This window comes from Prinia subflava, chromosome 26 (genome assembly GCF_021018805.1).
Source record: "Prinia subflava isolate CZ2003 ecotype Zambia chromosome 26, Cam_Psub_1.2, whole genome shotgun sequence".
Taxonomy (NCBI): Eukaryota; Metazoa; Chordata; class Aves; order Passeriformes; family Cisticolidae; genus Prinia; species Prinia subflava.
The window spans coordinates 1-71,408 of record NC_086272.1 but is presented as its reverse complement, the minus strand read 5'-3'; the positions used below and the strand labels follow the sequence as shown (position 1 = coordinate 71,408).

Here is a 71,408-nt window from a genome sequence, read left to right as displayed (position 1 = left end):
AAAGACCTCTGAGCACATCCAGTTCCACCGTTCACCAGCAGTATCAAGCCCAGCACTAAACCATGTCCCTGAAAGTGCCAAGGCCTGGACAACAGGCCCGAGTGAGGCCTGAACAACAGGCCCTGAGCCAAAGGTGACCTTGTTGCCCGATCCGAAGAAAACACAAACAACCGAAGTCGTTTATGCGGTGCTTTATTGAGGGCCCTGGGAGCCTGGGACTAGCGTCCAAGTCAGAGCCCCCTCTCACAGAAATTTTACAGGGTTTTTATATGTTTCTTTACACGATTTCTTCATCGTTACAAAATCTTGCTTAATTCTAACACCTGGTACTACTATCTTCTTGACATTTAGGTTCCTGCCAACGGGTACATTCGTTAGATAAGTGATTATCTCTTAGCTACACTGCTTACATTACAAATTTCACTACAATAGTTCATCTGTAGGTTATACGCGGCCTACCAAGCCTTAGCATGACTACAACTAATGTCAACTATAAGGTTCTCTATTAGCTAAATACAGTTTATTTTAATCAAATGGCAACAACCTCTGGATGAACCTTCCAACCAAAGGTTATCTTTGTTACTGCTCCATAATGAAATATGCATGGTCATTAGTGCTATGATAAATTGATCCACTCCTCACTTAAACATGGATTGACCTTTCTGTAGTTAGAAGCTGGACAGGGCCATGAAATCCGACATCTGGCCTTGTTTGGGGCTGTATGGTCAGAGTCAGCTCCCTTGGTTCCTCCTTGAGCCCCGGCCAGGCTTTGGGAGGAACCCAAGGGGAGAATGAAACCAGATGTTCCTGCACTAGAAGTGCTGTCAGTTTGTTTATTCAGCACTGTCAGAGCTGGGCCCTCTCCCAGCCAGGTTGGAGCCTCACCTGTGGCTGGAGGCCCCTGCAGGAATTCCCAGTGTCCGGGAGTGGCTCTGCAGTCCTTGGCTTTGACAGCTCCCACAGCTGATGTGTGGGTCTGGGTGATGGCAAAGTCTGAGGGTGACTGCTGCTGTCTCTTTCTTAATCACTACAGGCAATCCTTGGTAGTGATGATTGGGTGCATTGCTGAGCTTCTCCTTTAGTGATTCTTTGCAGTTTTGCATTAGAATAAATCACACCATTGCTGAACTTAGTGTCTGTGTCTTTGGTGCTGACCCTGCTCATGGGCAGAACAGACACTGCAGCCCCAGAGAACCAAAGGTGCCCTGTGACACTGCGGGGCCTGGTGTGACCAAGGGGACCAGAGTGACACTGTGGGGCCACATGGAACCAAGGGGACCAGAGTGACACTGTGGGGCCACATGGAACCAAGGGGACCAGAGTGACACTGTGGGGACACATGGAACCAAGGGGACCAGAGTGACACTGTGGGGCCACATGGAACCAAGGGGACCAGAGTGACACTGTGAGGCCACATGGAACCAAGGGGACCAGAGTGACACTGTGGGGACACATGGAACCAAGGGGACCAGAGTGACACTATGGGGCCACATGGAACCAATGGGACCAGAGTGATACTGTTACAAACGAGGCCAGGACTCGGATGGAAAAATAAAAAAATATTCCTCGTTTATTCTATTAACTACCAAAGATTGGAGCCCAGGATAAGCCCACGCTCCTCAGCACAAGCCAGAGAACACATCCAAAACAACAGTGTAACAATTCAGTACACCGGATGCTCCTTGGCATAGGTTGTGTCTGCCAGAGAACGCTGGCAGAGCTCCAACACTCCCTTTTATCCGCTTCTGTCCTCCTCTGATTGGGGCGCTCAGGATCCTCTCTCTGACTGGCCAGTTGTGTAGGGTTTGATTGGTTTATAATGAGAGTCATCCGGGACCAATCATTCTGCCAGGGCGTCGAGTGATTGGTCCGTTGCCCCTACCAATCCAGGCTCGTGGTTTTGATGCTGCCTGCATGATGGCATCTGTGGAGCTGTTCTTGTTGTCACAGTTCCAGCGTTTGCAGAGACATTACTAACATGTACCCCAAACATGCAAACCTATGAACTGCTACTTATAACACCCCAGAAACATTTATCACAAACTTATAACAATTTCCCCAAACATACAAACTTAAGAGCTGTTATAACACCCCAGAAGCATTTATCTACTTTTAACAATTTCCCCCCTCTAAGAATTTGATCGGGCCTTTTGCCCGCATCAACTACTTAATATCGAACTTTTATATTAAACCGTTTCTTCATAAACTTGATTTATTTCTCGCATCTTCTGGTAATTTTCATATATTTCTTTCGCTGTTTCTGGTCTTTCTGGTTGGTTCTTATGTTTCATTCATGGGAGATACCCATTCTGGTATCTCCACAAATCCAACAGTTAGTGACATTGAACTCATGACTTATTTTCTCTGCCAGATCTAAATACAAATTTTTCCCTCCATACACTTGAATTTCAGGTCCCATTTTAATTATCCCATTTGCCTCTCTTTCTTTAATTAAATCTGGTTCATAGTATTTTTTTTTTTTCCTGTTTCTTCGAGCTTAGGATCTTTCAGTGCAGATCCATTTTTTCCTCATAGGGCATTCTCCTAGCAATTTTTGTTTAAAATTCCCTACATTTTCGAAAAGCCAATAGATTTCGCCGTCTTCTTTACAGGTTATTAATCGTGAAAAGTCAATACAAGCAGGGCTTGGATTGGAATGTATTCTAAGGACGGCTGTCTGAGAGTCTCCTGCATATAAGGGGTAGCAGCACTTGTCGCAGGACCCATCTCCTTTTGTAATAGTTATCACTAGGAGGGCCCAGATCAACGGGGGTCCGGCACAGAACACTCTCCCACTCATCTCTCTCCTCTGCTCTCTTCCTAGAGGATCTACCACTCCGTGTGGCAAGAGTGTGTTCTGACCCGGCCTTGCCCCCCGTGGCGGTCTTACTGGCTACTATTCTCCTCCTGGTTCCAGGAACTCACATTCCCTTTTTGTATCGATTTGTTTCTTTTTCTTCTTTTGGGGTCAGATTACTAGGTGCATGGGAGGATGCTCTATTTTTTTAGGCTCTAGGGTCTGCAATGAAAAATACCAGAAGTTAGATCAAATTTCTAACATTTTGATACCATAGATTGTTAACAAACAACTTTTTAGAACTCTTAGATTTACGTCATACAGATAAACTTCAGATTTTAGCTTTTTAAAAGAAGACTTTTAACTGTTGTAAAGAAACTTTTTACTCTTCTGGTCTCTCTTGTGGCTTCTTCTTCAGAATCAGTTTAGTATCTGCTGCTTTTACTATTGTCTATTCAGTTGGGGCGGAAACTGGTCCTTTTACTCTGGAAGCATGTGTCCATCCTTTTTCTTGGGTACGTACTGCAGTCTCTGTGACCAGGAGGACCTGAAAAGGACCTTCCCATTTCGGGATTAACGGTTGTTCCTTCCAAGTTTTTATCAAAACCCAGTCCCCAGGTTGGAATCTGTGAATTTTAAAATCAATGGGGGTGGTCTGAGGGAGATAACCTTTTTCTCTTAATTCCTTCAGGGTCTTACTAATAGTCTGTACATACTTTCGAACACTCTGCTCCCCTTCTTCATAGGTTCCAGAATTGTTTCTGGCAGTCAAAAAGGGCAAACCAAACATCATTTCATATGGAGAGATCCCTAAATCTGCTCTGGGCTGTGTTCTAATTCTCATCAGAGCCAAAGGTAGACATTTCAACCAGCTCATTTTTGTCTCTTCTGTTAATTTTGCAAGTGTTAGTTTCAATGTCTGGTTCATTCTTTTGACTCATCCTGAGCTCTGTGGTCCCCAGGGGGTATAGAACTTCCAGGTAATATTTAAAGCCTCAGTTACTTGTTGTAAAATGTTCGCTGTAAAGTGAGGGCCTCTATCTGAATCTATGATGTTTATAATTCCGTACCTCGGGATTACTTGTTCCAAAAAACTTTACTAACTGCTTCAGCTGTTGCCTTTATTGTTGGAAACGCCTCCACCCAATGTGTTAAGTGGTCTATGATTACTAATAGATATTTATATCTCTGCACTTGAGGCATCTCAGTAAAATCTACTTGGATACTTTGAAACAGTCTCGTTGCTAGCTCTCTTCCTCCTGGTGACATTGTCTTCACTGCTTTCCTATTTACTCGTTGACAAAGCATACAATCCCGAGTTACAGATTTTGCTACCTCAAAGGCTCCAATGCACACATAAGTTCTCATAAAATGGTCATAGAGTGCTTGAGTTCCCCAGTGAGTTGAGGCATGGAGGCTTTCTAACACTTTCCTAGTTAGTGCCTTATTCAACACTTGCCCCCCATCAGGCATGTTCCATTCCCCTTTTTCATTCTGAACAGCTCCATGCTTCTGTAACTCTTCTAGTTCTTTTTCACTAAATGTTGGTACTTCTTTGTCATCTTTGTCTCCCAGATTGGTTAAATAGAAAACTTTACTTTGGTCTTCTAAAGCAGCTTCCTTGGCTATCTGGTCTGCTAAGTTATTGCCTTGGACCTCTTTTGAATTTCCCTTTTGATGGCCTCTAACATGGACTACTGCAATTTCTAAGGAGCTCCTTAGGGCTTCTAACACTTCCCTGATTAGATTTTCGTGAACTAGTGTTTTCCCCTTTGAGTTCACAAAGCCCCCCTCTACCCATATTTTCCCAAAGGTATGCTCCACTCCATAGGCATATTTGGAATCTGTGTATATAGTGCCTTTTTTGTACTCAAGCCATTTAAGTCCTCTTAACAATGCATAAATTTCACAACATTGAGCTGACCACTTTGCAGATAATTTCCCTTTTTCTACTACTGTCATATCTTTCCCATTTATAAATGCATACCCTGACACTCGTTTCCCTTCTACTATTCTCGAGGAGCCATCTACAAAGAGGACTTCTCCTTCAGGCAGTGGATACTCCGATAAATCTTCTCTGTTTTTTGTTTGTAAATCAATGATCTCAAGGCACCAATGTTCTAATGTACTTTCAGATGTTCCATACAAAAATTGCGCTGGGTTCTGCACTCTTGTAGAGGCCAATTCTAAATTCTGAATATTATTTAATATTAATTCATATTTTAACAATCGGCTATCTGAGCTCCATTGACTGGCTTTTTCGTTCAATATTGCCTTGAGGTCATGTGGGGTGTACACTTTAATTTTATTTCCAAATGTTAACTTGTAGCTTTCTTTTGCTAGAACTACAGTAGCTGCTACCGCTTGGAGGCAAGTAGGCCACCCTCTCACAACTGGGTCTAGTAACCTGGATATGTAAGCAATCGGTTTCCTAACTCCACACTAGTCCTGAGTTAAAACTCCATAAGCTACTCCTTCTTCTACATTTACATATAACTCAAACAACTTATTTAAATCTGGCAAACTTAACACTGGAGCTGTAACTAACTTCTCTTTCAGTTCCTTCAGTTTCTCTTCATCTTCTTCACTCCATGTCACAGGTTCACTCCCTACTAGCTTTTCATATAAAAATTTTACTAATTGGGTGTGCCTATCGATCCACATTTTACAGTACCAAATTAGACCTAATAATGTTCTTATATCTGTTTTGGTTTTTGGTGTTGGTAATGATAGAATGCCCTGTACTCAGTTTACATCTAACTTTTTATAACCTCTCCCAATTAAGTGTCCTTAATACCAAACCTCAGGCTCTACAAATTGCATCTTCTTTTTAGAGACTTTCAACCCTTTTTCGCCTAGGAAATCTAGCAGTTTAACGGTTGTCTGTTTAACTTCTTCTAATTTTCCTGAGACTAAAAGATCATCTGCATACTGTAGAATTTGGACTTCCCCAATTGGAACGAATGGTTGCAGTATCTCTTCTAATGCCTGACGGAATAAATTAGGGGATTCAGTAAACCCCTGAGGGAGTCGGGTCCACTGTAGTTGTTGTTTTCTTCCCGTGCTCTCGTCATGCCATTCAAAGGCAAACCAACTTCGGCTTTGTTTTTCGAGGGGGCAGGCCCAAAAGGCATCTTTTAAATCTATAACACTGAACCATGCATGATCTGATGGGTCTCTGCTCAATAACGTATAGGGATTGGTTACTACTGGATAACGAGCAATGGTTTGCTTGTTTACTTCCCTCGGATCTTGCACTAAGCGATAGGTACCATCTGGTTTCTTAACTGGTAAAATTGGTGTCTTATGAGGGGACATGCATGGTTCTAAGAGTTCATCTTTTATTAATTCTTTTATTACTGGGTTCAACCCTTGTTTTCCTTCTGCTGAGATGGGATATTGCTTCTTCCTAATTGGGGGTATATTAGGTTTCATCTTGACCTCTATTGGGGGAATTTCCAGTAATCCTCGACCCCCTTCTTCTGCCCATACCCTTGGATCTATTTCTCCCTCATCTTCTTGTTTTAAAACCATCATTTTTGCCACCATCCGACCTTCTTCTGGCACTACACCAGTATTTAGTTGTATTTGCAAATCTTGCCCTGAAGATTACCGCCTATTTTTGGCATGTACAACATATCTACACACCTTTCTCTAAAGCTCCCTTTCACAGGAACCTGTTCTATAATCAATACTTCAAATGGTTTGCTCTCTGCACCTTTAACTTTACACTTCCTGTCACTCACTACACATCCTTTTGGAATCATGCAAACACTCGATCTGTCAGCTCCAGTATCAACTAAAAATTCATATTCTTTGCTCTGGGGGCCAATTTCTAATTTTACCCAGGGCTCATCTCGATCTTCTTTCTCTTCCCCCAGAGCATAGAGCCCCCGACACCCTTAGTCGTTATCTCCTCCATCTCCTCTGAGGATCCATTCTAAGGTGTCTTGTTCCCTTGCAATGGCTTTATCCATCTTTTTCTTCCTACAAAATCTCTGTATGTGCCCTTTCTCTTGGCAATAATAACAGGTGATACCAGAGTCACTGTCTGCCCAGGGTAACTTCTTCTCTCTCTCTGACTCCCTTCTCTTCTCTACTTCTCCTCTCGGTCCATCTCCTCTTGGCTTATTGTTCCTTGGTTCATCTCTTTTTGGCTCATCTCTCTTGTCTCTTACACTTTCCCTAGCTACCGCTATCATCACCTTTGCTTTTGTCCTTGCTTTTTCCTCTTCTCTCCTTAGATAGACTTTCTGTGCTTCTCTTAACAACTCATTCAGTCCTTTCTCATGCCAATCATCTAATTTCTCTAATTTCCTTCTGATATCTGCCCATGCTCGAGTTACAAATCGCACTTTTACTAACACTTGCCCCTCCGAGCTTTCTGGGTCAACACTGGAATACAATTGGAAGTTTCTCTTCAGTCTCTCGAGCCACACACTAGGTGACTCATCTTTTTCTTGCTGGCTGTCAAATGCCAGTTTGGCATTATTTGTTCTCGGGACAGCCTCCCTTATCCCTCTTATTATCAAAGACCTGTAATCCCTCATGTTCCTTCTTCCAAGTTCATCATTGGGGTCCCAGTCTGGTGGATTATGCAGCAGCTTAGTTTCTCCTCGTGGACCAACTGGGTTTTCTCTCTCCCATATCCTCATCCCTGCTGCTCGAATTAATTGAATTTCTTCTAGGGAAAAGAGGATATTTAATATTGAATTCAACTCTTCCCAGGTATAAACACTGGGACCCAAGAACTGATCTAACTGGTTTGAAATCCCAATAGGATCTTCTAACAAAGTCTTTAATTCCTTTCTAAAGTTTCTCACTTCTGAGGCTGTCAAGGGTGCATTCACGAATCCAATGCCTCCTACTACTCCACCCATTGGGACTTCCCTAAGAGGGAAGAGCCTCTCTACTTTTGTTACTTTTGACCTTGTGTTACAATAAGGCCCTTCTGCTTGACTATTTCCTCGGAATGTACTAGGGGATACAGTATTCGGTTGGCTCGATTCCCAGTTGGGAGGAGGTAAGGGAATTGCAGTGGGTGTAGGGGAAGGAACTGAATTGGTAGGGTGTATCAGGGAGGAATTTGGAAGAGTGGCTGGAGGGGCTGAAGAAAAGGTTGTGGACATAGTGGGATTTAAGGATGGCGATGGAGTAACTGTTGAGGCAAACAGGGGACTTGGGTTAGAGTTTGAAGGGTGAGGAACTGGGCACTCAACGGGTGGAACTGTGGGAGGGACCAGGGTCCCTACCTGTGAGGCTGAGGAAGGAACTTGGGGTGCTACTGAGGATACAGGGGAAATAGCTGAAGGTGTGACTGGGGGAACTGAGGCAAGAGCTGGGGATGCCACAGAAGGAGTTGGGAGAAGAGCTGAAGGTGGGGCTGGAGATGCTGGGGAAAAGACTGGAGGCACAGCTGGGGGTGTTGTGGGATAGATTGGAGGAGGGGCTAGGGATAATGAGGGTTGTAGAGGTTGGGCTAAGGGAGGTGGAGATTGAATCTGAGGGGATGTATAAGGGCTAGGGGTAGGAGCTACAGGTGGAGTTAATGGTGGAGGTGGGGGAAGACAATCTAAGGGATCCCATTTCTTTTCTGTTCTCTTATCTTTGTCATTTTCTGGTTCCTTTGAGACTTTATATACCCTTACCTTCTTGTCCCAAATTTCATTCTCTAACCAACATGCTGCATATTGTATTTCCTCTTCGTTTTGAGACTTCTTTAATCTTACATGTTTATTTAGAGCAGCACATAGCCACTTTTCTTTAGATTCATCCCAGAGCCAATAAACAGGTCCTTCATGGATACTTTCTTTTGGCCAAATTTCCATGCTGTATTTTATCATTGTTATTTTGTTCAAATCCTTTAGATTACTATCTTCCTCCCAATTTTCTAGCATTTCTCCTGGAGGACTATTTGGAGGAATACCTCTTACTTCTCTTTCTTCCTTTGTTCTTTTTGAATTCTTACTTACACATTTCCCCATCTTAAATACTCAAGTGGTAATCTCAACTAAACCTTTAAATACTGTTAGAGTTACTGTACAAATGTGATAATGTTAATTGCAATCTTTGCTTAAGCAAATATACTGTGAGAAAAACAAATATGGTTTTTCGTGGGGGAAAAAAAAAATATGGCTACCCATGGGTAAACTAAATATGGCTACTCGTGGGAAAACTAAATATGGAGGCTTGTGGGAAAAATAATAATTACTAGTTTAGAATAAATGATATAATAATATAATTTTCAAATTATTTGACTTTAAAAATTATTCTTTAAAAATGTCAATAGAGGTGGCCAATTAATGTACTAATAAAGATAGTAGCTAATAAAAATAATAGTAATTAATTTTAAAAGGTATAAAATAAATGAAATTATTACAGAACTTTTCAAAGATGGCTGCTTACTAAAAGGAGGAGGGGGGCCTTAACACTGACTGGAACAACCACAAAATGGTGGCGTTGCCCTGGCAACCAAGAATCACAAGAGTCACAAGATGGCGACGTCACCTTGCCGCACTTCAGAAACTCAAAATGGCGACTTTGCCTCACAACCAGGATTCACAAAATGGCGACACTGCCCTGACACACTCAGAAATTCACTTCACTGGACTCTTCACAATCACTGAACTAGTTCTCCTTTTTCTAATGAGCAGTCTGAGGACTCTTGGTCTCCCCTTACTTCAGAACCTCGTTCACTAGATTTCCTGCAATTGCAATTCAAATAAAATCTTACAAAGTCAACACACAATATACTATCCACATAAAAACTTACTTAAAGCAGCTATTGCCAACAAAATGTGCCTAAGTAGTCTTAGACTCAAAATTAAAACTCAATTAACTCAGACTCTTGGAGGAAAGAAAAGGTTAATTTCCCTATTCTGACAGGTTCTACCGTCCCTCACACTCCTAGTGAGTGCGAAGGTCCTCCCACAGCCGGCGGCCCCGTCACTTGGTCCCTACACCGTGAGGAACCCGCTCTCACCCTCCCTTTGTGAGGCGAGTCTTCTCTCCCCCAACTATAAATCCCCCTTGGATCTCTAATAATCAGGGTCCTAATTCCCCTTAAACTGGGCCCTCTCCCCCTCCCCTGCCAAAAAGGGGGCAATCCCCTATCCGGCGGCCACCCCAACCTGTTGGTCACCGGGTAGGAGCATTTTCCCAGTCTTAAGGGTCCTAACTCCCCACAGACAGACCCTCACCGGTAGTAGATCTGCTTTGAGGAATAACCCTCCAGGTGGACTTCTGGAACTCTACCTCTGCCACTCCCCTACCTATGAATATCCCTTGGATTCCTATTAGGTAGGAGCCCAAAGGCACCCTAGTTCCAAAGTCCACCCCTCGGAGTTCTCCTGTCCCACCCAGGGGTCAGTCCAGCAACCTCACACGCTGCGTCCCTCCCTTTGGAACCACAAGGGAAACGGGAGCCTGCACGGGTAAGGGCGGCGAAAAGGAGAGTACTCCCTCGTCTCCCACCTTTAAGGGTCCCCAGAGGTACCGCACACACTCCTTCCTCACTCACTCCCCTCTGTTGGAGGTCTGCACCCACTTCGGGGGTCTGGATTACCAGCCCCTGCCTCACTCACTCACTCATACAGTCTCGCACCCCCTTATGCCAGTCCCCACTCACGGTACCGACCTGTGCACCGCGAGCCCCGCTCCCTCTCGGGGGGTCCTCTCAGTCTGAGTTGCTGTGTCCTTGGTAGTTCTTCGGGAAAACCAGCGCCCCTTCTCACGGTCCCGAGAAAATCCGTAATCCAAGGTGGAAGAAAAAAAGATTCTTCTCAGACGTGTCTTCCTTGAATCCGTCCTTCCTTGGGACCGCCTCTGGGTGTGGCTTATCCTGGACGAGTCCCCAAAATTGTTACAAATGAGGCCAGGACTCAGATGGAAAAATAAAAAAAATATTCCTCGTTTATTCTATAAACTACCAAAGACGGGAGCCCAGGATAAGCCCAGGCTCCTCACCACAAGCCAGAGAACACATACAAAACAACAGTGTAACAATTCAGTACACCGGATGCTCCTTGGCATAGGTTGTGTCCGCCAGAGAACGCTGGCACAGCTCCAACACTCCCTTTTATCCGCTCCTGTCCTCCTCTGATTGGGGCGCTCAGGATCCTCTCTCTGACTGGCCAGTTGTCTAGGGTTTGATTGGTTTATAATGAGAGTCATCCTGGACCAATCATTCTGCCAGGGCGTCGAGTGATTGGTCCGTTGCCCCTACCAATCCAGGCTCGTGGTTTTGATGCTGCCTGCATGATGGCATCTGTGGAGCTGTTCTTGTTGTCACAGTTCCAGCGTTTGCAGAGACACTACTAACATGTACCCCAAACATGCAAACCTATGAACTGTAACTTATAACACCCCAGAAACATTTATCACAAACTTATAACAATTTCCCCAAACATACAAACTTAAGAGCTGTTACTTATAACACCCCAGAAACATTTATCACAAACTTATAACACTACTTTATTTCTAAGTTTCATTAGTAGCAGAAATAAGAGAAACTATATTAATGCAGCAGAATGTTTCAACATTCTACATACAGCTTTCATTTTAATATTTTCAAAAAGCCAATAAGGTGATGTGCTCTTCTAACACCCTGCCTCCAGTTCCTGCATTGAGGGAGTTGCTGGCCCCGGCAGCGCCCCGGGGACGCCTCAGAGCAGAACTGGCCCAGGGCTCTGCCCGTGCAGAGGGTCCCAGGAAATGTCCTGGTGTCTTAGTTTGGAGAGACAGGGATCTGCCAGGGAAAACTGGAGTTTCCCTTGGAATGGAGAACGTAAAAACCCCTTCCCACCAAATTAATACAATTTTGCCTTTTGGAGCTTTCAGGCAAAAAGATGGGAATAGGGATAACAGTTGTTTACTAGGAACATTAAAAAATACAAATGCAGTAATACAAAGAAACCAAGCAAACAAACAAAAGTCCCAGAAAACTCTGACAGAGTCAGAGACACAACCTGACACCCTGTTGTCAGGCTGTTGGAGGCAGACCAAATAAATCCTGCTGGAGTAAGAGATGTTGTTCTGTGGAGTAGAGATGATCCTGTAGGAAAACGGGTCCAGTGCTGGTGAGATGGGTCCCATCTTCCTCCGAGGATACAGGAGAAAACCGGCTAAATTAGAGTTTAGATAAATGATTAGACTGCAGGTTTTATGCTGGTGGAAAGGCTTTGGCTCCTCCCACTGGGTGGAGCATCTCACAGTGGAATGAGGTGATGTTATCAGTCATGTGAGAGGCCTTAAATGGCCCATTCACGGGTGATGTCCCTCAGAGGAGGATGGGTGGAGGAAGAGATAAGAAGGCACTGCCTCATCTGGTGTTATCAGGTGTCCCATTAACAGAAGGCATCTGCCCTCTTTCTACCCCTAGAGTTACAAGAGATAAAGAACAATATCTCCCAACTGACTTCGACAGATGAAAATAGAATACACATTTTTGGTTCCATTTTTCAACCCAAGACACCTGGCTGTGAGAAGCAGGGCAGAGAGAAAGGCGCTGGCCCGGGCAGCTGCTGCCCTGCAGGCACCGGCTCTGCTGCCCAGCAGGGTCCCGGAGTGACCACAGGGGTTTGCAGATGGACACGGAGCGGCCACAGCACACGATGGGCAGGAGGCAATGACCTGTCCCAAGGAAAAAAGAGAGAAATACGACCTGTGCAGTGTTGGCCTGGTTTTTCTGAGGTTTTTTAAAGCCTTCTAGGTGTTCATAAGATGGAGTCAGTTCTTTAGTTTCTGTACAATATTAAGGGTCAGTTTTTCACTTTCTCACACTTTAGACCAGAGACAACCTTTCTTGTTTTTGTTCACTGTCCTTTGTTTCCATCTTTCTAGCCTGAAAATAATGTTGGTTGACAGCTGGTCTGGGCGGTGGGGTGAAGGGGGAGTAACCCCAGAAGCCAATCCACAACCAGACCCACAAATGCATAAAAATGAAAGAAATAAACAGGCTCGTTCTCTTTTTGGGGAGCAGCTTTTCCCTGCAGACCTCCTGCCTCCGTGTTGCTGTTTGCGTGCCGCTCTCACAGTGCAGCACATCCCCCTCAGGCGATGTCCCCGGTGGCCCAGAGGGGACAGGCCGTGGCTTTAGGGACAGGGATGGAGCCATGGCGGAGCAGGGGGGGCTGAGCAGGAAGAAGCCCCTGGGGTGTGCAGGGGGTGGCCGCAGGCTGTGGGGGGATGATGAGGCTGTGGCCCAGGGGGGCAGCCAGGAATGCGCCCGGGGAGAGCCACAAGTGCAGGGGCTGCAGCTCTGGAGAGGCCGGGGGAGGAACGGGGTGCTGGAGCTGCTGGGGGACACCTGGAGCCTCTGGGCACAGGGGTGTGTGAGACACACAGTGAGAGGTGAGGCTGGGCTCTGCAGAGGGAAACCTGGTTCGTTTTTGGAGAGCTGCCTGCCCTGGCTGTGCGCCCTTGGCTCCCTTTGCCTGGAGCTGTGCCTGGCACGGGCTGAGGCTGCCAGCAGAGCCAAGGGGGCTGCACTGGGACAGCCCCGAGGGACTGATGGGCAGGCAGAGCCCCCAGCTCACCTGAGCAGCTCCTCTGCCCAACCTGGGAGCACCAGCAGCGCCTTCGCTCAGGGCCAGCAGGCACCAGGAGTTCCAGCACAATCCAACAACACAGGCTGGGCATGGCAAAGGCAACTGCAGACATTTGCGAGTTGGACATTGTCTAATGCAGCAAAATGGGGATGAACTGTCTCTGTGTGTGTCTGTGGGTTCGTGTGGGTTTGTGAAGATGATGGGCAGAAATGAATAATTATTCTAAAATACTCCAGACTCCAGGAGAGCAGCCCCTCTCCCATATCCCAGCCAGGACAGGCACAGCTGCACCCAGTGTTTGCCACTCAGACAAAAACAATCTTCCCAAGCCTTGGAAAATGAAAAAAAAACAACAGGAGGAGATGAGGCAGCAGCCCTGGCAGGGAGCAGCCAGTGTTTGTGCTAAGCCCCAGCAGAGCTGGGCCAAGCTGCAGCTCCTCAAGGCCGAGGCCTCAGCAGCATTTCTCCCAAGCAAGGCATGCCTTGGGATGGAAATGCCAGGCACCCAGATTTGTGTAACTTTTGCTTTTTTAAATGTCTCTAATAGTCTTATTTCTTTTTAATTTATTATATTTATTTATTAATAAATTTTTTTGTTAAACTTTAAACACCTTAACAAAAGTGAGCTGTGCTTTTCACCCAGGCCCCTCCGTGCTCCGAAAGAACCCTCAGGGCACACCCAGCCCCAGCAGCTCCCTGGGGACCCCCCAGCAGCCTCCCCTCGCCCACAGCCCACGCAGATCCCAGCCTGGAACAGGCTCTCCCTGCTGACATCCCCTGGGGCTCCGGGCTGCCCAGGAGCCCGCAGCTCCCGGGCACTGCCAGGGCCTCCCTGCTGCCTCCCCTGCAGCCTCCACCCTGGGCAGGATCTGGCAGGGCACACGCACGGGCACACCGGCTCCCCGGGCACAGCCCGGCCATCTCCGGGCTGCCCAGGGCTCTGCAGGTGCCCCGCGCTGTCACAGGAGCTCTGTGGGGACACGCCAGAGCTCTCCCTGTCCCCAAAGAACACAGACACTGTCCCCACTCTCCCTGTCCCCAAAGGACACGCCAGAGCTCTCCCTGTCCCCAAAGAACACAGACACTGTCCCCACTCTCCCTGTCCCCAAAGGACACGCCAGAGCTCTCCTTGTCCCCAAAGAACACAGACACTGTCCCCACTCTCCCTGTCCCCAAAGGACACGCCAGAGCTCTCCCTGTCCCCAAAGAACACAGACACTGTCCCCACTCTCCCTGTCCCCAGAGGACATGCCAGAGCTCTCCCTGTCCCCAAAGAACACAGACACTGTCCCCACTCTCCCTGTCCCCAAAGGACACGCCAGAGCTCTCCCTGTCCCCAAAGAACACCAAGCCCCATCCGGGGGCTCCCAGCAGAGCCATGGGCACATCTCAGGGGGCTGCAGCTGCTGAGGAGCCCTGGGGGCACAGGCACTGCCAGGGCCTCAGGGCTGGCAGCCCAGTGGAATATATGATGTAATTCGTGTTCATGCAATATAAATGTATAATCATCCATGTTCATGAAATATCGATGATATAAATACAGCTGCATTTAGGGGGAGTACAGCAGCAGTCACCCGTGATTGGAAATAAAGTAAAAGGATTAAGAATTGAAAAACGCCCTTGCTGGAAACTTGGGTAAGGACCATGATTTACAGCAGAAAGGAGGGTGGCCATGAGAAGAGATGGATCTTGACTTCATCATCCGGGGTGTGCATCCCAATACAAGATTCCCTGCAATCGAATCAAATGTTCATCTCTCCATGGAAATCCAATCAACCATCCTGTAATGAGGACACAATTTCATTAATATAGAGAAAGAGTGAAAAAAGGACAAAGAAGTATGAAGCAATGCCCTCTCCGGCCAAAACTGTATATAAACTGACCCTGCTGGGACTGAAATTGTGAACAGGGGAGCTCCTGTGCGATAGAGGCCGGGGCTGGATTCACCAAGGTTGAGACCATTAAAGATGGCAACAGTTCACGTTCTGCCAGCAGCAGCAAAGATCTCTTTGTTCCAGGGCATCTTGAAAACATTCAAGCCCAGAGCATATTGCTAAAGCTTCCAGACAATTGTTCTAGCCAGTCACTGACAGCACACGTACACCGGCTTCAAACAATGCTTACTTGGATGCTTTCTATTGACAATAAACAATATCCCATTATTCAGTTCAAAACTTTCTACTGTCTTGCTAAGCATATTTTTCTGCAGTCTTAAGATCTATCCTAGCCAAACCTAACACTCAGACTATGGTTTCATGTCCTTGCTTGCTGTACTAATGCAACTTTTCCTTCTTTCCAGCTTTGCAGTTGCAGATAATTCTAAATTCTGCTGCTCCTTCTGTTTCTGAGGCCTCCTTTTACAGCTTCTACCTTGATAAGGCTGAAGGCACAGGCAGGAAAAGCAACAATCCAAAATGCAGAGTCAGGCAATCCAAAATGCAACCAAATGAGAACTGTCTGTCTCTGGCAGTGTGTGTGTGTGTGAAGGTGATGTCAAGAGAAAGGATCAAAAGGACCTGGCCCAAAGGCTGCAGAGCTCTTCACTTAACAGCACTTCAGCTCAGCAGCAATGGAACTGAGGAGTTCAACTGAACCATTCAGTGGTGCAATAACACCTCGGAGCTTTTCAACTTAACCAGGCTCCAGCTCCACAAGACTTCACTTAGAACTGAACTCAAATCCAGCATCCCAGAAAAGGACTCCTAAAGGAGTGACCATCTCTGCAGAGGAACTTTCCCTCCAGGCAGAACTGAGTGACAATTGGAAAGGACTCCAGACTCCAGGAGAGCAGCCCCTCTCCCACATCCCAGCTCAGGACAGGCACAGCTGCACCCAGTGTTTGCCATTCAGACAAAAACAATCTTCCCAAGGCCGGGAAAATGAAAAACAACAACAGGAGGATATGAGGCAGCAGCCCTGGCAGGGAGCAGCCAGTGTTTGTGCTAAGCCCCAGCAGAGCTGGGCCCAGCTGCAGCTCCTCAAGGCCGAGGCCTCAGCAGCATTTCTCCCGTCCCGGTGGGGCTGAGCAAGGGGAGGCGAGGGCCCTGCAGCCCCACGAGGCAGGAGATGCCAGCTGAGCACAGCCCCTCCACGCTGGCACCCCGTGCCAGCCCAGGGCTCCTCATCCTCCAGAGCCCCCGCAGCTGGCGGGCACTGACAGCCACAGCAGAGGGGTCTCTGTGTGCCACGCAGCCCCCTGGGCTCAGGCACTCCCTGCCCTTCCAGAAAGATCTCCCAGCGCTCTCCGTGCCCCTCAGGAACACCGAGGGCAGGGGCAACGCCAGAGGCTCCACGGGGACGTGCCAGGGCTCTGCCAGCTGCCAAAGCACCCCCAGCTCCCTGCCAGGCTGGAACTGGGTGTCACTTGGCACAGCAGGGCTGTCCCCAGGCTGCTGAGGGGCCCTGATGTCCCAGCATCTGCCAGGGGCTCCGTGCTGACACCCCAGGGCCCTCCAGGCTGGCAAAGAGCTGTCCTGTCACCCATGGTCACACAGGGGCCACTGCCACACCCCAGTGCTGTCCGTGCTCCGAGGAACACTGAGCTCCCCAGCAATCCCAGGGGCTCCACGGGGACACCCCAGGGCTCTCCAATGTCTTTGAGCACACTGAGCTCAGAGGCTGCAAGAGGATGAGCATCGTGACATCAGTTCTGTCTCTAAGCTACTGATATTTACAGGGAAAGGGATTGTCTGGAAGGCAGCCTTGTCCAGGGCACTTCAGCAGCTCATCTGTGAAATCTTTGGGTCACTTTTGGGTCTTTGGGTCACTTTTGGGTCAGCTCTTTCGTTCCGGGGCAGCAGCCATAAGGAGATGCACAAGAAGTCAAATCTAAAAGATCACACTGTGCCCCTCTCAATACAACTGAGAGCTTTGTAAATGGGACATTTTCCTACTGCCTTGACCCCATTCCAAGGCAAAGCAGCCAGCCCAAAGCATCCTGCCCCGACCTTCCAGGGGTCTCCAGACTGCTCCAGGGCAGGGACAGCAAAGGCACGGTCAGGGCTTCCATCCTTATGTAACAGAATTTCTTAGAGAACATGAACATGAGGTATTTTGGAATGAGATCTGAGCTATCCCAAAATGGGGCCCAGGCTCAGGCCTGTGTGGAAGTAAATAAGCCTGTGGTGCCGTTAAAATTTAGATTAGGGTGGGTTTATGCATTAGACAGGATAGTTATAGTCAAATTATGGTAACTACCTTAAATTGAGATTGTTTGCATTCCTTTTTATGCTGAATACCAATTAGAAAACACCTGTAACTGTAAATTATCTGTATTTAACCAGCCATTTCAGGAATAAGAGAACGTATCATTTCACCATAGTGGTTGTGCTCTGCGTTGCTCAGCCCAGCTTCCATGTAATTAATGGGGACCCTGTCTCCATCCTTACACCCTGGGTGGTTACAGGTTTCCTAAGATGCCTGAGCTCACCTGCGTCCGCAGGGCTCCCATGGGAACATCCCAGAGCTGTGTGGGGATGATGAAGAGCCGCTGTTCTCAGAGGCTCTCACAGCCCTTCAGTGGGCACATCCCAGGTGACTTTAGTGAGCTACGGCACTGCTGTGTCACAGCCCCTCACTGGGATTCCAGGAGCACATCCTGTAATAAACGGGGAGCTTGACTCAGCCAAGATACCAAGCAGCAATCAATTTATTAATTTATTAGTTCAAATGATAAAGTGTGAGCAAAGCAGCGCGGCGCTGGGTACAGTGGATGGGGTCTCCCCTCCAGCTGCACACCCACTGTTAATTCTTGCTGGGATTTATTGAGCATGTTCATAAGCATTTCTCAGCACGTTTTATTTTTGTGATTTCCTCCTAGTTTCTATTTGTGACGTCGGATTTCTACACCTTAGGGTTGAAAATTTCACAATCCCAGCAGTCTCTGTGTGATGGCGATGGAAGAGACAGGACTGATTGCTTGGATGCAAAAAATCAGTTTATTGATCACAAAGCTTTAGTATCTTTACCTTTTCAGCTGTAACTCAAAATAGCTGCTTGCTTAAGGAGTAACAACTATAGCAACCACATCTTATGTTTCTTGATAATGTGAAATGTGGGGTTGTGTTTCGTGTCAGGTAGATAAAGGTGGCCTGTGCAGTTGAATGTGGCCATGGGACAGTTATAAAAACCAGCTTTAATAAACAACCAGAAGAGACATAGAAAGAAGCTTTTGAATAAAAGTTTTGCTTGTTTATAGATGAATAATGTAAGCTTTAAAGATTTCACAATATAAGTTTTAGGGGTTTTAGTTAATATGAGTTTTATAGGCCTTTACCATACAGGATAGAAGAATGTGAAAGTATTATGATTATTTTCTTTTGAAAATAAAATTATGATAAGCTTTAAGCTGCATTGTAATAAGAGGTTTTGAACTAGAGCTTTAGAAAATACAGAAGGATTTGTAATCACCTAAACAAAGGAGGGAAGCAAGTTTATCCCAAGCTACAATCCTGGAAAGGGAAGCTGGACATCAGCATCACTGATTTATGGTCCTGCAAAAGGAAGCTGGATATCATCATCACTGATTTACAATGCTGGAAAAGGAAGCTGGACATCGCCGTCACAGGTGTATGACTGAGAAGGGAAGATGAACATGACCATGAGTGATTCACAACCCCGGGGTATAGAAACTCGACATCACAAATAAGAACTGATCAGAATGGAGTACAGAAATAAGACTTATTTTCAAACCTAAAGTATAGAAATCCGACTTCACAAATAGAAACTAGGAGGAAACCACAAAAATAAACCCTGCTGAGAAATGCTTATGAACACGCTCAATAAATCCCAGCAAGAATTAACAGTGGGTGTGCAGCTGGAGGGGAGACCCCATCCACTGTACCCAGCGCCGCGCTGCTTTGCTCACACTTTATCATTTGAACTAATAAATTAATAAATTTTTTGTTGCTTGATATACTGGGTGAGTCAAGCTCCCCGTTTATTACAAGGCCCTGCCGGATTTTTTTTTTTTTTAAGATATTTTTGTTTTTCCCTGCCGCCCCCACGGCAGCCCCGCCGCTCTCCCGCCGAGCCGCCTCCCCTCGCCCCGCCCCGCCGCCCCCCGCAGCCCCACACGCGGCCCGGCTGAGGGGATCGCGGCCCGGCGGCACCGCCCGGCCCGCAGCCACCGGCCCGGCCGAGCTCCCCCGCCCGCCGCCGCAGCGCAGGGCCCGGCGCCCTCGGCCGCCTTTCGGTTTCGGTTCCGCGCTGCGAGAGGAGGTAATTTTGCTTTTCTTCGCTGGTTTATTTTTCGGCGCGGCTACGAGCAGGAGTCGTAGGGCGGGGCTGCGGTAGCTGTTCGTTTCCCTTTCCCAGCCCGCTCTCCACGCCGCTTTTTCCTGGCGATTTCTCTTTTTCCCCGCTGTTTTCCCCTCGCTGCCCGCGCCGCCTTTCGGGGCCGGCCCGCGCTCCGCGCTGAGGGCGGGCGGTGGCGCGGGGCACCACGGGAAGGGCTTTTCCCGCCGCCCGGGCCGGGAGAGGAGGAGGCGGCGCGGGGGCAGCGAGCGCGTCGGGCGAGCGGGGCAGCGGCGCACGGCTGAGGCCGGGCACGGGCTGCGGGTGGCGGCGGGCGGTGCGTGGTGTCTCTTCGCGAGGGAGATTCCTGCGTGGGTCGCCTGGAGTCTTGTCGCTGTTCCGTGGCGTTTTTCCGACGCCTCCTCCGGTTCCTCGGCCCGCGGCGGGGGCGAGCGGGAGCGCAGCGGGGCGAGGGAGTGAAGCAGAAATGAAGGCGGGAGGCGAGGCAGGGGTAGGGCGGGTTTAGAGAGCCGCTTCCCGGGTTTAGAGATCTCACCTTGCTGCCTGTCCGTGGATGGGGACGGGGAAGGGAGAGAGGGGACAGTAATTGTGGCGGCTCCTAAAGGCTCGCTCCTTCCCTCCTCGGGCGCAGTGCGGCGTGGTGAGGCGCAGGGGAGGGACAGTGGCGGCGGTGAGGGTGACTGAGAGGGGAGGAAGGTTAAAGAGCCTTGGGATGTCACCGTGGCATACCTGTGACTGCTCCTGACCTCTCTTACAGCCCAGAGCCTTCTAGGATGTGACCATGGAGTGCCTGTCACTGCCAGTGACCTCCTGGCTGCTTAGAAGCCCCAGAGAGCTCTGCGAGGTCACCGTGGAAGCCCTGTGAGTGCAGGTGAGCTCAGGGTTCTTTAGAAACCTGTGTCCCTCTGGGATGAGAGGATGGAAGCCTTGGGAAGGCCTTTGACCTGACTGCCCTTCAGCAGTTCAGAGAAACCTGGGATGTCACCATGGAGCTGTTGTCAGTGCCGGTGACATCCGAGTTCTTTGGCAGCCTAGAGACAGATGGGATGTCAGCACAGAGCTGCTGTCATTGCCTGTGACCTCACAGTTCTTTAGGAGCACAGGGGCTGCAGGCATGTCACTATGGAAGCCCTCAGGGTGGCAGTAACAAAGTGGTTCTTCAGCAGCCTGGAGACCCCTGGGATGTCCCTCTGGGGTCCCTGTAACAGCGTGTGACCTCATGGTTCTTTTGCAGCCTTCGACACCCTTGGAGGATGTCGCTGTAGATCCTGTGAGTGCCTGTGACATTGCAGCTTTTTAACAGCATGGAGACTTCTAGGATGTCACCGTGGAACCCCTGTGAGCCAGTGACCTCACGGCTGCTTAGCTGCCTGGAGACACTTGTGATGCTGCCATTGAGACCCTGTGACAGTCTGTGAGGTCAGTGTGGTTTGGCAAAGGGGAGACTCCTGGGATGTCCCCATGGAACCCCTGGGATTGCCCATGCCCTCAGTGTTCCTTAGGAGCTTGGAGACCTCTGGGATGTCACCACAGAACCTCAGTGAGTGCCTGTGCCAAATGGGCTCCTTAACATGTAGCTACATCTCTGTTGTCCTCATGGACGCTGGTGACTGCCTGGGACCTCGCAAGTCTTTGGAAGATGAAGGAGCTGTGGCGTGTCACCATGGAGTCACTGTGCCTGTTTGTGATCTCTGTGCTTCTGAGCAGGCTGGAGACAACTGTGATGTCACCAGGGACTGGAGTGGGGGTGTGGTGGTTGAGGGAGGTGAGGGTAGGAACGTGTGGCAGGACTCGCTGGGAGCTGCTCAGGCACTGCGTGAGCAGGGATGGCACCAGAACCCAGGCCTGGGAAACACTCTCTCTGTAGTGTGTAATGCAGGCATCGCTAATGGTGTCATTCTCAAAGTGTGCTATTGGGCCTTGGAATACAAGGTGTTTCCAGTTTTAAAATTCTTTTTTTCTCCAGTCACATGGTTTTTGATATTTAAATTTTGGGGTTGGCCTTTTCCATTCAGACAATTCCTCCCTTGCTGGTACTTGTAAAGTGACTGTTGGCTTAGCAGTCCATATTGACAGGATTTGCTTTTGTCTGCTCTGGCTGTTATCCATAACTTGGCATACTTAGCTTCTACACCACTCTTTCTTAAGAACTCTTTGATTATCCCCTCCAAAGGTTTTGCTGGTCTGTGCAATCTCCTAGCTTGAATGCCAGGGATGAGTCCCACCAATCTAATCAATGCTAAGCCTCTGTGTTTAGTGCTAGAGTAAAATAAGGTGTCCCAAGTGTCCCCCACTGGCCAGGTCTGGTCACAGGAAGCAGGTCTGCTCTCTGCTGGGATGGGAGGCCACCTCACCCCACTGGTGCAGGGGACCAGCTGTACCCCGTGTCCCCAGCATGCCAAGCCTGGTCACAGAAGGCCAGGTCTATGCACTGGGGTCTCAGACATGGTCTGGCTGCCGCTGGCATGGGAGGCCTTCCCTCCTCTACCCTGGAGGCCGGGTCTGCTCACCAAAATGATCAGAGTAGTGGTATTTTACCGATGGCTGGGACACCAGCAGGGGGTCATCCCACACTTTTGAGAGTGCACCAGGCTTGACAGGGTCTGCTTTCCCTGCTGATTCTGCCAAGGCCCTGCCCTTGGCTGTGGTTTCACTGGATAGTGGGTAGGGACTGTGGGAATCTCATTCATTCATTCATTGATTCATTCATGCCACTAATTAGATGATGAGGCATTTGGCAATTTATTGAACATATATTTTCATCTATGTTCGTTTTCTGGGCTAAGTATAGGTGGCCCATCCACCTTGGTCCAAATCAGTAGAATTTAGTCTCAAATGTGGGTGAAATGCAACGCTACATGCTTGGAAGAAATCTGTCATTCCCACTGTCCTTATGTACCCATCCAGCTTTTAACTTTCCTTCTTTGTTTTTAATTTGCATAAACAATAATAACTCTACATATCTGAGCCAGCCTTGCTTGATATGAACAGTATCAACTGAGGTAAAGAGCGCTCTGGAGGCCAGGGCTGGGGCAGTTTCCCCCTGCCTTGTGTTGGAGAGACCTATGAGCTCATTGTTTCTGTAGAACTACTTGGCCCGCACTTGGCTTTTATATCTGAGCTTATGTCATATGGTATGGAATATTCTTTTGGCTAATTTGGGTCAGCTGACCTGGTTGTTTCCCCTCCCAGGATCTTGTCCACTCCCATCCCCTTTGATGTGGAAAGGAATGTCAGAGGGACAGTGCTGCTTGGCAGTAGCCAAGCCACTGGTCTGTTATCAACACCCGTCCAGCTACCAATGCAAAGCACAGCACTGTAAAGAGTATGAACTTTACCTTGGTCAGACCCAGTACAATCTCCACCCCTTATTCCATACCATTTGTGTCATGCTGGGATCTCATATAGTCTATATACTCTCATTACTAGAATCCTTAAGCCTTCTCTAGACCAATCATACTTTTTATTAACTAGTATCGCCTGTCCTTTCACATCCCTCTGGGTGGTCTCCATTCCAGCAGGAGGTGGGGTCATGTCATGGGTTGACGCTGGACCAAATGCCAGTGCACCCATGAGTGTATATTTTACCCAATGGGTGACTGTGAGATGCGACCAAGAACAGAGCAGAGCAGGCCTAGAACTTGAAATAGAAAAAGACTTTATTAAACTACATAACAGAAAATAGAAAAAGAAAACCCAGCCACCTAAAAGCAGAGATGAAAACCCCCCAGAACACTTCTTCTCCTCTGCCCAATTTCCATCCCATGCGTGCTCACACAGTTGACACCAGCACATTATCCTCATCTACTTGCTTAAACCTTCTACGACCCTGGGTTTCCATCACAATCATCATCCCTTAAAAAAACAAACAATCTTCATTCCATCCAGGGAGAGAGGAGTCTCTCTCGCACCACAGACCCCCCACAGGAAACACAGGTCCACCATCCCGTGTTCCCATGTCACCCATGGCACCGCCCGGGGGCAGTCTGCCAGGGCTACACCCTCCTTTCCTTGTCCAGCGCTATCATCGCCGTCCATGGACCAAAACCGCAATAGGGCTCTTTTAAGGATGTTTGGCCACGTACCAAAAACTAGCCATCTTCTCATATTGGGACAGAGGTCCCCCCCATTTTCCCCTGGGGCCGAGGGTTTCCAAGAACAGGCCACAACGTCTCTGGTTTTGAGCCAAAAAAGCATCCACCCAAACACAGTCTTATTTATAATCAGGAGGGTCCAGGGTCCGTCTATGGCTAACATTATGCAGGAAAAGTCCAGCCCAAAGGGCCACTCCTCTTCACTCTGGCAATCGAAGGGGGTTCTTTTCATCTCCCGTTACCATCTCGGTCCCAGGCTGTCCTCTCTCTTCTAAAACCCCCAGCCATGAGAATTAATGTCTGGAAACAGTTCTCCTCTGCCTTAGAAAGAGTTAAAAGCTTCTGTCTCCCAGCAAGGCCACAGGCTCAGGCACTGGCAGGCTCCGGCAGCTCCCACACACAGCTCGGCACCTTCTCCCTTGGGGGGTGGGGGGAAGACGGGACAGGACAGGGGGACGGAGGGACGGAAAGCACCTCCAAAGTTCTCCACCCCTCCATCCTGGATGGAGCTGGCTAAGGTCCAGTCCCATTCTCTCTTTTCCCACCCCCTGGGGCCGAGGCCTACCTCAGCCAGGCCTACCTGGCTCCCCTCCCCCGCCCAGCCTGGGCAGGGGAGAGGAGGATGCTCCTCTGCTCAAAGCAGAGCCAGGAAAGAGGAAGTCCGTCTGGGAGGCCTTGCTTTTAACCCCTTGTGTCCTCAGAGGCGTGTCCAACCTCTCAGTGGCCACCGAAGGTGTCAACATCCAAACCTGGCCACTGATTGGTTTGACCTCAGCTTCCTGAAAAAAACCTCATTTCCCCTCAAACCAGGACAGGTCAGGACAGGAGAAATAGTACACTTGATGATTGGGCACTGGCATCATCCCTTTTCATCAGTGCCTTTTTCTTGCTCCTTGCCAAAATTCATTCTTTGTCAGTTCATGTCCCTCCTGCTACTTTACCTCCTGCAACATACAACTTACACTATAACTTATTCTTACCTCAAGGTTAAATCTCCTTGAAGTACACACCGGGTCTCCCCATCCTCTGGAATCACCCACCAAGCACACCCATAAAACACATTAAAATTCTATGTTTCTTTTCCGGGTTAAGTAAAGGTGGCCCGTCCACCTGGTCAAATTCAAATTTACAGCCTAAATATGGGCAAGACGCAGTATGATCGGACGAACCCCTCCCTCCCAAAACCAATTCCAACTGTCCAGTTACACCACGCAGGGAAGGGGCCTTAATTTATTTTATGGTACAGATACACGAGCTTTACTAGTGAAGATGTGCACGATATCAACGGAAGAGAGGAGCGCTCTGGATGCTAGGGCCCAGGCTATCCTCCCTAGCCTCGCTTTAGAGGGACCCAGGGCCAACAGCAACTCAGAGTTCTTCTCAAACCACTTTCCCCGCGCTCCCAAGGGAAAGCCTACAAACTGGATGGCTGTCACGTTTGTAAGGTCCCGAATTTGAGGTAGAAGGTGTTGGTATTTCTTAGCCTTCTCGGCAGCAGCCTCTCTCAAGAATGAGTTGCTGTGCTCATATCTGACTGTCACATCCACCACCAGTGCCTTCCCCCCTTTTACGAAGATCAAATCTGGCTTATACAATTTGTTTTGTTCATCCCTCAAGTGTGGTTTCTCAAACACTGTCCAATCCTCCCTCTTAGATTCTCTACTAAGAGTTTCACAGATGGAGTTGTGGTGTTTAATCCTGGCATTCTGAGTTATTGGACAGTTTCCGATGACATGGGCAGTTGTTTCATACTCAGTGCCACAGTGTCTATAGGATCTAATGCAGACATCTTGCCTACCCCTAGCCAGGAGCTCTCGTGTCGGGTAGACGTTAGCTCTTAATTGCAGCGCCATTATTAACTTCCTATGAGGGATGCCACGGTACTGTACCAGCCATCGATTATTGATGTTATCATTCTCAAAGTTTGCAATACCGTGTCCCTGGACAACCAGCTGTATCCACCTTTTAAACTCCACCTTCCTCCAATCACAAGGTTTCAGAGAGTGGAATCGGGAGCGGGGGGCCTCCCACTCTGACAAGGCCTCATCTCCTACTACCGTTCCTTCTTTCTCAGGGATAGATAGGCTCCCAGATCGGTGGGATGGACTCTCTTGTCCCACTGGCTTGCAACCACAATTTTTCAAAAGTCCTTCCGAGATGTTCACCTTTCAGAAACAGGACCAGAGCCACATCCGAAGAGTGAGCCAGTTTGTACAATCTTTGCGCCTGGATGTTCGGAATCAGTGCCGCCAACTTGATGAGGCCTAGCCCTCCATCTTTAAACCTCGGATACAAGATGGCATCACATGTACTAGGTGGGAGGTGAAGCCACTCCTTGACCGCCCTCCTGATCATCAGGTCAAGGGATTTGAGGAGCCCAGATCTTACTTCAGTATGGTCAGCTAGATACATCAGTCTTGGGATGGTATAGGTCCTGAGTAGATCCACCTTCTGAAGAGGTTTGAGTGGTGCATCACCAATCCGATGGAGCCATTCCTCAAGTTTCTTGGATAGGCCCAAATTGGCGAAGCCTACCCAGGGGTCTATCTGGACATCTAGGTGTCCTGGTTTAGGACAACTCCCTCCCCCACCACCGGGTTTGGGAGGAATTTCCTCAGAGGAAAAGTGGAAAAAACTTGTTTATTAAGAAACAACCAAAAAACCACCCCCCAACACAAGAAAAACAGTCTGAGATGACAACAAATGTTTTCACCAGTCCAAGAGAGGGTGAGCAGTCTCTGCTGGGGAGGGTGCCAAAGCTTCTTTCAGGTGCAGGCTCCGGGGGTTTTCCCTTGACGTTCCTGAATCAGGGCCCGAAGCAGGTCCGATGTCTTCAGGGAAGGGGAGGAAGGAAGGAAGGGGAAAAAACAAAAGCAGAAAAATGGCAAAAAGCAAGCAAAAAAGCAGAAAGCAAGAGAGCAAAGCCAGCAAAGCAGCCTAAAGCTAACAGCAAGCCAAAAGCAAGCAGCCGGGGGAGGGGCTCAGCTATAGACAAAACAAACTGAGAACATGGGAACAGAAACACACAATTTGGGGTACAAAGCATGAAAATGTCCTGTCACCCCAGGACATTCCACCCCTTATCCCATATCGTGAACATGTTACTGAATACAATGAAAAAACTTTCTTCTCACTTGCTCAAACCTTCCACACTTACACATTTCCTTCCATCTTACTTGCTCAGACCTTTGACACTTTCACGTTTCCTTCTGTCTCATATCTGTATGATCTAACGTACAGACAATGGTGGTAACGCTCAGCAAACAATGATATCATCCCACAATCAGATCTCCTTGAGGTACACAACGGGTTGTCCCACCTTTCTGCATTATCCACCAGGTATAACCTGGTCCTTGAGCAAAGACAATCCCACGAATGGGTTTGCCTGTACTCAAGGCAGGATTAATCCATACTGTCTTCCCCAACAAACCTCTGACATGGGCCAATGGGACTTTATCTCCATCTACTATATTAAGGGGCTCAGACTGGGCAGGACCTGCTCGGTTGGCGGAACCTCGAGTGTTAACTAACCAGGTGGCTCTTGCTAAATGCTGCTCCCAGTTCTTGAAAGACCCCCCCACCCAGTGCTTTCAAAGTGGTTTTTAACAATCCATTGTACCTCTCCACTTTACCTGCAGCTGGTGCATGGTAGGGGATGTGGTATGTTATAAATGCCAATACAATATTCCAATTAAAATAATAATTTGATTTATTAACAAAAGATCGAATTACAGAATTTCGATAAACCCACCAACAGCGGAGATACTTGACAATTTTTACCTGGGAAAATGCCAAGGGTGAACCTTGAGACACAGAACCTGGCCATCTGCTGTCTCCCGCTAGGTTCACAAATTTGCCCAGTTCGGGGCTTGATTTTTATACACTTTATTCTGCCCTTGGCAATATTTCCTCATTTTCCCCCTTTGCGTCCAAGCTAGCTATTCAAATTCATGGGTGTCTCCGGCTCAGCTGAAAAGAGTCCCCTCTCTCCAGTAAGGTGTTAATTTCTGGTTTCGGCAGATTTCCTGGCTGATTAATGGTCCGAGATATGGATGATGATGCTTGATGCTCGGTGAGGGTGTTGGCTGGTGGTGTTTATGGCCCTGCCGCCTTATCTTGATGGGTCTCCTCTTGGTGATTTAGGAGACTGCTGTTTTTCCAGTTTTCCCGTAAACCTTTTGTCTGTTTCTGAATGTGAGCTTCTGGGGTGGTGCCTGCCTTTTCATAATTTGGTTTAACAAAATGTTACAAGGTATCCTGAAACTTATACTTTCATACAACACACCTATATATACAGCTTTATAGTTTTCAATAAATTTCATTAACTATAAGAACATGAATTAACATTCTACATTTTTCACATGGTACACCCACTCAATGCCATGTTCCCTAGCCCAGGTGTTAATAAGATTATTTTTAAAATGAGTCCCATTGTCTGACTCAATCCTCTCAGGAGTACCATGCCTCCAAAGGACCTGCTTTTCAAGGCCCAGGATGGTGTTGCGGGCTGTAGCATGAGACACGGGGTAGGTTTCCAACCATCCCGTAGTGGCTTCTACCATGGTTAGTACGTGGTGTTTGCCTTGGCAGGTTTGAGGCAGTGTGATGTAATCAATCTGCCAAGCCTCCCCATACTTGTACTTGGACCACCGCCCCCCATACCAGAGGGGCTTCACCCACTTAGCCTGTTTAATGGTAGCACACGTCTCACAGTCATGAATAACCTGAGAAATGCTGTCCATGGTTAGATCCACCCCTCGGTCTCGTACCTACTTATAGGTTGCATCTCTACCCTGGTGGCCTGAGGCATCATGGGCCCATCGTGCTAGGAACAGCTCTCCTTTGTGCTCCCAGTCAAGATCTATCTTCAACTCCCCTATCTTTGCAGCCTGATCTACCTGCTGATTGTTCTGCTGCTCCTCATTAGCTCTGCTTCTAGGGACATGGGCATCTACATGGCGAACCTTCACAGGTAGTTTCTCTAACCGGGTAGCGATGTCTTTCCATTCTTCAGCAGCCCAGATTGGTTTTCCTCTGCACTGCCAGTTCGCCTCCTTCCATCTCTTCAGCCATCCCCACAGAGCATTGGCTACCATCCAGGAATCAGTATAAAGATAAAGTTTTGGCCACTTCTCTGCTTCAGCAATGTCCAGGGCCAACTGAACGGCTTTGAGCTCCATGAGTTGACTCGATCCACCTTCTCCTTCGATAGCTTGTGCAACTTGTCGTGTGGGGCTCCACACGGCTGCTTTCCACTTCCGGTTCATCCCCACAAGGCGACAGGAGCCATCAGTAAAAAGAGCGTAGCGTGTGTCTTCTGCCGGCAGTTGGTTATATGGTGGAGCTTCTTCAGCACGGGTCACTTGCTCTTCGCCTTCTTCACCAGTGAGACTGAAACTTCCATCCTCAGGCCAATTTGTAATTACCTCCAAAATCCCAGGACGATTTCGTTTCCCAATTTGGGCGTGCTGTGTAATGAGGGCAATCCACTTGCTCCATGTAGCATTGGTGGCATGGTGGGTGGAGGGAACCTTTCCTCTAAACATCCACCCCAGCACGGGTAGTTGAGGTTCCAGGAAGAGTTGTACCTCGGTACCAATCACTTCTGAAGCAGCTTGGACTCCTTCATACGCAGCCAAGATTTCTTTCTCTGTTGGGGTGTAGTTGGCTTCAGACCCTCTGTAGCTCCGACTCCAGAATCCCAGTGATCGGCCTCGGGTCTCACCAGGCACCTTCTGCCAAAGGCTCCAGGACAGGCCATGGTTCCCAGCTGCAGAGTAGAGCACGTTCTTCACCTCTGGTCCTGTCCTGACTGGGCCAAGGGCTACCGCATGAGTGATCTCCTGCTTGATCTGGGCAAAGGCCTGCTGCAGTTCATGGCCCCAGTGGAAATTGTTCTTCTTACGGGTAACCAAGTAAAGAGGGCTCACAATCTGATTGTACTGAGGGATGTGCATCCTCCAGAAACCTATAGCACCTAAGAAAGCTTGTGTTTCCTTCTTGTTGGTTGGTGGGGACATAGCTGTGATTTTGTTGATGACATCAGTAGGAATCTGGCGCCGTCCATCTTGCCACTTCACTCGCAGGAACTGGATCTCCCGAGCAGGTAACTTTACTTTTCTTAATGGCAAAACCAGCTTCCAGGAGAATTTGGATGATTTTCTCTCCTTTCTCAAACACTTCTGCTGCTGTGTTTCCCCACACAATGATATCATCAATGTATTGTAAATGTTCTGGAGCCTCACCCTTTTCTAGCGTAGTCTGCATCAGTCCATGACAGATGGTAGGACTGTGCTTCCACCCCTGGGGCAGTCGGTTCCAGGTGTACTGCACACCCCTCCAGGTGAAAGCAAACTGAGGCCTGCATTCTGCAGCCAGAGGAATGGAGAAAAACGCATTAGCGATGTCGATTGTGGCATACCACTTCGCTGCCTTGGACTTCAGCTCGTACTGGAGTTCCAGCATGTCCGGCACAGCGGCGCTCAGCGGTGGAGTCACTTCATTCAAAGCATGGTAATCCACGGTCAATCTCCATTCTCCTTCAGATTTACGCACAGGCCAGATGGGGCTGTTGAAGGGTGAGTGGGTTTTACTAACCACCCCTTGGCTCTCTAACTTTCGAATCATCTTGTGGATGGGGATCACAGCATCTCGATTCATTCGATACTGCCAGCGTTGCACTGTCAAGGTGGCAACAGGTACTTGTTGCTCTTCTACCTTCAGGAGTCCTACTGCAGATGGGTTCTCTGACAGTCCAGGCAAGGTGTTCAATTTCTTAATGCCCTCTGCTATCACCGTGGAGGCCCAACCAGGAACACAGACTGGGGACACAGATCTGGGTGCATCAGAGCAGCAGAGCAGAAGACCTGCCCTTAGTTTATTTTTCCATTTTATATCTGTGTCAAGGTGACCATGGATTGGAGAAGGGTATCGCCACCTCTCCTGTCACATTGGTCCAGGAGGCTGTCATTCAGCCTCCCCTTCTCTTGGAGAAAGTATTCATAACATTGCCAATATTTACAAAACATGGTCCTGTGTTTACAATTCACCAGCGTGAGAAACTGCACGTTTCTCCTTTAATATGAACGCTTAGCAAACCAGGAAAATTCATGGCAACATCTCACCCTTTTAAGTATATTAAAAAGAAAACAAAAAAAGAAAAATGAACAATTCTATGACAGGAAAAAAGAAAGAAAAAAAAACCTGTATAAAGTTCACCGACCTTCATTTAGGTGACGGTGTGAGGGCTACATGTTGGTCTGATTCTGCCTTTGCTACCCAGGGTTTCACCCTGAACCCCTTGCAATAACCTGCTCAAAATATCTCGAGCATAGTCTAACATAATTCAACCAACACCCTCATATTTTTAAATTTTTATAAGATACAAGGGAATATACGGTGCAAAAGGCAGGAGCATTCCAAGAAAAATTAATCACTCAATTCAAAATTCTGAACCCCAAAAGTTCTGTCCCAAAACCACAACCCCCAAACAACGTGCACTTTCCCCACAGAGGTCACAATGGCTACCATACATAAAACTGAGCCATAGCAAACAATTCCTCTAAGTCCATGATTAACAGTCCACTGGCTCTCAGCATCACACTGCTTCAGTCAGTCCTTGTCCAGCAGCTCCACAGGATCCAAAGTCTCTATGGAGGCCATATAGGAAATGAGAGGATGCCAGTCCGTGTCCATGTTAATCAGATCTCGAAGGGGCTTCTGTGATGAGTGGCACTAGGGTGGCACAGGGTGCACAAGGTTTCAGGATCAAACAGGATCAGTCCAATGCACCTGAGGCAGCTCAGCAGAGTTTCAGCGGCCACCTCCATGGCAAAGATCCCAGAACCTGAGGATAGAGAACTTAAAAAACACAAATTGAGCAATTGACTTTTTCTCAAAGAATGCATGCAACATAGGATGTGGACGTAGAAACCCACTGCAAGGTCCAAGGAAAACTGACCATAGCTATGTGGCAACATCAACACTTCCTACACTTGAGATGCTGGCTGTAAACCAGCCAGAGAATTTTGCTCTTGTTCTAGAGCTTGGGAAACTGTTTCGTCCCCCTGACGTCTTCGTCTTTTTCTTCGCCTCCGAGTTTTCGGGCTTGGCGTGGGCTCAGCATGACCCACTGCCTCGCATGTTTCTGCAGTATGGTCTGGACCCACACCTTGTGCGCAGAAAAACAAGGGAGTCACTTTCTGTGCCTCCTTTTCCTGTTCTCCACTAGGCTGAATATCTGCCTGTGTCTCATGTCCAGCATTCTGCCTCTTTTCTGCCGGCTGTGAAGCAGCCGTTGGGGTCATCACCATAGAATCACAGGTGTTTAGAACTGCACAGGTCTGGACCATCTCCAGGATATTAGAAGTCTCCGGAATGGTTTCCAGGAGCCTCTGGCAAGCAGAATTAGCATGGCTTCTTGCCAATTGCTCCAATAGTATCATTCTTAAGGTGCTATCCTCAACTCTCACCTCTATAAAATTCATCAGACGCACTATAAGTCGATGAAAAGGTTCACCTGGCTTCTGTGCTATATCTGAGAAGTCTTGCTTTGGGGAGAAGGATAACTTGGTTTTTATCAATGCAGATATCCCTATGTATCTGCACGAATCTAAAACCATGAAAGAAAGGCCAGCTTGCACATCAGGGCAAGCATATTGACTCCTCCCCATAAGTAGGTCAACTCCGACCCCAAACAAGGGATCGTCTCGAGGCAGGTGGCTATTTTCGACAGCCATTTGTCCAGCTAGGAATTTCCAATTTCTTTCAAAGGTAAAAACCTGTTGAGGTTCAAGCATCATTGTTGCAAGACCTCTTATTACATAAGGAAAGATCAGATTCTCAAATTCTGCACTGATCCATTGAATTGCCTCAGTGAAGCTTGTATTATCTTCTGCCACATCCCTTGATAAGGGAAGCGGGACTGCCCATGATGGGTCATCATGGCTATGATGCTGTGGAACCAAGCCCACAGGTCCCTGAACTGGCTCGGGCAAAGTTGCATCTTCAGGCAGCAGCTCTGTTAGGTCAGCAGCCTGGTTCACCTGGGATGCAGGACCAAAAACCTCATCCGATTTCATAACAGGAACAGCGTGCACATCAGACAACGCTTTTGCCCCGTTATCATCTCCCACAGCCGACCTGGCCCCGTAGGGGGGGCGGGCGGGGGACAGTGACTCGCTCAGACTCCTCTCTGAGCGGGGGGGTGATTGTCGCGCTGGGCAGGGGGGCGTGGCCGATCGGCCACAGCTTTCAGCTCCTGTTCCATCAGCCGATGGTTCGGTGGCCGGGGCCAGAGCCGGCAGCAGCTCTGCGGCTCCAGCGCTCGGCCCCGTCCCCTCTGAACGGAGGGGGCATGCGGCGGGGCCGCGCGGCGGCGCGGGGGGGCTGTCCAGCGCGGGTGGCCCCGCAGCAGCGGGCAGCGTTGCGCCCAGCCCTCCCCCCGCGGCGCCGGACCGGCACCGGACGCGTGGGGCGGGACGCGGCGCGGTGGGCGGCGGCGGCGGCGCCGCTGCGGGTACCGCACGGACCGCCGGCGGCAGCGACCCCGCGCACAGCATTTGGCGCGGCGGGGGGACGGGGCAAGGAGGGGCCGTCCCCGCCGGGCTCGCCTGCCGAATCCTGCGCGGAGCAGGTCGCGGCGGGGCGGGGCGGGCCGGGGAGGCGGCGGCAGGGGGCGGCGCCGGCAGCGCCGGGGGCGGCGTGCACGGCGGCCCCCCCGGCTCCCCGCAGGGGGCCCGAGGCGGCGCGGCTCCGCGCGGCAGCTGCAGGGCGGACCCCGCAGCGGTGGCGGGCAGCGGGGGGGTCGCCGCGGCACGGCAGCCCGGGGCGGCGCGGGCGATCCCTCGCGCTCGGCATGGGACCCGAGGCCGAGCGCTCCGCCCCCTCGGCACCCCAGCTCCCCGCCCGGCAAACCGCGCGGGGAGCGGACCGAAAAAAGCTTCCCCGCCCTTCCAAAAACCCCGCTGGGCGCGCCCAACCCCCGACATGGGGGTGGGGGTCTCCTGCATCGGCTCTAACCCTGCATCAGAGCAATCCTCGTCAGAAGCGACGGAGCTCACAGGGGAGCCAGTCCTACTCTGTGTCGAGAACCCAGAATCAACTTCAAAGTCCTCCCCAGCCTCTTTTAAAAGTGGGAAGACTGTTGTCCATGCCCGTAAAAGAGTGCCTGCCTTAGAGTTTCCGTCAAGGACGGCAGAGAAAAGGCTTTTTCCCAGGGTTCTCCATGGGCCAATATAAAGTGCCTTTTCAGCAGTATAAAAAATTCCAAGTTTCTTTCCCCAGCTAAGCAGTTCTCTCACGTGTTTCCTGGTCAAGTCAGCGTCACAGGACAACAAAAAGGAGTGGAGCAGTTCCATCATCAATCGTTCCTCTGAGAACATCGTGGGTTTCTTCTTTTTTCTTTCCTCACTAGCTTGCAACTTGACCACGTATAGGCGCCAGTTATCACCGTGGAGGCCCAACCAGGAACACAGACTGGGGACACAGATCTGGGTGCATCAGAGCAGCAGGGCAGAAGACCTGCCCTTAGTTTATTTTTCCATTTTATATCTGTGTCAAGGTGACCATGGATTGGAGAAGGGTATTGCCACCTCTCCTGTCACATTGGTCCAGGAGGCTGTCATTCAGCCTCCCCTTCTCTTGGAGAAAGTATTCATAACATTGCCAATATTTACAAAACATGGTCCTGTGTTTACAATTCACCAGCGTGAGAAACTGCACGTTTCTCCTTTAATATGAACGCTCAGCAAACCAGGAAAATTCATGGCAACACTCTGCCTCCACGGCAGCTATTCCAAAAGCCCACCTGAGTCCCTTAGGGTCTTTGTAATAGCCATTCCTGAGATAGTCTATGCCCAGAATACACGGAGCCTCTGGACCACTCAAAATCGGATGTTTCTGCCACTCCTTCCCAGTCAGGCTCACCTTGGCTTCTAACTGAGTCAATTCTCGTGATCCCCCCATCACCCCGGCAATGGAAATAGGTTCTGTTCCCTCATGTTCTGATGGCATTAGGGTACACTGCGAACCAGTATTGACCAAAGCTCTATATTTCTGTGGCTCTGATGTGCCAGGGCATAGAACCCACACTGTCCAAAAAACTCAGTTTTCCCTAACCTCTACCTGGCTAGAGGCAGGGCCCCTCTAAGCCTGGTTATCCTTCTTTCCTGAGACATATGTCTTGGAGGTTCCTTCAAGGGGATCGGACAAGTCATCGTCATCATTATGCCTGGCAGTTCGAGTACGGGCAACTGGAGCTGCTTCCCTTTTCTTACCTTCCTTCAATTCATGCACCCGTTGTGCCAGAGCAGCAGTAGGCTTCCCATCCCATCTCCTCATGTTTTCTCCAGACTCATGTAGGAAGAACCACAACTCAGCTCATGGGGTGTACCTTCTCTCTCCAACAGAGGAACGTCTGCGTTGGATACCAGGGCCTCTAATTTGTACAGCCGAGATTTGGAGGAGGTCCTCCTTAATCTCTTCCTTGAGTTTCTTACGACTTTCCTCTATTTTGTCTTCTAATTTCTGCAGTCGTGTTTCCACAGCTGCAATTCTGGCATGAGTTGGGCCATGTACAGCATCCGCATATGCCCAAAGCTTCTTTGCCATATCGAGCACAGTCTCATATACCTCATCCCGCTTCATTATTGCTAGAGCAGAAGCATATTCAGGTGGCCCAAGTTGCACAAGTTTCCTCCACATTACAGCTGTACATGGTACGAAGTCCTGATTCCTAGTTGTTATGTCATCTGAAAAAATTATCTCTACCACTGCCATCTTCCTCAGGCATTGGATCCCCTGTTCTATGGTCTTCCACCGTGTCTGCTGAATATAGAGGTCATCTGTACACAGGTATCTTTGTGCTACGCTGTCCAGGATCCATTCCCAGAGGCTGTGAGGGCGAGCCCCCCTCATCATGGTTTGGACAGGATCATGTGACAGGGATCCTAAATGCCTCGCTTCAGTGCCATCCAAAATTGTAGCCTCGCCTGCAGCATCCCAAAGGTGGACTAGCCAACTAATTATAGATTCATTGGGCTGTCGCCTATAATCCTTCCTAAGGCCTCGAAGGTCCTTCAGGGAGGAGGAATCGATATTGGCTTGGGAATCTGTGCCACTTAGTGTGGTCTTTGATGTTGGTGATGGTCCTTCTCTTGGATCATCATCATCCTCCACCCTTCGGTCAGTCTTGCTTTTGCACTTTCCACCTCTTGTATTAGCAGCTACAGCCATTGGTTGGGGCTTACTCTCTGGTTTAACGACTGGCCTGGAGCCTGGGATGTTTGCTGCAGCCTGAGTGACTGGGACAGTAACTAATTTATCTCCCTGTTCCCTTTCCTCTATCTGCTGCCCTACAGTGTTTAGCAGGGTGCGATAAGCATGTGCCAGGGCTCAGCTCACTGCAATGATCCTTTTCTCCTTAGTGTTACCATGGCACGTCTCTTTCAGATACTTTGCCACCTCAGCTGGGTTCTGAATTTGTTCAGATGGAAAGTCCCAGACTATAGGATCAGAAAATTCCTTTAAAATTCGGCCCATATCCTCCCATTTCCCACACCACTCAGGATTCCTCACCCTTGGTTTTACTCCTAAATCAGGAGTCTCACCAGCCCCTCTAGAAATCTCAGCCTTCATCTTATATAAACTGCAGACAGTATAAAGAAAGCTTACTAAATTAAATGCCAGAAAGATGGTGTCCTTGGCAGTCAGGGAGAACCGAACATTTTCTAATAGAGATGTAAACAATTCAGAGGAGAAGAAGGAAAGCAAAGGCTGAAAAGCCTCCTCCCCTGCTTCTCCCCTAACAAACTGATTACACAGCCACAACCACAAACTATACATTCCTGGAACTTATCACCGTGGAGGCCTAAGCAGGAAAACAGACTGGAGACACAGATCTGGGTGCAACAACAGCAGCAGGGCAGAAGACCCGGTTTATTTACAAAAACCTACTCTTATACTTTTACTATGAGGCCTGTGGATTGGAGGAAGGAATTCCCACCTCCACATCACATTGGTGAAGGGGACTGTCACACAGTCTTGTTTGTCCCGGCAAGGAATGTAAAAACAATGGCTATGTTTATAGAACATAGCTGATGTTTACATTAAAAGAGCGTGAGAAGGTACGAACTTCTCCTTTAATATGAACGCTCAGCAAAACCGGGAAAAACTCATGGCAACAGGAACTGATAACAACATTTTTATAAACCTCTTGCAAATCATCACAACCAAGCCCAGCCTGAAGAATATTCTGGTTAGTGCCCCTCTGCTACAAAAGCTACGCATTAGAGACAATACCGGAGCTATTTCTGGATAAGAAAATAAACCTAGGGACCACAAAGGTATTAAAACTTCAAAGAACCCTAATGACCAGAAATACAGGCAGGCTTTCACTCCAAATGACATTATAACTTCAAAAAGAGACATACCAATATGCCCACGAAACAATTGAGACCAAAATATTAGCATAAAGTTTTTTCCACTTTGTATGGTCAACTTCCCCGTACGGGCCACCAAAAATAATTGTCCTGGTTTAGGACAAATTAGGGGAAAAATCTCCAAAGGAGCTCCTTAAAGGAAACAAACCTCCACAACTCCTCCCCGCCCCTGACACCGGGTTAGGGAAAAATTTCCTTGGAGGAAAAGTGGAAAAAACTTGTTTATTAAGAAACCACAAAAAACACTCCCCAACACAAGAAAAACAGCCCAAGATGACAACAAACGTTTTCACCAGTCCAAGAGAGGCCGAATGGCTTGGGCAGTCTGCTGGGGAGGGTGCCAAAGCTTCTCTTAGATGCAAACTCCAGGGGAGTCCTTTGACATTCCTGAATCAAGGTCCGAAGCAGGTCCAATGTCTTCAGGGAGGGGAGGAAGGAAAGAAGGGGAAAAACAAAAATAGAAAAATAGCAAAAAGCAAGCAAAAAGCAAGAGAGCAAAGCCAGCAAAGCGAGCCTAAAGCTAGCAGTAAGTAAGCCACAGCAAGCAGCCGGGGGAGGGGCTCGGCTATAGACAAAACAAACTGAGAGCACGGGAATAGAAAAAACCACGATTGGGATACAAAGCATGAAAATGCCCTGTCACCCCAGGACAGTTTCCAAGGTTGTTTATTCTTTCATTATCTCTCAGTTCTTTCCCAGCTCTGCAAGGCGTCCCCAACAGAGCGGGACATGCGGCCGATGGGGGCGGATCAGAGGGTCCCAGACCTTATGTGCAGTCCCTTGACCCAACCACCATCCAAAACATACTTTTTATGTACAAAATTTTACCAATACCTACTCCCTATGTTAGCATGTCATTTCTACTCTAAACCAATCCTTGAAATCCAACTCAGTAGAAGATGGGGGACGAGAGCAAGAACAAGGAGGACAGGGGCCACTCCCCAATTCCTCTATCTTGTCTCTTCAGACCCATATACTAAAAATCCTAGCTTCTACATTTAAATTCTATGATAAACTAGCTACTACCTATTTTGAATTCTTTCAGCTTGTGATTCTTCATACAATGTGACTATTTACTCCCATGGCCAGGGATCAAGAGCAGTGTCCTGCAGGGCTCTGTGTGAGGCTGGCTGACCCCCTTGTACAGATCCCAGATCCCCCTGTCCAGTCTCCAAACCCTTCAGAGCAGCCAGAGAGATGTCCTGAACTCTGACATCTTCCCCTCCTGTTTGCACTAAAAACACTTCTCTGGCAGCGATTCTCATGGCCCACTGTATGCCTTGAAGCAAGCACGACACAAACATCAGAAGAATCACAAGCCCTAACAAAAAATATATCAAAACTTTCAAAAGTTCCCTCCACCATGATGAAAAATGAAACCAATTGAACAACCCATCCAGCCATGATCCAGTGACCTCTCCAAGTTTGTTAACACTTTCCTGCAATTGCCTTATGTTCTCATGGATATTTTTTGAATGGTCTGACAAATTCATACAGCACATTCCCTCAAATTCCTCACACCCGTGTCTGTGTGTCAGCAATAGATAATCAATCGCTGCTCTGTTTTGGAGAGTTGTTCGTCTCACACTGTCAGTGTCAGTTAACATCTCACACAGTGCGAGAGAGATGGATTGGACATTTTTGCTCAAGCAACAGCCCATCTGATCCAATCGTTTCAAGGCTGCTGCTGCTGCATGCACTGAAAATAGAGGTACCAAAACTCTTTGAGCCTTTTTCCAGGTGTGAACATAGCCATCACAATTTGGATCATATTGTTTGATGCCTCTTTTTCCTCTATATTTTTGCTCTCTCAACCACGTCATGTTGGGTGTTAACAATGAAAGTCTCCCAATACTGCATGGACCACCTGTCACCTGTGCAGGGATTGTGGGCCAAATCCTGTCCCCGCAAATTAAAAAGATCCCTTTTGGCAATTGCGCTGGACCAGCATGGCTGAATGGTTTGTTCCACACCTTGGTGTAATTGCACCAAGAGGATGCATTCTTATACATTATTTGATTTGGTTTGACATTTATTGCTTTGTTTTCTGTCACCCCAAAAGGACCGAATTTTACACAAAATCCCATTCTGACCGATCCAAGAATTTCCAGTTCCTGAGGTTCAAAGGGCGCCTAAGGAAGGGATTCCACCCAAGCATCCCATTCACCTTCTGTTGGGATCGGCCATTCATTCACTGGCAAGCCCACTAAACATGTTGAGAAGGGTTTCTTTGGCTTTGAGTGTGTCAAACAGATGGTGTCCAACCCTGACACATTGGCCAGAGTTTCCCAAACATTTTCTCCTGGTTGTATCATTGGCAGATCTGCCACACTGCCTAAGGCAATCGGTGAGAGAATGAGGCACAGGAATAACACCTGATCAAACTCCATATTTAAAAACCTCATTCCTCCTAGGAATTTTTGAGATCCAACACCACCCAAGTCCCAAAAGAACCCCGAGTCCCAAAGTCTTTTGCACGCCAGGCGAGGAGATGTTCACAGTCTTGGCACCAGCTCAAGTCTTGCTTGCTTCTCCATTTCCAGGACTTGCATCTGCTTGCTTCTGGACCCGATAGGGTTTCACGTGTCTTGCCGACATCCACTTTGGTCCAGCTCCTGTGGAAACACAAGCATAACCCTTGCCCCAAGTTATTAATTTGAACGGACCTTCAATTTTTCCTGACTCTGGGTTTTTGACCAGGACCAGAGGATTCTCTTTCAATTTCACCTGAGAGCTTTTTGAAAAGTGTCTAATGATTGGTGGAGTGGGCTCTGTAAAAGAGCCGTTCAGGAAATTCAACACATATAAAGCTTTGTTCAAGCACATGTGAGGTGTTGCGTCCACCTCCCCCCTTTTTTGTTTGTCCAAAAGGGACTTCAATGTATGATGTGTTCTTTCAATGATTGCCTGACCTGTTGGAGAATGTGGGATGCCAAAGGTGTGACGGACACCCCATCTTTTCAAAAATTTGTCAAGCACCTTTCCTGTATATGTTGGACCGTTGTCTGTTTTAATTTCCTGCGGTACACCTAGTGATGCGAATGCTTGTAAAAAATGTCTGCATGCGTGTTGTGCTGTTTCACCTGCGTGCAGAGATGCAAAAATTGCACCTGCAAATGTGTCGATTGAAACATGAATATTTTTAAGTTTTCCAAAAGATGGGTATTTTGTTACATCAGTCTGCCACAACTGCAGACTCTGCAATCCTCTTGGATTGACTGCTCCCATGGATGCGGGGGGTTGCACAAGCTGACAATCTGGGCAAGCACTTATGGTTTCCTTCGCCTCATTTTTAGAGATGCGAAAGTTTTCAGTGTTTGTGCATTCTGATGAAAAAATGCATGACTCAGCCTTGCCTGTTCAAAGATATTTGGCAGAGTCTTTGAAATGGGCATTGTCAGTTCGTCTGCGTGTGCATTCCCTTCTCCTAAAAATCCTGGAAGGGAGGAGTGTGCCCTGATATGTGAAACAAAATATTCATGTTTCCTTTCCTGCAACAGTGACCTCATGCAAAGAATGTGTATAAATCTCATTGTCAACTGTCACGGTGCCACTTGAGACCTCTGCGTCTCTGCACCTCGGACTAGCCCAGACACCGTGTACAGTGACGGAAGATCAGCCAGCGAGCAACGCAGGCTGGGCTGATTCTTGTAGGGGGTTCTTGGTTTCCGAGAGAATCTTCTCAGCAGCGATGGATAAAGTGACGCAGACAGAGACAGGGAGGGAGGAGACCGTTGAGGTAGTGACAGGATTTATTGCACCTGGTCACTGACTCCCAATTCTGGCGGGAGAACTCAGCGACCCGGGATTTTATCCGGATAGGAGAAAGGGAGTGGTGAAGTTACAGCAACCAATGGAAAGTGTCTTCGGGGCGGTTACACAGGTGGGAAAATCAAATTGGACCAACTAGGGATAACTGGGATGAGTTTCACAACAGCGGGAAAAATGATGGACCAATAATGGACTGTTACATAACAGCAGCGGGTGCATGCATTAACACAACTGAGGGAGACAAAGGAATGCCCATGAGGCTGAACAGGGTATATAAAACTAACTATTACAATAAACTTAATAAACTTAATTTGCTCACTGCCAGAGTCGACTTCTCTCAAAAGTGACCCCTCAATTCTCCTGACCACATTTGCAACATATGCTGAATCTGTGATCAAATTGAAGGGTTGTTGGAACAATTCAAAAGTCCTCACTACTGCTGCCAATTCTACAATTTGGGGTGAGCCCTGCACTGTTTATACATTTGATTCCCACTTTCCTGTAGTTTCATTCTGCCACGTGATTACTGATTTGTGAGTTTTTACTGACCTGTCAGTAAACATCGTTATGGTGTCCAACGGCACCTCACTTATTTTTGGGTTTTCCCTTAGACTTATTTTTGCTTTCAGCAATCTGTGGCTTGGAAAGTGAATTGTACAAATACCTGGATAATCTAACAATGCAATTTGGAAATCTTCTGATTTCTGCAATGCCCAATCGAGATGCTCTTTTTTCAGAGGCAGGTAAATTGTTGCAAAGTCTTTGCCTGCCATGGCCAACAGTCTTGCCTAGCTTTCATTATAATTTGAGCTATCTTTTCTAAATTCTTGAGGATTGTTTTGGAGGATCTGTGGGGTAAGAAAGTCCATTCGATGATCAACAACGGGTCTTTTTGTGACACGTCCCACTGGAAAATCAGCCCATACAACTGTATTTCTTCTCCTAATATTGCAAGAAAGAATGGTAATGATGTAACGATACGATGTGCTTGTCTTTGTTCGAGAATCTTCGCCATTTTCTCTAGGGCCTCTTGAGCTTCAGGTGTGAGAGCTCTGGGAGATTTGATGCTGCAGTCCCCTCTCAAAAGATTGAACAGTGGAGCAAGTTCATCATTCGTGATTCCCAAGATTGGCCTCATCCAGCTGATTTCTCCTAAAAGTTGTTGCAGATCTTGTAAAGTGTGGATTTCTGTTCTGATCTGTATCTTCTGCTGCCTGATTGTTTGCTCCGTGATCTTCCATCCTAAATATTTCCATGGCGCAATCTCCTGAATTTTTGAGGTGGAGATTTCCAATCCTGCGCCTTGCACTTCTGCAATCACTCTGTCACGAGCTTTTTGCAGTTCTTGTTGTGTTTGTGCTGCGATGAGGAGATCATCCATGTAATGAACAATCCTTGCTTCTGGATGTTTCTCTCGCACTGGGGACAAGGCTCGCACCACAAACCATTGGCATATCGTTGGTGAGTTCTTGAGGCCTTGTGGAAGAACCACCCAATGATATCTTTGCAGGGGCTCCTCCCTGTTGATGCTTGGGATGGAAAATGCGAATCGAGGAGCATCATCTGGATGAAGTGGGATATTAAAAAAGCAGTCCTTGAGATCAATGATCACAAGTGGCCAATCTCTTGGGATCACTGAGAGAGTTGGGAGTCTGAGTTGCAATGGACCCATTTCTTCAACGACCTCGTTGATTTTTCGAAGGTCATGAAGCAGTCTCCATGAGCCTGAGGTTTTCTTGCGAATCACGAACACTGGAGAGTTCCAGGGGCTGTGTTGTTGGCTTGAGGTGTCCTTTTTGCAGCTGTTCTTGAACTAAATTTTTGAGTGCACTCAGTGTTTTCCGTTCAAGGGGCCACTGATCCACCAGACAGGGTTGTCTGTTTTCCAAATCAGTTTCAAAGTGGCGAGTGCCACAGTGACCCTTACTGAAAATCCATGTCTAACTTCACGCCCCATTGTGCCAAAACATCTCTCCCCCATACCGTGATGGGTTTTTGCACAATGAATGGGCGGATAATTGCAGTCCTTCCACCAGGTCCTGAAACAACAATTGCGTTCTCACTCTGCAGACACAAGGAGCTTCCCCCTATGCCTGAGGGAGAACTCAGTGGTGCAATCAAATTCCATTCTCTGGGCCAAAAGATGTATGATATAACTGAAACATTGGCCCCTGTGTCAAGCATTCCACTGACTGTGACCATCTTCTTACCATAGGACAACTCACAGGTGATGATGGGTCGATCCCGACCTATGTGCTTCACCCATGAAGCATGAATTTCCACATGCTCCACAGATGGAAAGTCTTGTTGGCCGAATACTGGCATGACCTGTTTTGCATCATGGAATGGCAGAGCAATGGCCTTGGCTATTGAAGTATTTTCCAGAATGACCAGTGGTGTTCGAAGAGGTGTGGCTAAAACTGTCAATTCTTCATTACGATTTGCTGAGACAATGGAAGGGTATATGATGAGTCCTAGAATGCTGCTCCTATCTTTACCTATGATTAAAAATTCTTGTCTCTTGAAAGATGTTCCAGTGACTCCCGTGGAGATCACTGCATGATTCCCATCGAAAAAACATGTTTGGAAGCTGCCAAGTCGTATTGTGCCGCTGGCGGCAGCAATTCTGGTTCATTGGGGATCCTGCAGATTGCCCGACTTGAGGGCATCTGATTGACATTCCCCAAGAATTGTGTGTTTTGCAGAACCTGGTTTGGAGTCATCACTATCACTTGTGTTGTTGCGCACTGGCGGCTCGCGCTCTTCTTCAAGTTTCCCGGAACTGGTAAAGGTGTTCTGTCTATATCTGTCTTGGAGTGACACTTCTTCGCAAGATGTCTTCCTCTTCGGCATCTCGGACAAAGGCCTATCTGTTTCGTGGCTTTTGCGAGCTCTGGACAACGTATCTTGAGATGTCCTTGTTTGCCGCAATTACAGCATGTTGCTTTGGAAAATTGCGTTGCCATTGCTTCCGAAGAATTGGATTGATGAAGTGCTGCAAGAACTTCTTGAAGTTCTCATTCTGAGCTTTGAGAATTTTGTCGATCTGCTCCCCCAAAAGGCTTCCTTGAATTGATGCGACGTGTTGAGGTGTGCCCACTTTGCTGCATGCTTCCACCATATCTGTCAGAGAGGGTTGACCTGGCATGGCGCTGATGATGCGCTTGCATTCTTCATTGGCATTTGCAAAGGCAAGACTTCAAAGTAGATGTGGTTTTGCTCCTTCATCATTTACTTGTCTGTCCACTGCCTGCGTGAGGCGATCGACGAATGAAGTGAAGGGTTCCGAAGGACCTTGTTTGATGTCAGTGTAAATGCTCTCGGGAACTCCCGCTGGTGGAATGTTCATGATTGCTTTGCGTGCTGCATCTTTGATATCTGTCAACACCCCTCGTGGTAAGTTTCTGGCTTGCTGCTGTGGGTTGTCATTTGGTGGGTCTCCTGTCATTTCTGCCACGGTGAGAGCTGCGTTTGGCCCTCCTTGATACTTGTTTCTGAGATCTCCAAGGGCTCTTCTCCATTTTGCATCCCATATCAGGATTTGAGTCTGTAAGAGTCATTGAAGCAATGGATCTAAGATTATATGGTGTTAAGTCGTATCTGTTGAATGTACCTTTCAAGAGCTGCTTGAAGTAGGGTGATCCAATACCATTCTCACGCATTGCTCTCATTAAGTCTCTTACTACATCATGATTTAGTCGTTCCCATCTTGGGTTTTGACGCTGTGCATCAAAGGTCACTGGAATTGCTATACTTCCTGTGTCTGTCATATCAAAGTGTTTTTCCTTTAATGCTTTCTTTTTAATTTCATTCCAGTCCGTTGCTTCAGATTCTTGTGGATCTATATAAATGTACTGATGATATGGAGTCAGTTGCTGTGCTTCTTGCCACGATATGACATCTTCCTCCCCCTCTTCTTGCTGAGGATAGAAGAACTGCTGTCCTTGTGCAGCACACTTGGGAAAGGCTCTTCTTTGTCGACTAGATTGCTTTGGCTTTGCTGTGTAGCTGCCTTTTGCCGGAGGAAAAGGTTGAAAAAGTTCCGCAGGAGAATCTTGAGAGAACTCCTGAGCACAATCTCTGAGTTGAAGGAAGAATTGCTTTATAAAATCTTTTGAAAGCAGATTTGCTTGAGAAGCAAGTGGAATTCCTTGTGAAGCTGTGATTCTGATGATGTCATCATCATCGTCACTATCTACTTCTTCTATTTCTTCTTCTTCCTCTTCTTCTTGTTCTTCTTCTTGTTCTGGTTGTGGAATATCATAATCTGTATCTTCTTTAAAAAGTGGTAAAAATTCTTCTTGTTGCTTTGGAGGTTGTTGTTTTTGCTTAGGAGTCGTTTTTCTTACAGAAATCTTTCTTTTATAGGAAATCGGGAAAAAGTGGTGTAAATTTGGAGTTCCGCCAAATTAACCAGCAATTAACCAGCAGTTAATTGCTGGTCATTCTTGTCCCTGTTGAGTTGGTGACCAGTTAATTGCTGGTCATCTTCTTGGGTTGGTGACCAGTTAATTGCTGGTCATTTTTGTTGGGTTGGTGACCAGTTAATTACTGGTCATTCTTAATGGGTTGGTGACCAGTTAATTGCTGGTAACCTTGTTGGGTTAGTGACCAATTAATTGCTGGTCATTCTGGTTCTTGTTGAGTTGGTGACCAGTTAATTGCTGGTCATTCTTGCTGGATTGGTGACCAGTTAATTGCTGGTCATTCTTGTCCTTGTTGTGTTGGTGACCAGTTAATTGCTGGTCATCTTGTTGGGTTAGTGACCAGTTAATTGCTGGTCATCTTGTTGGGTTGGTGACCAGTTAATTGCTGGTCATCTTGTTGGGTTGGTGACCAGTTAATTGCTGGTCATTCTTGTCCCTGTTGAGTTGGTGACCAGTTAATTGCTGGTAACCTTGTTGGGTTAGTGACCAGTTAATTGCTGGTCATCTTGTTGGGTTGGTGACCAGTTAATTGCTGGTCATTCTTGTCCTTGTTGGGTTGGTGACCAGTTAATTACTGGACATTCTTAATGGGTTGGTGACCAGTTAATTGCTGGTCATTCTGGTTCTTGTTGAGTTGGTGACCAGTTAATTGCTGGTCATTCTTGCTGGATTGGTGACCAGTTAATTGCTGGTCATTTTTGTTGGGTTAGTGACCAGTTAATTACTGGTCATTCTTAATGGGTTGGTGACCAGTTAATTGCTGGTCATTCTTGTCCCTGTTGAGTTGGTGACCAGTTAATTGCTGGTCATTCTTGCTGGATTGGTGACCAGTTAATTGCTGGTCATCTTGTTGGGTTGGTGACCAGTTAATTGCTGGTCATTGTTGTCCTTGTTGGGTTGGTGACCAGTTAATTACTGGTCATTCTTAATGGGTTGGTGACCAGTTAATTGCTGGTCATCTTGTCCTTGTTGGGTTAGTGACCAATTAATTGCTGGTCATTCTGGTTCTTGTTGTGTTGGTGACCAGTTAATTGCTGGTCATCTTCTTGGGTTGGAGACCAGTTAATTGCTGGTCACCTTGTTGGGTTAGTGACCAATTAATTGCTGGTCATTCTGGTTCTTGTTGAGATGGTGACCAGTTAATTGCTGGTCATTCTTGCTGGATTGGTGACCAGTTAATTGCTGGTCATTCTTGTTCTTGTTGGGTTGGTGACCAGTTAATTGCTGGTCATTCTTGCTGGATTGGTGACCAGTTAATTGCTGGTCACCTTGTTGGGTTGGTGACCAGTTAATTGCTGGTCATTCTTAATGGGTTGGTGACCAGTTAATTACTGGTCATTTTTGTTGGGTTGGTGACCAGTTAATTGCTGGTCATCTTCTTGGGTTGGTGACCAGTTAATTACTGGTCATTCTTAATGGGTTGGTGACCAGTTAATTGCTGGTCATTCTTAATGGGTTGGTGACCAGTTAATTGCTGGTCATCTTGTTGGGTTGGTGACCAGTTAATTGCTGGTCATTCTTGCTGGATTGGTGACCAGTTAATTGCTGGTCACCTTGTTGGGTTAGTGACCAATTAATTGCTGGTCATTCTGGTTCTTGTTGGGTTGGTGACCAGTTAATTGCTGGTCATTCTTAATGGGTTGGTGACCAGATAATTGCTGGTCATCTTGTTGGGTTGGTGACCAGTTAATTGCTGGTCATTTTTGTTGGGTTGGTGACCAGTTAATTACTGGTCATTCTTAATGGGTTGGTGACCAGTTAATTGCTGGTCATTGTTGTCCTTGTTGTGTTGGTGACCAGTTAATTACTGGACATCTTGTTGTGTTGGTGACCAGTTAATTGCTGGTCATCTTGTTGGGTTAGTGACCAGTTAATTGCTGGTCATTGTTGTCCTTGTTGGGTTGGTGACCAGTTAATTGCTGGTCATTTTTGTTGGGTTAGTGACCAGTTAATTGCTGGTCATTCTTGTCCCTGTTGAGTTGGTGACCAGTTAATTGCTGGTCATCTTGTCCTTGTTGGGTTGGTGACCAGTTAATTGCTGGTCATTCTTAATGGGTTGGTGACCAGTTAATTGCTGGTCATTTTTGTTGGGTTGGTGACCAGTTAATTACTGGTCATTCTTAATGGGTTGGTGACCAGTTAATTGCTGGTCACCTTGTTGGGTTAGTGACCAGTTAATTACTGGTCATTCTTAATGGGTTGGTGACCAGTTAATTGCTGGTCATTCTTGTCCTTGTTGGGTTGGTGACCAGTTAATTGCTGGTCATTCTTGTCCTTGTTGGGTTGGTGACCAGTTAATTGCTGGTCATTCTTAATGGGTTGGTGACCAGTTAATTGCTGGTCATCTTCTTGGGTTGGTGACCAGTTAATTGCTGGTCATTCTTGTCCTTGTTGGGTTAGTGACCAATTAATTGCTGGTCATTCTGGTTCTTGTTGGGTTGGTGACCAGTTAATTGCTGGTCATTCTTAATGGGTTGGTGACCAGTTAATTACTGGTCATTCTTAATGGGTTGGTGACCAGTTAATTGCTGGTCATTCTTGTCCTTGTTGGGTTGGTGACCAGTTAATTGCTGGTCATCTTGTTGGGTTGGTGACCAGTTAATTGCTGGTCATTCTTGTCCTTATTGAGTTGGTGACCAGTTAATTGCTGGTCATCTTGTTGGGTTGGTGACCAGTTAATTGCTGGTCATCTTGTTGGGTTGGTGACCAGTTAATTGCTGGTCATTCTTGTTGGGTTGGTGACCAGTTAATTGCTGGTCATCTTGTCCTTGTTGGGTTGGTGACCAGTTAATTGCTGGTCATCTTGTCCTTGTTGGGTTGGTGACCAGTTAATTGCTGGTCACCTTGTTGGGTTGGTGATCAGTTAATTACTGGTCATTCTTAATGGGTTGGTGACCAGTTAATTACTGGTCATTCTTGTCCTTGTTGGGTTGGTGACCAGTTAATTGCTGGTCATCTTGTTGGGTTGGTGACCAGTTAATTGCTGGTCATCTTGTTGGGTTGGTGACCAGTTAATTGCTGGTCATTCTTAAATGGGTTGGTGACCAGTTAATTGCTGGTCATTCTTGTCCCTGTTGGGTTGATGACCAGTTAATTGCTGGTCATTCTTAATGGGTTGGTGACCAGTTAATTACTGGTCATTGTTGTCCTTGTTGGGTTGGTGACCAGTTAATTACTGGTCATTCTTAATGGGTTGGTGACCAGTTAATTGCTGGTCATCTTGTTGGGTTGGTGACCAGTTAATTGCTGGTCATTCTGGTTCTTGTTGAGTTGGTGACCAGTTAATTGCTGGTCATTTTTGTTGGGTTGGTGACCAGTTAATTGCTGGTCATCTTGTTGGGTTGGTGACCAGTTAATTGCTGGACATCTTTTTGGGTTGGTGACCAGTTAATTACTGGTCATTCTTGTTGGGTTGGTGACCAGTTAATTGCTGGTCATTTTTGTTGGGTTGGTGACCAGTTAATTGCTGGTCATCTTGTTGGGTTGGTGACCAGTTAATTGCTGGTCATCTTGTCCTTGTTGGGTTGGTGACCAGTTAATTGCTGGTCATCTTGTTGGGTTGGTGACCAGTTAATTGCTGGTCATTTTTGTTGGGTTGGTGACCAGTTAATTGCTGGTCATTCTTAATGGGTTGGTGACCAGTTAATTGCTGGTCATTCTTGTGGGGTTGGTGACCAGTTAATTGCTGGTCATTCTTGTCCCTGTTGAGTTGGTGACCAGTTAATTGCTGGTCATCTTGTTGGGTTGGTGACCAGTTAATTGCTGGTCATCTTGTTGGGTTAGTGACCAATTAATTGCTGGTCATTCTGGTTTTTGTTGAGTTGGTGACCAGTTAATTGCTGGTCATTTTTGTTGGGTTGGTGACCAGTTAATTACTGGTCATTCTTGTCCTTGTTGGGTTGGTGACCAGTTAATTGCTGGTCATCTTCTTGGGTTGGTGACCAGTTAATTGCTGGTCATCTTCTTGGGTTGGTGACCAGTTAATTGCTGGTCATTCTTACTGGGTTGGTGACCAGTTAATTGCTGGTCATCTTCTTGGGTTGGTGACCAGTTAATTGATGGTCATTCTTAATGGGTTGGTGACCAGTTAATTGCTGGTCATTTTTGTCCCCTCCTGTTCAACTCCTTGTATTGCCTCTGCTGTTCCCAAAGATGGCACCTGTGACCATGAAGAGGGAAGTGACATCCAAGCCTTCATGCAAATTAAGAGACATTTAGCACCATTAAAAGGAAGAAAGCCCTAGGAAGATGAGCCAACATGGATTTGGAGAAATTAGATCACAGTTTTTGCTGAGGAAGGAATAGGACGATCCCTCAGTTCCAGTTCGGAATCTTTACAGTCCCGCTGTAATGGGTGAGCATGGTTCGTGTTAAATTGTAACTATATATATACTCAATATCACTTAATATCAATATGTTAGTATTGTAACTTTATATTTAATCAATATTAGCAGAATTAGTAAAACTAACGTCAGATAAAGACACAGTCCCCCCGCCCTTTTTCCTTAGTAAAATTCCATGAGAACAGGACACGAGACCAAGGACACTTAGAGAGAAGCGTCCTTGAAGATGCTAAAAAAGGGATTGAGAAGAGTCCAGGAACATTGAGAGGAGCCCAAATGTCCAGATGTTAATTTCTTTTTTTGTTATAATGGTAATTAACTATTTAGGCACACACATATAACGAGCAAGGTCATACAAAGGACATACAAGGAAGAGGAGGAGCCTTCATCACCTGCGACCACCGCAAGGAGTCAAAGACCCTCGGATACAACCGGAGCACGCGCGATGAAGAAAGCGACGCAAACTTTAATTAATCGGAATTGGGAGGAAACAATTAAAGAGGGGAGGAGAGAAGTGTGTTAAAACTATAAAAACAAAGGTAGAACTAAATTTAGACGGTACAGGAGATTCGGCCCTGGGCGGTTTTTGCTTTGTGATATTGTATTTTGAACATATATATATATACATTGTTAAATTACTTTTATTGAGAATGAAATGCATTTAACTTGGATGGAGCCTAAATTACTTTTATTGAGAATGAAATGCATTTAACTTGGATATAGCCTAAATTATTTTTATGGAGAATGAAATGCATTTAACTTGGATATAGCCTAAATTATTTTTATTGAGAATGAAATGCATTTAACTTGGATGGAGCCTAAATTACTTTTATGGAGAATGAAATGCATTTAACTTGGATGTAGCCTAAATTATTTTTATGGAGAATGAAATGCATTTAACTTGGATGTAGCCTAAATTACTTTTATGGAGAATGAAATGCATTTAACTTGGATGTAGCCTAAATTATTTTTATGGAGAAAAAAATGTATTTAATCTGGATGTATCCTTTTTTTAAAATTATATTAATTACAATTAAAATGATTACTAAATTTCAATTTAAATGTTTTGAGACCTTTTCATTTATAAAACCACTTTATGTTAAAAAGAACAACACTAGAGGAAAGGCCCCGGAGCTCGAGCCCTCCCTGAGAAGCCCCAGCTGTGCCCGCCCCCTCAGTGACGTCATTCACTAACGAGCCATCGGTCATTAATTAATCAATTAATTAAGAGCACTTTATTAATAATTAGAGGCCCCGCCCCCTCCCGGGGGGGGTCAGTTGGTCACTGCAGGGACAGCGGAGGGTGAAGGGGTCACTGAGGGGTCAGTGAGAGGTCACTCAGTGGTCAGTGAATGGTCAAGGAATGGTCACTCAGAGGTCAGTGTGGTCACTCAGAGGTCACTGAGTGGTCACTGAGTGGTCATTCAGAGGTCACTCAGTGGTCAGCGGGTGGTCAGTGAATGGTCACTCAGAGGTCACTCAGGGGTCACTCAGAGGTCACTCAGAGGTCACTGAGGGGTCAGTTTATGGTCAGTGTCTCCCAGGGGTTGGTCACTGTCACAGAGGGGGTGATCAATTGGTCACTCAGTGGTCAGTGAGAGGTCACCCAGAGGTCAGTGAGGGGTCAGTGAATGGTCACTCACAGGTCACTGAGTGGTCAGGGAATGGTCACTGAGAGGTCACTGAGGGGTCAGTGAGGGGTCACTGCGTGGTCACTCAGTGGTCAAGGAATGGTAACTGAGGGGTCAGTGAGAGGTCACTGAGGGGTCAGAGGTCACTCAGAGGTCACTCAGTGGTCACTGGGTGGTCAGGGAATGGTCCTTCAGAGGTCACTAAGTGGTCAGTGAGTGGTCAGTGAGGGGTCAGTTAGGGGTCAGTGAATGGTCACTCAGAGGTCACTGAGTGGTCAGGGAATGGTCAGTGAGGGGTCAGTGAGGGATCACTCAGAGGTCACTCAGTGGTCACTGAGGAGTCACTCAGCGGTCACTCTGAGGTCACTGAACAGAGGTCACTCAGAGGTCAGTTGGGGTCAGTGAGGGATCACTCAGCGGTCACTCATTGGTCACTAAGGAGTCACTCAGCGGTCACTCTGAGGTCACTGAATGGTCACTCAGAGGTCACTCAGAGGTCAGTTGGGGTCAGTGAGGGGTCAGTGAGGGGTCAGTGAGGGATCACTCAGCGGTCACTCACTGGTCACTAAGGAGTCACTCAGCGGTCACTCTGAGGTCACTGAATGGTCACTCAGAGGTCACTCAGAGGTCAGTTGGGGTCAGTGAGGGATCACTCAGAGGTCACTCAGTGGTCACTGAGGAGTCACTCAGTGATCACTCTGAGGTCACTGAACAGAGGTCACTCAGAGGTCAGTTGGGGTCAGTGAATGGTCACTCAGGTCACTGAGTGGTCAGGGAATGGTGAGTGGTCACTCAGAGGTCACTCAGAGGTCACTCAGCGGTCAGTGGGTGATCAGTGAATGGTCAGTGAGTGGTCACTCAGGGGTCACTCAGAGGTCACTCAGGGGTCACTCAGAGGTCACTGAGGGGTCACTGAGGGGTCAGTGAGTGGTCACTGATTGGTATGGGAAAGGTCACTCAGCGGTCACTCAGTGGTCAGTGAGGAGTGACTCACTGGTCACTCAGCGGTCACTCAGAGGTCACTGACGGGTCAGTGCGTGGTCAGTGAGAGGTCAATGCATGGTCACTCAGTGGTCAGCTGGTCACTTCTCCCCCTCTGGCCACCGCAGGCACCACTCCAGCGCAGGGGTCACCAGGGGTCAGCTGGGGGTCACTGAGGGGTCACTGAGGGGTCACTGAGTGGTCAGTGAGGGGTGACTCAGAGGTCACTAAATGGTCAGTGAATGGTCACTCAGTGGCCAATGAGGGGTCACTGAATGGTCACTCAGAGGTCACTGAGCAGTCACTGAGTGGTCACTGAGGGGTCAGTGAATGGTCAGTGAGTGGTCACTCAAAGGTCACTCAGGTCACTCAGCGGTCACTCAGTGGTCAGTGGGTGATCAGTGAATGGTCAGTGATTGGTCAGTGAGTGGTCACTCAGGGGTCACTCAGAGGTCACTGAGGGGTCACTGATTCTTATGGGAAGGGTCACTCAGCGGTCACTCAGAGGTCAGTGAGTGGTCAGTGAGGGGTCACTCGGAGGTCACTCAGTGGTCACTCAGTGGTCAATGAGGGGTCACTCAGAGGTCACTCAGAGGTCACTGAGGGGTCACTCAGAGGTCAGTGAGTGGTCATTCAGCGGTCACTCAGACACCACTCAGATGTCACTCATCGGTCACTCATTGGTCAGCTGGTCACTTCTCCCCCTCCGGCCACCGCAGGCACCACTCCAGCGCGTTCCGGAACATTCTCAGCCAGGGCCCGGCGCCGGTTTTGGCCTGTCCGGTGGCTCCGGCGCCGCGTCCAGCCCAGGGGCACTGCCAGGCGCGCACTGCCCGCTCGGGGTGCGGCATGGCCGCCAGGTGCCGGCCGCAGGGCGAGCTCAGGGGTCACCAGGGGTCACCAGGGGTCAGCTGGGGGTCAGTGAGGGGTCAGTGAGGGGTCACTGAGTGGTCAGTGAGGGGTGACTCAGAGGTCACTAAATGGTCAGTGAATGGTCACTCAGTGGCCAATGAGGGGTCACTGAATGGTCACTCAGAGGTCACTGAGCAGTCACTGAGTGGTCACTGAGGGGTCAGTGAATGGTCAGTGAGTGGTCACTCAAAGGTCACTCAGGTCACTCAGCGGTCACTCAGTGGTCAGTGGGTGATCAGTGAATGGTCAGTGATTGGTCAGTGAGTGGTCACTCAGGGGTCACTCAGAGGTCACTGAGGGGTCACTGAGGGGTCACTGATTCTTATGGGAAGGGTCACTCAGCGGTCACTCAGAGGTCAGTGAGTGGTCAGTGAGGGGTCACTCAGAGGTCACTCAGTGGTCACTCAGAGGTCACTGAGGGGTCACTGAGGGGTCACTGATTCTTATGGGAAGGGTCACTCAGCCGTCACTCAGAGGTCAGTGAGTGGTCAGTGAGGGGTCACTCAGAGGTCACTGAGGGGTCACTCAGAGGTCAGTGAGTGGTCACTCAGCGGTCACTCAGACACCACTCAGATGTCACTCATCGGTCACTCAGTGGTCAGCTGGTCACTTCTCCCCCTCCGGCCACCGCAGGCACCACTCCAGCGCGTTCCGGAACATTCTCAGCCAGGGCCCGGCGCCGGTTTTGGCCTGTCCGGTGGCTCCGGCGCCGCGTCCGGCCCAGGGGCACTGCCAGGCGCGCACTGCCCGCTCGGGGTGCGGCATGGCCGCCAGGTGCCGGCCGCAGGGCGAGCTCAGCGCCGCCACGCCGCGCCCGGACCCGTTGGGGTTCTGCGGGTAGCGCTCGGTGGCGGCGCCGGCGTCGTCGGCGTAGAGCAGCGGGGCCAGGCCCGAGCGCAGGCACTCGTCCAGCAGGGATGGCGGGCGGAACTGGAAACGGCCTGAAAAACCAGTTAGGAACCAGTTAGAGACTGGTTAGGAACTGGTTAAATCAGTTAGAGACCAGTTAGAGACCAGTGAAACCAGTTAGGGACCAGTTCGGGACTGGTTAAAGCACTCGTCCAGCAGAGACGGCGGGCAGAACTGGAAACGGCCTGAAAAACCAGTTAGGGACCAGTCAGAGACCAGTGAAACCAGTTAGGGACCAGTGAAACCAGTTAGAAACCAGTTAGGGACCAGTGAAACCAGTTAGAGACCAGTAAAACCAGTTAGAAACCAGTTAGAGACTAGTTAAACCAGTGGTCAAGGAGGGACGGTGGGCGGAACTGGAAACGGCCTGAAAAAACAGTTAGGACCAGTTAGAGACCGGTTAGGAACTGGTTAAATCAGTTAGGGACCAGTTCGGGACTGGTTAAAGCACTCGTCCAGCAGGGACAGCGGGCGGAACTGGAAACGGCCTGAAAAACCAGTTAGGGACCAGTTAGAGACCAGTGAAACCAGTTAGGGACCAGTTCGGGACTGGTTAAACCAGTGGTCAAGGAGGGACGGCGGGCGGAACTGGAAACGGCCTGAAAAACCAGTTAGGGACCAGTCAGAGACCAGTGAAACCAGTTAGGGACCAGTTAGGGACTGGTTAAAGCACTCGTCCAGCAGGGACGGCGGGCGGAACTGGAAACGGCCTGGAAAACCAGTTAGGGACCAGTTAGAGACCAGTGAAACCAGTTAGGGACCAGTTAGGGACTGGTTAAAGCACTCGTCCAGCAGGGACGGCGGGCGGAACTGGAAACGGCCTGGAAAACCAGTTAGGACCAGTTAGAGACTGGTTAGGAACTGGTTAAATCAGTTAGAGACCAGTTAGAGACCAGTGAAACCAGTTAGGGACCAGTGAAACCAGTTAGGGACCAGTTAGGGACTGGTTAAAGCACTCGTCCAGCAGGGACGGCGGGCGGAACTGGAAACGGCCTGAAAAACCAGTTAGGGACCAGTCAGAGACCAGTGAAACCAGTTAGGGACCAGTTAGGGACTGGTTAAAGCACTCGTCCAGCAGGGACGGCGGGCGGAACTGGAAACGGCCTGAAAAACCAGTTAGGGACCAGTCAGAGACCAGTGAAACCAGTTAGGGACCAGTTAGGGACTGGTTAAACCAGTGGTCAAGGAGGGACGGCGGGCGTAACTGGAAATGGCCTGAAAAACCAGTTAGGGACCAGTCAGAGACCAGTGAAACCAGTTAGGGACCAGTTAGAGACCAGTGAAACCAGTTAGGGACCAGTTAGGGACTGGTTAAAGCACTCGTCCAGCAGGGACGGCGGGCGGAACTGGAAACGGCCTGAAAAACCAGTTAGGACCAGTTAGAGACTGGTTAGAGACCAGTGAAACCAGTAAAACCAGTTAGGGACCAGTGAAACCAGTTAGGGACCAGTTAGGGAGTGGTTAAAGCACTCGTCCAGCAGGGACGGCGGGCGGAACTGGAAACGGCCTGGAAAACCAGTTAGGACCAGTTAGAGACCGGTTAGAGATCAGTGAAACCAGTTAGAAACCAGTAAAACCAGTTAGGGATGAGTTAAACCAGTTAGAAACCAGTTAGGGACTGGTTAAACCAGTGGTCAAGGAGGGACGGCGGGTGGAACTGGAAACGGCCTGAAAAACCAGTTAGGACCAGTTAGAGACCAGTTAGAGACCAGTGAAACCAGTTAGAAACCAGTGAAACCAGTTAGAGACCGGTTAGAGACCAGTGAAACCAGTTAGAAACCAGTGAAACCAGTTAGAGACCGGTTAGAGACCAGTGAAACCAGTTAGAGACCGGTTAGGGACCAGTTAGGGACTGGTTAAAGCACTCGTCCAGGAGGGACGGCGGGCGGAACTGGAAACGGCCTGAAAAACCAGTTAGGGACCAGTCAGAGACCAGTGAAACCAGTTAGGGACCAGTTAGGGACTGGTTAGGGACCAGTGAAACCAGTTAGGGACCAGTTAGGGACTGGTTAGGGACCAGTGAAACCAGTTAGGGACCAGTTAGGGACTGGTTAAAGCTCTCGTCCAGGAGGGACGGCGGGCGGAACTGGAAACGGCCTGAAAAACCAGTTAGGGACCAGTCAGAGACCAGTGAAACCAGTTAGGGACCAGTTAGGGACTGGTTAAAGCACTCGTCCGGCAGGGATGGCGGGTGGAACTGGAAACGGCCTGAAAAACCAGTTAGGGACCAGTCAGAGACCAGTGAAACCAGTTAGGGGCCAGTGAAACCAGTTAGGGACCAGTTAGGGACTGGTTAAAGCACTCGTCCAGCAGGGACTGCGGGCGGAACTGGAAACGGCCTGAAAAACCAGTTAGGACCAGTTAGAGACTGGTTAGGAACTGGTTAAATCAGTTAGAGACCAGTTAGAGACCAGTGAAACCAGTTAGAAACCAGTAAAATCAGTTAGGGACCAGTAAAACCAGTTAGGGACCAGTTAAAGCACTTGTCCAGGAGGGAGGGTGGCCGGAACTGGAAACGGCCTGAAAAACCAGTTAGGGACTGGTTAGAGACTGGTTAGAGACCAGTGAAACCAGTTAGAGACCAGTGAAACCAGTTAGAAACCAGTTAGGGACCAGTGAAACCAGTTAGAGACCAGTAAAACCAGTTAGAAACCAGTTAGAGACTAGTTAAACCAGTGGTCAAGGAGGGACGGTGGGCGGAACTGGAAACGGCCTGAAAAAACAGTTAGGACCAGTTAGAGACCAGTTAGAGACCAGTGAAACCAGTCAGAGACCAGTTAGGGACCAGTGAAACCAGTTAGGGACCAGTTAGGGACCAGTGAAACCAGTTAGGGACCAGTTAGGGACTGGTTAAAGCATTCGTCCAGCAGGGACGGCGGGCGGAACTGGAAATGGCCTGAAAAACCAGTTAGGGACCAGTGAAACCAGTTAGGGACTAGTTAGAGACCAGTGAAACCAGTTAGAGACCAGTTAGGGACCGGTAAAACCAGTTCCCTCCCAGCCCCTCCCAGTTTATCCCAGTTTATTCCAGTCCCTCCCAGTGGCCCCCAATCCCTCCCAGCCCCTCCCAGTCCCCTCCCAGTCCCTCCCAGTCCATTCCAGTGCTCCCAGTATCCCCAGTTACCTTCCCCGTGCGCCACCCACACCCCGAGCTGCGCCCCCTCCATCCCCCAGTGCTCCCAGCGCTCCCAGTGCTCCCAGTATCCCCAGTATCCCTCACTCCCAGCCCCTCCCAGTCCCTCCCAGCCCCCCCAATCCCCTCCCAGTCCCTCCCAGTATAACCAGTATATCCCAGTTACCTTCTCCGTGCACCACCCACACCCCGAGCCGCGCCCCGTCCATGCCCCAGCCCCTCCCAGTATAACCAGTATCCCCAGTTACCTTCTCCGTGCGCCACCCACACCCCGAGCAGCGCCCCCTCCATCCCCCAGTGCTCCCAGCGCTCCCAGTGCTCCCAGTATCCCCAGTATCCCTCACTCCCAGCCCCTCCCAGCCCCTCCCAGCCCCCCCAATCCCCTCCCAGTCCCTCCCAGTATAACCAGTATCCCCAGTTACCTTCTCCGTGCGCCACCCACACCCCGAGCAGCGCCCCCTCCATCCCCCAGTGCTCCCAGCGCTCCCAGTGCTCCCAGTATCCCCAGTATCCCTCACTCCCAGCCCCTCCCAGCCCCTCCCAATCCCCTCCCAGTATAACCAGTTCATCCCAGTTACCTTCCCCGTGCACCACCCACACCCTGAGCCGCGCCCCCTCCATCCCCCAGTCCCTCCCAGTATAACCAGTTCATCCCAGTTACCTTCTCCGTGCGCCACCCACACCCCGAGCCGCGCCCCCTCCATCCCCCAGCGCTCCCAGTGCTCCCAGTGTTCCCAGTATCCCCAGTATCCCTCACTCCCAGCCCCTCCCAGCCCCTCCCAGTCCCTCCCAGTATAACCAGTTCATCCCAGTTACCTTCTCCGTGTGCCATCCACACCCCCAGCCGCGCCCCCTCCATCCCCCAGTCCCTCCCAGTCCCTCCCAGCATAACCAGTTCATCCCAGTTACCTTCCCCGTGCGCCACCCACACCCCGAGCCGCGCCCCCTCCATCCCCCAGTCTCTCCCAATCCCCTCCCAGTATAACCAGTTCATCCCAGTTACCTTCTCCGTGCGCCACCCACACCCTGAGCCGCGCCCCCTCCATGCCCCAGTGCTCCCAGTATCCCCAGTATCCCTCACTCCCAGCCCCTCCCAGCCCCTCCCAATCCCCTCCCAGTATAACCAGTTCATCCCAGTTACCTTCTCCATGCGCCACCCACACCCTGAGCAGCGCCCCGTCCATGCCCCAGCCCCTCCCAGTATAACCAGTTCATCCCAGTTACCTTCTCCATGCGCCACCCACACCCCGAGCCGTGCCCCCTCCACCCCCCAGTCCCTCCCAGTATAACCAGTTTGTCCCAGTTACCTTCTCCGTGCGCCACCCACACCCTGAGCTGCGCCCCCTCCATCCCCCAGTGCTCCCAATCCCCTCCCAGTATAACCAGTATATCCCAGTTACCTTCTCCGTGTGCCACCCACACCCCGAGCCGCGTCCCGTCCATCCCCCAGTCCCTCCCAATCCCATCCCAGTATAACCAGTATCCCCAGTTACCTTCCCCGTGCACCACCCACACCCCGAGCTGTGCCCCCTCCATGCCCCAGTGCTCCCAGTGCTCCCAGTATCCCCAGTATCCCTCACTCCCAGCCCCTCCCAGTCCCTCCCAGCCCCCCCAATCCCCTCCCAGTCCCTCCCAGTATACCCAGTTCATCCCAGTTACCTTCTCCGTGCGCCACCCACACCCCGAGCTGCGCCCCCTCCATCCCCCAGTGCTCCCAATCCCCTCCCAGTATAACCAGTTTGTCCCAGTTACCTTCTCTGTGCGCCACCCACACCCCGAGCCGCGCCCCCTCCATCCCCCAGTCCCTCCCAATCCCATCCCAGTATAACCAGTTCATCCCAGTTACCTTCTCCGTGCGCCACCCACACCCTGAGCCGCGCCCCCTCCATGCCCCAGTGCTACCAGTGCTCCCAGTATCCCCAGTATCCCTCACTCCCAGCCCCTCCCAGCCCCTCCCAGTCCCTCCCAGTATAACCAGTATCCCCAGTTACCTTCTCCGTGCGCCACCCACACCCCGAGCAGCGCCCCCTCCATGCCCCAGTGCTCCCAGTGCTCCCAGTATCCCCAGTATCCCTCACTCCCAGCCCCTCCCAGTCCCTCCCAGTCCCTCCCAATCCCCTCCCAGTCCCTCCCAGTTTATCGCAGTCCCTCCCAGTATAACCAGTTCATCCCAGTTACCTTCTCTGTGCGCCACCCACACCCTGAGCCGTGCCCCCTCCATCCCCCAGTCCCTCCCAGTCCCTCCCAGTGCTCCCAGTTTGTCCCAGTTACCTTCCCCGTGCGCCACCCACACCCCCAGCCACATCCCCTCTATCCCCCAGTGCTCCCAGCGCTCCCAGTGCTCCCAGTATCCCCAGTATCCCTCACTCCCAGTCCCTCCCAGCCCCCCCAATCCCCTCCCAGTCCCTCCCAGTATAACCAGTTCATCCCAGTTACCTTCTCCGTGCGCCACCCACACCCCGAGCAGTGCCCCCTCCATCCCGCGCAGCATCAGCGCCGGGCCCGGCTCCACGCGGACGGTGACGAAACGGGACTCGAACCGGCCCGAGAGGTTCCGCTCCAGCGCCACCGCGGGGCTGCTGGCACCTGGGGACAACAGGGGACACCAGGGGACATCAGGGGACAGCAGTGTCACCAGTGTCACCGCGGGGCTGGCACAGCCGGGACCTGGGGACAGTGGGGACAATGGGGACAATGGGGACAATGGGGACAATGGGGACAATGGGGACTCGAACCGGCCCGAGAGGTTCCGCTCCAGCGCCACCGCGGGGCTGCTGGCACCTGGGGACAACAGGGGACATCAGGGGACATCACTGCCAGGGGACAATGGGGACAATGGGGACTCGAACCGGCCCGACAGGTTCCGCTCCAGCGCCACCGCGGGGCTGCTGGCACCTGGGGACAATGGGGGACACCAAAGTGACACCAGTGTCACCAGTGTCATCGTACCCACGGGGGTGACACTGCCGGGACCTGGGGACAATGGGGACAATGGGGACAATGGGGACTCGAACCGGCCGGACAGGTTCCGCTCCAGCGCCACCGCGGGGCTGCTGGCACCTGGGGACAATGGGGACACCAAAGTGACACCAGTGTCACCAGTGTCACCGTACCCACGGGGGTGGCACTGCCGGGACCTGGGGACAATGGGGACAATGGGGACTCGAACCGGCCGGACAGGTTCCGCTCCAGCGCCACCGCGGGGCTGCTGGCACCTGGGGACAGTGGGGACAACAGGGGACATCAGGGGACAGCAGGGAACATCAGGGGACATCGGTGTCACCGCGGGGCTGGCACAGCCGGGACCTGGGGACAATGGGGACAATGGGGACAATGGGGACAATGGGGACTCGAACCGGCCCGACAGGTTCCGCTCCAGCGCCACCGCGGGGCTGCTGGCACCTGGGGACAATGGGGGACAGCAAAGTGACATCAGGGGACATCACTGCCAGGGGACAATGGGGACTCGAACCAGCCGGAAAGGTTCCGCTCCAGCGCCACCGCGGGGCTGCTGGCACCTGCCAGGGGACAATGGGGACAGCAGTGTCACCGCGGGGCTGGCACTGCCAGGACCTGGGACAGGGGACAATGGGGACAGCAGTGTCACTAGTGTCACCGTGCCCACGGGGGTGGCACTGCCAGGACCTGCCAGGGGACACCAAAATGTCACCAGCACCACCGCGGGGCTGCCAGGACCTGCCGGGGGACAGTGGGGACAGCAGTGTCACCACGGGGCTGGCACTGCCAGGACCTGGGGACAATGGGGACAGCAGTGTCACCAGTGTCACTGGTGTCACCGCAGGGCTGGCACTGCTGGGATCTGTCAGGGGACAATGGGGACAGCAGGGGACATCAGCGGACATCGGTGTCACCGTGGGGCTGGCACTGCCGGGACCTGGGGACAGTGGGGACAGCAGTGTCACCATGGGGCTGGCACTGCCAGGACCTGCCAGGGGACAATGGGGACAGCAGTGTCACCGCAGGGGTGGCACTGCCGGGGGACAATGGGGACTCGAACCAGCCCGACAGGTTCCGCTCCAGCGCCACCGCGGGGCTGCTGGCACCTGGGGACAGTGGGGACAATGAGGACAGCAGTGTCACCAGGGGGACATCAGTGTCACCGCGGGGCTGCTGGCACCTGGGGACAACAGGGGACATCAGGGGACATCGCTGCCAGGGGACAATGGGGACAATGGGGACAATGGGGACTCGAACTGGCCCGAGAGGTTCCGCTCCAGCGCCACCGCGGGGCTGCTGGCACCTGGGGACAATGGGGACACCAAAGTGACACCAGTGTCACCAGTGTCACCGTACCCACGGGGGTGGCACTGCCGGGACCTGGGGCCAACAGGGGACAGCAGTGTCACCAGGGGGTATCAGTGTCACCGGTGTCACCGCGGGGCTGGCACTGCCAGGACCTGGGACAGGGGACACCAAAGTGTCACCAGTGTGGCAGTGGAGTGGCACCAGTGTCACCAGCGCTACCGCACCCATGGGGCTGGCACTGCCAGGACCTGCCAGGGGACAGTGGGGACAACGGGGACATCAATGTCACCAGAGTGGCACCAGTGGCACCGGCACCCGCGGGGGTGGCACTGCCAGGGCCTGCCAGGGGACACCAAAGTGGCACTGGGGTGTCACCAGCGCCACCGTGCCCGCTGTGCCAGGGCCTGGGACACCAAAGTGTCACCAGGGGGGCACCAGTGACACCAGCGTCACTGGAGTGGCACCAGTGTCACCAGAGTGTCACCAGGGGGGCAACGGGGTCAGCAGGGGCACCGGTGTCACCGGTGTCACAGTGCCCGCAGGGCTGGCACTGCCGAGACCTGGGACAGGGGACAATGGGGACATCCATGTCACCGGGGCGTACCAGTGTCACTGGTGTCACTGCAGGGGTGGCACTGCCAGGACCTGCCAGGGGACAATGGGGACATCAGTGGCACCAGAGTGGCACTGGAATATCACCAGAGTGGCACCAGTGCCACCGCACCCGCGGGGGTGGCACTGCCAGCACCTGGGGACAATGGGGGACACCGGTGTCAACAGTGTCACCAGAGCGGCACTGGAGTGGCACCAGTGTCACCACGCTTACGGGGGTGGCACTGCCAGGACCTGGGGACAACGGGGACAGCAGGGGACATCAGTGTCACCAGTGTCACCGGTGTCATCATGGGGCTGGCACTGCCAGGACCTGTCAGGGGACAATGGGGCCACCGGTGTCACCAGGGGGGGTACCAGTGTCACCAGTGCCACCGCGGGGCACCAGTGGCACCAGAGTGGCACTGGAGTGGCACCAGTGTCACCTGCGCCACCGCGCCCGCAGTGCCAGGGCCTGGGACAGGGGACATTGGGGTCACCAGTGTCACCAGAGTGGCACCAGTGTCACCGGGGATGGCACCACAGTGTCACCAGTGTCACCAGAGTCACTGCGCCCATGGGGGTGGCACTGCCAGCACCTGGGGACAGGGGACACCAGAGTGGCTCCAGTGTCACCAGAGTGGCACTGGAGTGGCACCAGTGTCACCAGTGCCACCGTGCCCGCCGGGGCGGCAGTGCCAGCGCCTGGGGACAATGGGGGACACCAGAGTGGCACCAGTGTCACCAGAGTGGCTCTGGAGTGGCACCAGTGTCACCAGCGCCACTGCACCCACTAGGGCAGCAGTGCCAGCGTCTGCCAGGGGACAAAGGGGACACCAGGGATGGCACCAGTGACACCACTGTCACTGGAGTGGCACCAGTGTCACCAGAGTGTCACCAGGCGGTACCAGTGTCACCAGTGTCACCAGTGTCACCGTGGGGCTGGCACTGTCAGCACCTGCCAGGGAACAATGGGGACACCAAAATGTCACCAGAGTGGCACTAGAGTGGCACCGGTGTCACCGGTGCCACCACGCCTGCTGTGCCAGGGCCTGGGACAGGGGACAACGGGGTCCGTGATGGCACCAGTGTCACCAGCGCCACCCATGTCACCAGTGGCACTGGAGTGGCACCGGTGTCACCAGTGCCACCGCAGCCGCAGGGGTGGCAGTGTCAGCACCTGCCAGGGGACAATGGGGTCAGTGATGGCACCAGTGTCACCAGTGTCACCAGTGTCACCGGAGTGGCACTGGAGCTTGGGAACATCGAGGGGACATCAAGGGGACACCCCTAGGGCCATCCCCTGGCACCAGGACTGGCACTGGGATGGCACCAGGGGGAGGGGACAGGGGAGGGGACACCAAGGAGACAGGTGGGTGACATGCCAGAGTCACCTTGGGTGCCCCAGGTGTGCCCAGCTGTACCCAGGTGTGCCAAGGTGTGCCTGGGTGTCCCCAGATGTGCCCAGATGTGCCCAGGTGTGCCCCAGGTGTGCCCAGGTGTGCCTGGGTGTCCCCAGATGTGCCCAGATGTGCCCAGGTGTGCCCCAGGTGTGCCCCGGTGTCCCCAGGGTTACCCAGCTGTGCCCAGGTGTTCCATAGCTGTCCCCAGGTGTATCCCAGGTGTGCCCAGCTGTGCCCAGCTGTGCCCAGGTGCGCTCACCTGCGGGCCCCACCCAGCCCAGGTGTGCCATCAGCTGGCAGCCGTTGCAGACCCCCAGGCTGAAGGTGGGACAGGTGTGCCCAGGTGTGCCCAGGTGTATCCCAAGTGTATCCCAGGTGTATCCCAGGTGTGCCCAGGTGTATCCCAGGTGTATCCCAGGTGTTCCATAGCTGTACCCAGGTGTCCCCAGGTGTTCCATAACTGTGCCCAGGTGTACCCAGGGTTATCCAGGTGTGCCCAGGTGTATCCCAGGTGTATCCCAGGTGTATCCCAGGTGTATCCCAGATGTGCCCAGGTGTGCCCAGGTGTCTCCAGGTGTGCCCCACGTGTATCCCAGGTGTTCCATAGTTGTACCCAGGGTTACCCAGGTGTATCCCAGGGTTACCCAGGTGTGCCCAGGTGTCTCCAGCTGTGCCCAGGTGTGCCCAGGTTTGCCCAGGTCTATCCCAGGTGTGCCCAGGTGTTCCATAGCTGTGCCCAGGTGTGCCCAGGGTTACCCAGGTGTGCCCAGGTGTATCCCAGGTGTATCCTAGGTGTATCCCAGGGTTACCCAGGTGTCCCCAGGTGTGCCCCAGGTGTGCCCAGGTGTGCCCAGATGTGCCCAGGTGTGCCCAGGTGTGCCCCAGGTGTGCCCAGGTGTCCCCAGGTGTGCCCAGGTGTGCCCAGGTGTCCCCAGGTGTACCCAGGTGTATCCCAGCGTTACCCAGCTGTACCCAGGTGTGTCCCAGGTGTGCCCCAGGTGTGCCCAGGTGTGCCCAGGTGTGCCCAGGTGTGCCCAGGTGTGCCCCAGGTGTGCCCAGGTGTCCCCAGGTGTCCCCAGCTGTGCCCAGGTGTGCTCACCTGCGGGCCCCACCCAGCCCAGGTGTGCCATCAGCTGTGCCCAGGTGTATCCCAGGTGTATCCCAGGTGTCCCCAGGTGTATCCCAGGGTTACCCAGGTGTGCCCAGGGTTACCCAGGTGTGCCCCAGGTGTGCCCAGGTGTCCCCAGGTGTCCCCAGGTGTGCCCAGGTGTCCCCAGGTGTACCCAGGTGTATCCCAGCGTTACCCAGCTGTACCCAGGTGTGCCCCAGGTGTGCCCCAGGTGTGCCCCAGGTGTGCCCAGGTGTGCCCAGGTGTGCCCAGGTGTACCCAGGTGTGCCCAGGTGTTCCATACCTGCGGGCCCCACCCAGCCCAGGTGTGCCATCAGCTGGCAGCCGTTGCAGACCCCCAGGCTGAAGGTGGGACAGGTGTGCCCAGGTGTGCCCAGGTGTGCCCAGGTGTGCCCAGATGTATCCAGGTCTATCCCAGGTGTACCCAGGTGCACCCAGGTGTATCCCAGGGTTACCCAGCTGTGCCCAGGTGTGCCCAGGTGTTTCATAGCTTTACCCAGGTGTCCCCAGGTGTATCCCAGGTGTTCCATAGTTGTACCCAGGGTTACCCAGGTGTGTCCCAGGTGTGCCCAGGTGTATCCCAGGTGTGCCCCAGGTGTATCCCAGGTGTGCCCAGGTGTCCCCAGGTGTGCCCAGGTGTTCCATAACTGTGCCCAGGTGTCCCCAGGGTTACCCAGGTGTGCCCCAGGTGTATCCCAGGTGTGCCCAGGTGTGCCCAGGTGTATCCCAGGTGTATCCCACGTGTGCCCAGGTGTGCCCAGGTGTCCCCAGGTGTATCCCAGGTGCCCCCAGCTGTACCCAGGTGTATCCCAGCTGTCCCCAGGTGTGCCCAGGTGTGCCCAGGTGTATCCCAGGGTTACCCAGGTGTATCCAGGTGTGCCCAGGTGTGTCCCAGGTATATCCCAGGGTTACCCAGCTGTGCCCAGGTGTCCCCAGGTGTGCCCAGGTGTTCCATACCTGCGGGCCCCACCCAGCCCAGGTGTGCCATCAGCTGGCAGCCATTGCAGACCCCCAGGCTGAAGGTGGGACAGGTGTGCCCAGGTGTGCCCAGGTGTATCCAGGTGTGCCCCAGGTGTACCCAGGTGTGCCCAGGTGTGCCCAGGTGTATCCCAAGTGTATCCCAGGTGTGCCCAGGTGTGCCCAGGTATATCCCAGGTGTATCCCAGGGTTACCCAGGTGTACCCAGCTGTACCCAGGTGTATCCCAGGTGTACCCAGGTGTATCCCAGGTGTGCCCAGGTGTGCCCAGGTGTATCCCAGGGTTACCCAGCTGTACCCAGGTGTATCCCAGGGTTACCCAGGTGTATCCCAGGTGTATCCCAGGTGTGCCCAGGTGTGCCCCAGGTGTATCCCAGGTGCCCCCAGCTGTGCCCAGGTGTGCCCAGGTATATCCCAGGTGTATCCCAGGGTTACCCAGGTGTGCCCAGGTGTCCCCAGGTGTGCCCAGGTGTGCCCAGCTGTACCCAGGTGTATCCCAGGTGTGCCCAGGTGTGCCCAGGGTTACCCAGGTGTGCCCAGCTGTGCCCAGGTGCGCTCACCTGCGGGCCCCACCCAGCCCAGGTGTGCCATCAGCTGGCAGCCGTTGCAGACCCCCAGGCTGAAGGTGTCGGGCCGGGCCCGGAATCGCTCCAGGGCCGCGCGGGCGGAGGGGTTGAACAGGATGGAGGCGGCCCAGCCTGGAATGGGGAAAACCGGGAATTTTGGGGTGAAAAACGGGGAAATTGGGAAAATTGGGGAATTGGGAACATTTGGGAAAATTTGGGGAAATTTTGGGTGGGAAATTGGGAAAAAAATTGGGAAATATTGGGGAAATAAAGGGGAAGAACGGGAGGAAAATGGGGAAATTGGGAAAATTTGGGGTGAAAAATGGGGAAATTGGAAAAACAGGAATAATGGGGATAATGGGGGGAAAATTGGGGAAAAATTTGGGAAAAATTGCGAAAAATGGGGGAAATATTGGGGAGAGAAACAGGGAATTTGGGGTGACAAAGGGGGAAATTGGGAAAATTGGGGAAATTTGGGAAAAATTGAGGAAAATTGGGGAAATTTTGGGCGGGAAATTGGGAAAAAAATTGGGAAAAATTGGGGAAATAAAGGGGAAATTATGGGGGGGAAATGGGGAAAATAATGGGGAAAAATGGGGAAATTTGGGGGGAATATTGGGGAAAATAATGGGGAAATTGGGAAAATTGAGGGGGGAATGGGGAAATGGGGAAAATTGGGAAAAATTGGGGGGAAAAAGGGAAATAATGGGGGAGTAATGGGGGGAAAATGGGGAAATTGGGAAAAAAAAAGGGCAAAATCGGGAAAATAATGGGGGGAAAAAACAGGGAAATTGGGAAAATTGGGGAAATTTGAGGGAAAATTGGGAAAAATTGGGAAAATTTGGGGGGGAAAATTGGGGAAAATTGGAGAAATAAAGGTGAAAAATTAGGGAAATAAGGGGGATATATGGGGGGAAAAAGGGGAAAATTTGGGGGAAAATTGGGGAAAATAATGGGGAAATTGGGAAAAATGGGGAAAATAATTGGGAAATTATGAGGAAAATTGGGGAAATTTCGGGGGGAAATAAGGGGGAAAAATTATGGGGGAATTGGGAAAAATGGGAGAAATAATGGGAAAATAATGGGGGGAAAATTGGGGGAAATAATGGGGAAATTGGGAAAATTTGGGGGGAAAATGGGGGAAAATTGGGAAAATTTGGGGGGGAAAATATGGGGAAATTGGGAAAATTTGGGAAAATTTGGGGGGAAAATGGGGGAAATAGGGGGAAAATTATGGAGGAAATTGGGGAAAAAAGAGGGGAAGTAATGGGGGAAATGGGGAAAATTAGAAAAATTGGGGTGAAAAGGGGGGAAATTGGGAAAATTGGGGATAAAGGGAAAAATTGGGGAAATTTGGGGGGAAATGGGGAAAAATTGGGAAAAAATTGGGAAAAATTGGGAATAATGGGGAAAATAATGGGGGAAAATTGGGGGGGGGAATAATAGGAAAATGGAGGGAAATTGGGAAAATTGGGAAATAAAGGGGAAGAACGGGGGGACAAACGGGGAAATTGGGAAAATTGGGGAAATTTGAGGGAAAATTGGGAAAAATTAGGAAAAATTGGGGAAATTTGGGGGGGAAAATCAGGAAAAATTGGGGAAAAATTGGAGAAATAAAGGCGAAAAATGGGGGAAATAAGGGGGGAATATGGGGGGAAAAGGGGAAAATTTTGGGGAAAATTGGGGAAAATAATGGGGAAATTGGGAAAATTGGGGAAAATAATTGGGAAATTATGAGGAAAATTGGGGAAATTTCGGGGGGAAATAAGGGGGAAAAATATGGGGGAAATTGGGAAAAATGGGGGAAATAATGGGGGGAAAATTGGGGAAATAATGGGAAATTGGAAAATTTGGGAAAATTTGGGGAAATTTGGGAAAATTTGGGGGGGGAAATGGGGGAAAATTGGGAAAAATTGGGGGAAAAAATATGGGGGAAATTGGGAAAAAATGAGGGAAATAATGGGGGAAATGGGGAAAATTAGAAAAATTGGGGTGAAAAGGGGGGAAATTGGGAAAATTGGGGATAAAGGGAAAAATTGGGGAAATTTGGGGGGGAAATGGGGAAAAATTGGGAAAAAATTGGGAAAAAATTGGGAATAATGGGGAAAATAATGGGGAAAATTGGGGGGGAATAATGGGAAAATGGAGGGAAATTGGGAAAATGGGGAAATAAAGGGAAGAACGGGGGGAAAAAATGGGGAAATTGGGAAAATTTGGGGTGAAAAATGGTGAAATTGGGAACACAGGAATAATGGGGATAATGGGGGGGAAAATTGGGGAAAAATTTGGGAAAAATTGGGGAAATTTGGGGAAAAAAATTGGGAAAAATTGGATGAAAATGGGGGAAATAATGGGGAGAGAAACGGGGAATTTGGGGTGAAAACAGGGAAATTTGGAAAATTTGGAAATTGGGAAAATTGAGGAAATTTGGGGAAATTTTGGGCGGGAAATTGGGAAAAAAATTGGGAAAAATTGGGGAAATAAAGGGGAAATTATGGGGGGGAAATGGGGAAAATAATGGGGGAAAACGGGGAAAAATTGGGGGAATATTGGGGGGAAAATAATGGGGAAAATAATGGGGAGAGAAATGGGGAATTTGGGGTGAAAAAAGGGGGAAATTGGGAAAAATTGGGGATTTTGGAAATCAGGGAAAATTGGGGAAATTCAGGGGTTTTTTGTGGGATTTTTTGTGGGATTTTTCCCATTTTTGGGGGATTTTTTCCCATTTTTGGGGCCATTTTTTGGGGTTTTTTTCCAATTTTGGGGAGATTTTTTTCAGGTTTTTTTCCCGTTTTTTTTAGAATTTGGGATTTTGGGATTTGGGGGTTTTTGGGGTTCATTTTTTGGGGTGAAAGTCCCAAATCTCACCTTTGGCCAAGCCCCCAAAAATCCAAATTTTGGGGTTTTTTGTGGGATTTTTCCAATTTTTGGGGCGATTTTTGTGGGGTTTTTTTTCCCATTTTTTAGAATTTGGGGATTTTGGGATTTTGGGGTTTTTTTGGGGTATTTTTTCCAATTTTAATGTGTTTTTTTGAGGTTTTTTACCCATTTTCAGGGCGATTTTTTTGGGATTTTTTTCCCGTTTTGTGGGATTTTGGAAGGAATTTCCAGATTTTAAGATTTTGAGGTTTTTGGGGTCGTTTTTGGGGTGAAAAGCCCCAAATCCTCACCTTTGGCCGATCCCAAATCAGAGCTGCTGAACCCCCAAAAATCCAATTTTTGGGTTTTTTGGGGGGCATTTTTTCAATTTTTGTGGGATTTTTTGGGGGTTTTTTCCCCATTTTTTAGAATTGGGATTTTGGGGTTTTTTGGGGTATTTTTTCCAATTTTTATGTGACTTTTTGGGGTTTTTTTTCCCATTTTTGGGACGATTTTTGAGGGTTTTTTTCCCATTTTAGGGGGATTTTTTTTCCCATTTTTATGGGATTTTTGGGGGATTTTATCCAATTTTTGTGGGATTTTTTGGGGTTTTTTTCCCCATTTTTAGAATTTGTGATTTTGGGATTTTGGGTTTTTTGGGTTCATTTTTTGGGGTGAAAAGCCCCAAATCCTCACCTTTGGCTGAGCCCCCAAAAACCCAAATTTTTTTTGGTTTTTTGTAGGGTTTTAATGGGTTTTTTCCATTTTGGGGGGATTTTTGTGGATGTTTTTCCCATTTTTTACAATTTGGGATATTGGGACTTTGAGGGGTTTTGAGGGTATTTTTTCCAATTTTTATGTGGTTTTTTGGGGTTCTTTTCCCATTTTTGGGGCGATTTTTGTGGGGGTTTTTTCCCATTTTTGTGGGATTTTTTGGGGGTATTTCAGGCTTTAGGATTTTGGCATTTTTTGGGTTCATTTTTTGGGGTGAAAAGCCCCAAATTTCTCTCACCTTTGGCCGACCCCAGCATGTCAATGCAGCCTGAACCCCCAAAAATCCAAATTTTTGGAGGTTTTTTTGTGGGATTTTTCCCATTTTTGGGCCATTTTTTGGGGTTTTTTTTTCCAATTTTTGTGGGATTTTTTTCGGTTTTTTTCCTTTTTTTAGAATTTGGGATTTAGGGATTTTGGGGGTTTTTGGGGTATTTTTTCCAATTTTTATGTGAATTTTGGGGGTTTTTTCCCCCATATTTGGGCGATTTTTGTGGGGTTTTTTTCCATTTTTTGGGGATTTTTTGGGGATTTTTTTCCAATTTTTGTGGGATTTTTTTGAGATTTTTTTCCCATTTTTTAGAATTTGGGATTTTGGGGTTTTTTGGTTCATTTTTTGGGCTGAAAAGCCCCAAATCCTCACCTTTGCCTGGGCCCCCAAAAATCAAATTTTGGGGTTTTTTTTTTGTGGTATCTTTTTCCCATTTTTGGGGGGATTTTTATGGGGTTTTCCCCATTTTTGTGGGATTTTTGGGGGTATTTCAGGTTTTAGGATTTTGGCATTTTTGGGTTCATTTTTTGGGTGAAAACCCCCAAATTTCGCTCACCTTTGGCCGATCCCAGCTGAACCCCCAAAATCCAAATTTTTGGTGTTTTTTTTGTGGGATTTTTATGAGGTTTTTCCCAATTTTTGTGGGGTTTTTGTGGGGGTTTTTTTCCCGGTTTTTTAAGAATTCTGGGGATTTTAGGATTTTGGGGGGTTTTTGGGTGAAAAGCCCAAATCCTCACCTTTGTCCAAGATCCCAAAAAATCCAAATTTTGGGGGTTTTTTTTGTGGATTTTTTCCAATTTTTATGTGATTTTTTGGGGTCTTTTCCCATTTTTTGGGCGAATTTTGTGGGGGTTTTTTCCCTGTTTTTAAAGAATTTGGGTTTTAGGATTTTGGGTTTCTTGGGTTCATTTTTTGGGCTGAAAAGCCCCAAATCCTCACCTTTGCCTGGGCCCCCAAAAATTCAAATTTTGGGGGTTTTTTTTGTGGGATTTTTCCCCTTTTTTGGGGGGATTTTATGGGGTTTTTTTTTTTTTGCCATTTTTGGGGCGATTTTTTTTGGGATTTTGGGGGGTATTTTGGATTTTAGGATTTTTGCATTTTTTGGGTTCATTTTTGGGCTGAAAACCCCCAAATTTCTCTCACCTTGGCCGATCCCAGCACGTCAATGCAGCTGAACCCCCAAAAATCCAACTTTTTGGGGTTTTTTTGTGGGTTTTTCCCATTTTTGGGGCCATTTTTTTTGGGATTTTTTCCAATTTTTGCTTCGATTTTTGTGGGGTTTTTTTCCCATTTTTTAGCATTTGGGATTTTGGGGTTTTTTTTGGGTATTTTTCCA

The 71,408-nt window shown here is 49.7% G+C and overlaps 1 protein-coding gene and 1 long non-coding RNA gene across 2 annotated transcripts; one reads left to right on the top strand and one right to left on the bottom strand.

The window, feature by feature from the left end:
* Positions 1-51,713: 51,713 nt before the first annotated feature.
* Positions 51,714-70,644, bottom strand: PFAS (phosphoribosylformylglycinamidine synthase; the record flags this gene model as incomplete). Its single annotated transcript, XM_063419580.1, has 4 exons — positions 51,714-54,138; positions 59,676-59,825; positions 66,166-66,303; positions 70,629-70,644. Coding segments are annotated over 4 exons (639 nt in total), but the record flags the coding sequence as incomplete, so codon positions are not given.
* On the top strand, positions 64,728-65,024 carry LOC134562232 (uncharacterized). The gene is made up of 3 exons (XR_010083103.1): positions 64,728-64,786; positions 64,851-64,902; positions 64,986-65,024. It is a non-coding gene; the product is annotated as an uncharacterized LOC134562232 (long non-coding RNA).
* Positions 70,645-71,408: the final 764 nt, after the last annotated feature.